The 72,089-nt window shown below is 42.4% G+C and overlaps 1 protein-coding gene across 2 annotated transcripts; it reads left to right on the top strand.

The window, feature by feature from the left end:
• The first annotated feature begins 34,548 nt into the window (after positions 1 to 34,548).
• BEND4 (BEN domain containing 4) lies at positions 34,549 to 71,736 on the top strand. Of its 2 annotated transcripts, none has more exons than XM_004419017.3 (6): positions 34,549 to 34,663; positions 34,816 to 35,546; positions 43,419 to 43,985; positions 54,803 to 54,894; positions 61,371 to 61,611; positions 65,081 to 71,736. In XM_004419017.3, exons 2-6 carry the CDS (start codon positions 35,057 to 35,059, stop codon positions 65,296 to 65,298), a joined length of 1,608 nt encoding a protein of 535 aa, XP_004419074.2. In that variant the 5' UTR covers positions 34,549 to 34,663; positions 34,816 to 35,056; the 3' UTR covers positions 65,299 to 71,736. The 2 variants fall into 2 exon arrangements, with proteins under 2 accessions (XP_004419074.2, XP_087290380.1); XM_087434254.1 differs by having other exon boundaries at positions 34,552 to 34,663; positions 61,371 to 61,540; positions 65,081 to 65,230.
• Positions 71,737 to 72,089: the final 353 nt, after the last annotated feature.

Here is a 72,089-nt window from a genome sequence, read left to right as displayed (position 1 = left end):
TCCTAATTCCTCCACAACCCACCAAGAGCCTACGGCCCCTGGCTTCCTTCCAGCACACGGCCAGTCTGGGTCTCTCAGGCTAGCAGCTTGCGTAAGGCACAAGTAGGATTTAGTGTGAAGTGGAGGCACACCCTCTGCTGTGACAAACAGCACAGCAAGAAGACAAGAATTCTCTCTACCCTGAGGTCATGGCTTTAGTCTTGCAAACCAGGAGAAGTCTCCAGAAGCAACTGACATCATTGCCTAGTTGAGTTTAAAAATTAGCTTTTTATCAATTATGCCTAAAAAAAATTATTTCTATGATAGACATGCTGCATTGTTCAAGTGGAAAATATGAAACAAGCTCACCCACCAAGCCAACTTGTTTTCAGGTATCTTGAAAATCTCATCATATAAGGCAGGTCTGCAATCCCTTATCCACCGTTCCAAAATCCAAAAAGCTTTAAAACCAAGTCTTTTCCCTAACCCATTTGGTGGCAAAACTTGACCTGAACCAGTATGAGGTTGTTTATGATCTTTTTTTTTTTTTTTAAAGATTTTTATTTTATTTTATTTTTTTCCCCCCAAAGCCCCAGTAGATAGCTGCATGCCATAGCTGCACATCCTTCTAGTTGCTGTATGTGGGACTCGGCCTCAGGATGGACGGAGAAGTGGCGCCTCGGTGCGCGCCCGGGATCCGAACCCGGGCCACCAGCATCGGAGCGCAAGCACTTAACCACCAAGCCATGGGGCCGGCCCTAAAGATTTTATTTATTTTATTTTTCCCCCCAAAGCCCCAGTGGATAGTTGTGTGTCGTAGCTGCACATCCTTCTAGTTGCTGTATGTGGGACTCGGCCTCAGGATGAACGGAGAAGTGGTGCCTCGATGCGCACCCAGGATCCGAACCCGGGCCACCAGCATCGGAGCGCAAGCACTTAACCACCAAGCCATGGGGCCGGCCCTAAAGATTTTATTTATTTTATTTTTCCCCCCAAAGCCCCAGTGGATAGTTGTGTGTCGTAGCTGCACATCCTTCTAGTTGCTGTATGTGGGACTCGGCCTCAGGATGAACGGAGAAGTGGTGCCTCGATGCGCACCCAGGATCCGAACCCGGGCCACCAGCATCGCAGCACGCGCACTTAACCACCAAGCCACAGGGCCGGCCCCTGTTTATGATCTTTATTTACTCCTCTCAGTGCATTTCACTGCAGAAATATGACTGTGTTTGATTATCCAGTGCTACCCAGACCCTGCTAGCTGTTGATGTTATACAGCATATCGTATATGCTCTGTAGGCTTCAGACGTGGGACTCCAATGGACCTGTCATAATCGCCAAAACTTATTAAGGAATTGCTATGTATCAGAAACTATTCCCAAGGCTTTGCATCTATTATCTCATTTAATCTTCACATAACTTTATGAGATACATCCGAACATCTGTCCCATTTTACAAATGAGGAAATTGAGGCCCACGGAGAGTATGAAAATTGCCCAAGTCACACTGCAAGTTAAGTGGTGGAGATGGGGATGGAAACCAGGCAGTCTGACTGCAGAGTTTGCCTCCTCCCTTTGTGGCAAACCCTACAGGACATGGCAACAGGCAAAACTGGTTGCCCCTTAGGAGACATATTGAAAATCTGTGGTGGCTGAGGTGTGATTCTACTTGTATTAGTTAGGTTTCTCCAGAGAAACAGAACCCATACGGTGTGTGTGGGTGTGTGTGTGGGTGTGTGTGTGTATACAGAGAGAAAGGGAGAGTCATCTTTAAGGAATTCATTCACATAACTGTGGGGGCTGGCAAACCCAAGATCCCAAAGTCTGCAGGGTGGCCTGCAGCTGGAGCCCGTGGGAAGAGGTGATGTTACAACGTGGGTCCCAGCGCAGTCTAGAGGCAGAATTCCCTCTTCCTCGTGGAACTCAGTCCTTTTCTCTTAAGGCCTTCAACTGATTTGATGAGGCACACCCACACTAAGGGGCGTAATCTGCTTTACTTAAAGTTTACTGATTTAAATGTTAATCATACCTAAAAAATACTTCACAGCGACAGCTAGACTGGTATTTGACCAAATATTTGAGTACTGTGGCCAAGCCAAGTTGACACATAAAATTAACTATCACACTACTCAAAATTATCCAGTCTAAACTGGGTCTGTTTACGCTTAACATTATAGTTTTATGGGATTGCAAACTGAGCATTTAAGCACATAACCCAACACTGTCCCTGGAGAAAGAGATGCTCCTGGTCACAGGCCCCCTATGACCCACCTCCGTACAGAAAGGGTAATGGAGGTGATAAGATACAAGCTGGGCCCCTCGTTTTTCACCAGAGAAGGCTGACTCCTGCATCTATGGCATTGCATTTGTTAGTACCATTTGGCTCACAAGTGACAGAAATACAACCTGAACCAAATTAAGCAAATAGGGAGTTTATTATAAGGATGCTGGGACCAATGAAGACAGACAGTGACTCCCCTCCTTCAATGCTTAAAGTCAAGAAATTAGCAGAAATTTCACCAATATCAAACAAACAAGGGGAGGGGCAGCTAGGGAATGAAGCAGACGTTTCTGGCCTAGCACAGCTCTTGAATGTTACCCTCAGCCCCCATCCTTTCCAGCCACACACCACCAACCACCCCTGGGCCACCTGAAGCAGTAGCAGGGAGTCAAAAAAATTCTAAACTGCAATCATTCTATTCCAAATCAGGAGAAAAGTGATTGAGGATATACCTTTATATTTCCCTTGTCTGATTGGGAGAGGATAGAAGCAGCTCCTAAGGAGGGATGGATGAAACAGAAGACACCCATGGCCCATTTTCTCTGCTAGAAATGAAGGCTTCAGGCCCCGTGAGTGAATCTAGGACCATGGGGGCGGGAGGTAATCTGGAGCCCAGGGACCTCAGCACATGGGAATATGATCCACCCCAACTAACTGGGTAGATTCTCATAGAGGACATTTGACAAAATCAGAAAACAGAACAGAGTATGGGTCTTCTGGTGAAGATTTCCCACAGTTTCAGCCACATCTTCCCCATCTTTCCTCTTTTTTTAACCCATTCCCAAGGGTTAAAAAAAATAGTGGGAAGAGAACAAAAAATCCAGGCTTCAAACAACTCAGTTGGGAAATGACAACGTTTCAGATACAGCGGAAGAGTCTAGGGGAATTCATCCACACTACATGAAAACAGATAAACAGTTTAGAAAAGCTTCTCAGAGTGAGCATAAACAAAATGAATGAGATGACAAGAAACCATCCAAACACAGTGCACCAAGGAGGAGGAAGAAATGCAAGAAGGGAGAAGAGGAGGAAGGAGGAAAGAAGGAAAGAGGAGACCAGAGGGAAGCAGCGTGCAGTGGCGGGTCCCGGGTGTGTCCTTACCAGATGCTCACACAGCAGGACCTTGGCTGAGTTTTCCCATTGCTCGGTCTCCCTTAGTTCCTGCCCAACTTCTGAGCAGGATTCCCCAGTCTTCCCACCTGTGAGTCATCCAACATCCTTCTGATCAATTCCGTCTCTGCTTAAATTACCCAAAGTTGATTTTTGTTATTTAAAACCAAGAACCTAAATTGATACAGATGGTGAGCAATTAATCCATTTAAATAGAAAACTAAGATTAAGTAACTGAGGGAATTAGAGATACAAAACAGGTGTAAATGTTATAAACTTTGCCAATATATAATAAAAATAATTAACAAAAACAGGAGGTGGGGGAGGAAAGTGGAAGGAAGTGGGAGTGCTAATTTCCTCACCTTTTCTAGCAGGGAATTAATAGATACTAATTAAAATGGAAACGTACTTTTAAAAACATAATGACTCAGAATGTCTCTCATAATCATTTTATAAATCTTAGAGTGATACTTCAGGGAATGGAAGTGAGGAAGCTTGAGTTCAAAAATGATAACTGACTTAACCAAAATCTAACAGCTGGCTCATTCAATCAATAACTCAACAAACGTGCTGACTAGTCGCCAAGCATTATGCTAAGCGTTGGACTTACAATGGCGGACAACCCAACACGGTTCCTGCCTCCATGAGGCTGACAGTTTAGTGGGAGAGCCAGACATAAACAAGTGAACAAAGAAATAAATATGAAATTACAATTGTGATAAGTGCTCTGAAGGAAAAGAACAGGCACTACGAGAGAGAATAACAGAGAGGTGGGGGCACACTCGACAGAGTCCACAAGTGGGTGGACATTTAAAAAGAGACTTCAAAGTTGGGAAGGAATCAGCCCTACAAAGACTGAACGGAAGATAATTACAGACAGAGGGAACAGCGTGGACCAAAACCCCAAGGAATGTGTGTTAGTCCATTCGGGCTGTTACCACAGAATACCATAGACTAAGTGGCTTATACACAACAGAAATTTATTTCTCACAGTTCTGGAGGTTGGGAAGTCCAAGATCAAGGCACTGGCAGATTCAGTGTCTGGTGAGAGCCCACTTCTCGGTTCATAGATGGTCTTCTCATTGTGTCCTCACATGGTGGAAGGGGTGAGGAAGCTCTCCCAGGTCGCTTTTTATCTCATGATCTAATCACCTCCCAAAGGCCCCACCTTCTAATACCACCATATTGGGAGTTAGAACTTAAACATATGAACTTTGGGGGGATACATTCAGTCTATAGCATTCCTCCCCTGGCTCCCCAAATTCATGTCCTTCTCACAAACAAAATACATTCATTACATCCCAACAGCCCCAAAAGTCTTAACTTGTTCCAGCATCAACTCTATAGTCTAAAGTTCAAAGTCTCATCTAAATATCATCTAAATCAGATGTAGGTGAGACTCGGCTATGATTCATCCTGGGGCAAACTGCTCTTCAGCTGTGAACCTGTGAAACCAAACAAGTTATGTGCTTTCAAAATACAATGGTGGGACAGGCATAAGATAGATATTTCCACTCCAAAAGAGAGAAACAGTGAAGAAGAAAGGAGTAACGGGTCCCAAGTAAATCCAAACTACAAGGCAAACTCCATGAGATCTTAAGGCTCAAGAATAATCCTCTTTGGCTCAATGCTCTGCCTCCAGTCCAGTGTGGTGGAGGTCCTGCCTTCTAGATCCACTGGGGCAGGAGTCCCACCTTTCAGACCCACTGAGGCAGGAGTCCCACCTTCTGGACCCACTAGGGTGGCAATCCTGGCCCCAAAACTTTGCCGGGCAGGAGTTAGGCCTCCAAGGTCCTAGACGGCCCTGCCACCATGGCTTTGGGGAGAGGCCATATAGCCTGTTGAAAGGGAGGTGATGGTTCCCTCCTTTCGAAACCAAGGAGGCAGCCCTGATGATCTCTGAATCACTTTGGGGTCATTTTTCCCTTGTCTTCAAGAATAGCACCTGCCTTCTACTGAGATGGCTTATCAGGTCCGTTGTTCAATCCTTACTAATCTCCTTATCAACTGGTCACTTGGCCACACTCTTAGTGTTCTTTCCTTAACACACTTTCGTACTTTTTACAATATAGATAGGTTGAGAATTCTCTAAATGTTTAAATCTAGTTCCTTTTTGCTTAACAATTCCATCTTCAGTTCATTTCTCTCTTCCTGAATTTACTATAAGCAGTCAAGAGGGGTCAAGCAGTACTTTCAACACTTCGCTTAGAAATTGATTCTGCCAAATAATCCATTTTCATCACTTGCAAGTTCTACCTTCCACAAAACACTAGAACATGAACACAATTCAGCCAAGTTCTTTGCCACTTTATAACAAGGATCACTTTTCCTCCAGTTTCCAATAACACGTTCTTCATTTCCATCTGAGACATCAGCATCCATATTTCTATCAACATTCTGTTCACGATTACTTAGGTATTCTCTAAGAAGACTGAGGCTTTCTCTACAGTTCTCCTCTTTCTTCCCACAGAATCACCCTTAATGGTCCATTCACAGCAACGTATGCTTTTCTAATATGCACTTCAAAACTCATCCAGGGGCCGGCCCCATGGCACAGCGGTTAAGTGCTCGCGCTCCGCTGCGGCGGCCCGGGGTTCGCAGGTTCAGATCCCGGGCACGCACCAATGCACCACTTGCTAAGCCATGCTGTGGCGGCGTCCCATATAAAGTAGAGGAAGATGGGCACAGATATTAGCCCAGTGTCAATCTTCCTCAAGAAAAAAGGCGAGGATTGGCATTGGATGTTAGCTCAGGGCTAGTCCTCCTCACACACACACAAAAAAACTCCTACAGCCTCTACCCATTACCCAGGTCCAAAGCTGCTTCCACATGTTTAGGTATTCGTAACAGCAGCAGCCTCATTCTCGGTACCAATCTCTGTCTTAGTCTGTTCAGACTGCTATAACAGAATACCACATACTTGGTGGCTTATAAACAACAGAAATTTATTTCTCACAGTTCTGGAGGCTGGGAAGTCCAAGATCAAGCCACTAGCAGATCTGGTATCTAGTGAGAGCCTGCTTACTGGTTCAGAAGGAAAGGACTTGGCAGGTTGGAGAAAAATGAAAGGTAATGTGAGCGAGTGAGTAAGGGGAAAGGAGCGTGAAATGAGCATGATAAAGATGGCAGGAGCTAAACCATGCAGGGCAGGCTAGTGTGAACACAAAATGGCAGCATTTATTCCAAGAGCAATGGAAAGTCTCTGAACAGTCTTCATCAGAGGAATGGCAGGATGAAATCCACATTGTATAACATCCACCATGGCTGCTGGTTGGAAAGCAGTTTGGAGGGCTGCAAGAACAGAATTAGGAAGACAGGTTAGAAGCAGTGGTCCAGGAGAGAAATGATGTTGGTTGCACTTGGTTGATGGCAGTAGAAATGGAGAGATGTAGACTAACTGGAAAGATATTTTGGAAGTAAAATCCAAAATCTTAGTGGTGGATTAGAGGTGGGAGGTAAGCAAGAGAGAAAAATCAGGAATGACTCCCAGATTTCTGGGTTGGGCTACTGGGTGATACCATTTACTGAAGTGGTAAAGGCTCTGAGGTCAATGTTTTGAGGAGTGACTACTAAGAATTTTAGACATTTCATGACTAAGATGTCTGTAAAATACCAAGTGGTGATGTCAAATAAGCCATTAGATCTGAAGCTCAGAGGAGAAGTTTGGGCTAGAATCATCATCAGACAGATGGTATTTACAAACATGGGAATGGAGAGGATAACTGAGAAAGAAAGTGTAGAGAAAAAAGAGGGCCTATGACCAATTCCTGAGAAAATCCGATACTCAGAGGTAGAATAGAAGAGAAGGATCTAGGGAAGCAGATATAAAACTAGGAGAGAGCAGTGCCCAGTGCTAAAGAGGAGGGAGCTTTCAACTTTGTTGACTGCTGTTCGTAAGCCAAATAAAATGAGGACTGAAGACGGTCCATCATATTGGGCAATCAATGAAAATGACAAGAGTATTGTTGGTGGAGATACAGAGACAAGAGACAGCTCTTTTCAGAAGTTTGACAATGATGAGAAGCAGAGAAATGGTGCAATTACAAGAAAAAGACTGGGTCAAGAGAGGAATCTGTGGATGCTTCTATGATCCAGTAGAAACAGGAGAAGGCACAAAGATAACATGTGCAGGGAGGGTGTGACAGAAGAGAAGAGCGAGGGGATGGATGCAGACACAGGAAGATCTGTAGATATGGCAATGGAAAGATGAAGGTGCTCCCATCTGACGGCTTCTGTTTCTCAAAGAAGATACATTCATCAGCTGAAAACTAGTTGGGAGAAATGGAGGAAGGAGTGGGAGGTTTGAGGTATCCAGCAAGTCATAAAATGGTCAGAGGAAGAGTGGAAAAGCAACCTTACCTCTGGTTTGAGGTAGGAGTCCCACACAGTACAGGACAACGTGGCAATGCCCAGGTGCTCAGGTACAAGTTTAGAGAAGGCAAATGCTTGGGTTCATCCAAGGTCAGAATTTTGCCAGGTAAATGTGACAAAAGATGAAAGAATGAAGGGAATTCAGGATATCTATAAGACATTGATTATAATGATGTGTCATGGAATCTAAGTTGGATAATGAGGAAAGGAAAGGGCAAGAGGGAGCTGTAAGATACAGAGAAAGGAATTTGATCAGTAGACCAGACATCTCAGTGATACCAAAGAACTGTTACAGCAGAGAATCAAACAAGACAACTGAAAGTACAGGAGGTTCCAAATGAAGAGTGAGACAAGTGGAGAAGTAATTGTGGAAATGGTGCAATATTTGATGATGATTGATTGATGACGATTGCAGTGTGGTAGCTGCAATGGAATGGAGATGAAAGTCACAGGTCAGATGTTGGATGGATCAACTCTTAGGAGCAGAAGTCATCAATCATAACAAGCATTGGAGTAACTAGAAAGACTGTTGGCCATGGACAAAAGTCTCCACTGAGTAGGAATGGTGGAACTAAGATTAAAGGGCAGACTCTTCAACACCTGATCCAGTATCAGTGAAGAGGTTTACCCAACTGCTTACTCTTGTAGCTACGGCTAGCCTACAGTTCACCTGCCTTTTCCTGCTAAAGAGCTCCTTTTGATTTCCTCAAGTTTCATACTCACAAATTAACTTGAGGAGGTGAGGAGGCAGTGGGACAAAGAGAAACATAGGGTGGAAATGTCAATCCTGACTCCGGGTATGTGTGAGGGCTGGAAAAATCAAGTTACTGATGGGGAACAGTCTTGACAACTTTTGTTCCCCACAGAGACTCCTCATTAGGGAGTCGTGACAACTCCATTGAGGATGAACACTACCCAGGTAAGGCTGCAAGATCTACCAATGGGAGTGCCCTGCCTGACAGGAAGAAAGAAGACAGAGATAGGAGGAAGAGGGAAGGAGGGGAAATATACATTAAATCAGCACCTATTATGTGCCAGACTTGTGTATGGCTCTTCAGGTTGCACACTGCACAAAGGCACTACATTCAAAGTGTAGATACCATAGATTTGCATATTTATTCTGACAATTTTCTGGCAGATAGTAGTGTTATGAAGTGAATTTTGTCCCCCCTCAAATGCATATGTTGAAGCCCTAACCCTCAATGTGACTGTATTAGGAGATAGGGCCTTTAAGGAGGCAATTAAAGTAAAATGAGATCATAAGGGTGAGCCTAATCCAATAGGACTGATGTCCTTATAAGAAGAGGAAGAGACACCAATGATGTGTGCACACATACAAAAGGCCATGTGAGGACACAGTGAGAAGGCCATCTGCAAGCCAAGGAGAGAGGCCTCAGGAGAAACCAACCCGGCCAGCACCTTGATCTTGACCTCCAGGCTCCAGAGTGGTGAGAAATAAATTCCCATTGTTTAAGCCATCCAGCTTGTGGAATTTTGTTATGGCAGCTCTAGCAAACTAATATAAGCAGTAAAGTGTTTTTTGTTCTAATTATCAGTATATTAGGAAATTTTTCTGATAGGTAGTAAAACAATTTGAGGAAAGAGTTGATTTTTTTTTTTTGCACTTCACATCAAGACACCATATAGGCCAGCAGTGACCCTGCGAGGCACAATGCCAGATTTGTTTTATGTTATTCATTTATGTCATTTCATTTAATCAACATACAACTTTACAAAATAAGAGTATTAAGAAGAGGAAAAAGAAGCTCAGAGAAGTTCAGTAACTTGATCAGAGTCAACCACACACTGGTAAGAAGCTGAGCTGAAATTTGTATCCATATCAACCTATTCCAAAACTCACGTTTCCCACTCTACCACACTGCCCCCCATTACAAGTCCTAATATAAAAGAAATGCCACTAATATCACTTGTGCTCCTACTCTGCCTTGGACACTCTGCTAGATGCTTTCACATACACTAGTGAAGTAGGTCTTATTAACTCTGTGTTAGAGATGAGGAAACTGAGGCCCAGAGAGGTTAAGTGACTCGCCCAAAGCCACACAGATTAGCAAGTTGTAAACTGTCTATTTACTGCCCCTTTCTCTCCCTCTTCACCTAATACTCCACCACTGAACATTCTCTCTTCTCATATGCAGCTTTTCCTAGGCAATCCATAAACACAAAATGGTCTTTTTCCTATTTAACATACTATTTATATCCTTTTAGCACAATCAACATCATCAAAAGTCATTTACAAAGTAAATAAGGTAGCAATTGTCTGATAATTCATTTGCTCCAAAAAATAAATAAATGAAGATGAAGTTAGAGTTAGGTAACAGTTGCATTTCATTGAATAAATTGCCAGCTTCTCTTCTTGATGCATATAGTTTTTATTTGGTTGACTTATGAATTTCACCCTAAAGATTAATTTGGCCCTCTATAAAAAGAGTAAGAATTAATATTCAGCCAAGATATGAATCTTTTTCCATTTTCATTTTAGTGGAAATCAATTTGTTAAAATATTTTTGAGTGCAATTTGTTACTTATTCACTCCCACTTTTCTGCTGGAGTCAAGGTATTTGGAAATATCTATATAAACACTTTTTGTCAATACTACCAAGATTTATATTGCTAAGTTACTGTAACTGTTATCTCTGAAGACACTATGAATTATGCTATGTGATTTTAGATTTTATTGAACCTACATAATAGAGAAGTGATCAATTAAAAAAAAAACTCACAACGATTTTTGTCTCCAGCAGGCAGTACGTAGAAATGACTTCTAGACTGGAGAGAGACAACGAAAAAACTGGATGTGGCCCTCTTCATGTTACATAGGCTGGTTTGGAAGCATTTCCATGCATTCTTTAACACATTTCCTGTGGTGGTCACGAACAGAATGCTGCACTAATGATATTACCTAGCCAGATCCTTAGAATCAGGATTTATTCAGGTCTCTTCTCTTTCTCTCCATCTCTCTGTGTCTCTGTCTCTCTCTCTCAGTTTCCTGGGGCTTCCAGAAGAAAATACCGCAAGCAGAGTAGTTTAAACAATAGAAAGGTATTCTCACGCTTCTGGAGGCTACAAGTGGAAATCAAGCTGTTGCCAGGACCATGCCCCCTCTTAAAGTGGTAGGGAAGAATCTGTTCCAGGCCCCTCTCCTAGCTTCGGGTGGTTTACTGGTAATCTTTGGTGTTCCTTGGCTTGTAGACACATCACCCCTGAGCTCTGCCTTCACATTCATATGGCATTCTCTCTGTTTGCATATCTATGTCCAAATTTCCTTTTATATAAGGGCATCAGTCATATTGGATTAGGGGCCCACCCTACTCCAGTATGACCTCATCTTAACTTACCTAATTACAACTGCAAAGACCCTATTTCGAAATAAGTCAGATTCTGAGGTGCAAGAGGTTAGCATTTCAAAATATGAATTTTGGGTGACACAATTCAACCCATAATATTCTCATCCTTGCTTAATATGTAGACATACTCTACTACCTTCCTTCACATAATAATAAATTATTTTATTAAATTATTAATATAATAATAATAAAAAAATAATAATAATAACAGCTACTATGACCTTAATTCTTTCTTCTTTTTCACAGCCAGCTTCTCAAAAGAGTAACCTCTCTCTTTATTTATCCACTCAGTCATTCCTAAACCCACTTTTACCTGGCCTGGCACCAAATGTTCTCAGCGAAGTCACCAACAACCATCTAAGTTTTAAACCATCATACTTTTTAATCCTGATCCTGCTAAACCTCTCTATGGTTTTTGAAACTGAATCACATCCTCCTTCGGGTACTGTATCCTTTCTTATGTCAATATTACTATCTTGAGATTCTCCTCTCTCCTGCTCTCAGGTGCCCTCTGCCGCATCCTCTGGAAGCATTCCGGGAATTGTTCTCATGCCACCTCTCTTGGCACGGCTCTCCCAGTCACTCATCCTTGCTCGCATCATCATCCACCTCCTGTCTGCTGATGTTGCAAGCCCATGAATCTAGCACACATCTCCCGTCTGGGTTCTAGGATATCCCCAAGGACTTTACTTTCTACCTCCTTCTGTGTGTCCCAAGTCACCTAAAATTCAACGTATCTAAATAGAATTCCTCCTCCCATGACCTCTGCATCGAAGAATGGCATCAGCCCTGAGCCAGGTGCCCTGGTCAGAAATCTGGGAGTCACCCTGCCTCTTGTTAACCACTCTTACCCCCAAACAGAAATTCACATAGAATTCTAGCACACCTTCCCATAAAAGGCCTTGGAAGTGTAATGCACAAGTCAGAACAGGGCTTAGAGAGGACTCCCTAGTAGCCTGAAATTTGGATTGTTCCCACAAGGACAAACAATAAATTTGGGCTGCTCAAAGCCACTCAGTGGAGTAGATGCTATGTTCCACCTTGCCTTTTAGAATCCTACTTCTCCATGTGGCACCCCCCAAACTCCAGCTCCTGCACCTCTGAGCTTCCCACCTGGGCCTGGGCCAACTCCTCCATTAAGTATAATTAGCATAGTGCCTGGGCCATATCACAAAAATGTTTTAATTTAATTTCTTTTAAAATTAGAAGAAAAAAATGAGTATAATCTACCCTAGATTATATTCATCTATATACCAACACAATCATAAAATACAATTTTTGACATTTTTTTATGGAGGAATGGGCCCACAAAGCAAAAGTGCTTCAGGGATAAACCAGCCTGCCTGGTTCTGTCTCCCCTCTCTGACTACCGTGCCAGGGCCCTTCTCTTAGCTACAAAGGAAAAGATACATAAATTAATTCACACTATAGCACCAAGATTGATAATTTAACTGGGTAGCCATCCAAGGAAGAATTGCTTCTAATTTGTCTGAAGCCAAAAATAAGGAACTTTTTTTTTTAACATTTAATCCTCCCTTTCCTTGTAAGTGTAGAGGAAATACACGAGCATTGTAGAAATTTCAGAGAACTCACAGACGTTTAAAGATAGAAATAAAAATCACTTATAATGTCAGAGATAATCACTATTAACAATTTGATGTATTTTCTTCCACTATCCATGGGTGTACATATATATATTTGCTCTTAATCAAATTGAGAGAATCTTTTTTTACTTATAACTTTATCATGAGCAATTTCCTATAGAATTAAATGTTTATAATTTTTAATGTCATAAATATTTTTGTGCAAAAATTTTTGTCCACATTTCTAATTATTTGCTTAGGATAAATACTTTAAGTGAAATTACTGGGTCAAAAGCTTTAGGCATTTTTAAAGTTTCTGATGCATATTGCCAAATATTTTACCAGAAATGTTGCATAACCCGCTCATCCATGGTGCCAATTTCCCTATACCCTAGGCAGAAGGAGATATTATGCTTGATAATCTGTGAGTGTGATATATAAAAAATGGAATTTCTTTGTTTCAATATATATTTGATTACTCATGACATTAAAGGCATTTTTTTTAACTAAAAATTTAAACTAGTTTTTTTTAAACTAAAAACACTAAACGGTTGTTTCTTCAGTGACTCTGTGCATGAACTTAAATTACGACATTGGAGTGATGATCTTTTCTACTTATATAATAAAGATATTAACTTTTATATGATTCCATATTTTGGCCCAAGTTTATATGCCTTTCAATTATTATAATTTTAATAATATGGAAGTTCTTAATTAAAATGTAATAAAATCAATGAACTGTTCTTGTTTCTGCTTTAGTTAATGCTTTTAAAAGCCCTTTTACCCTCCTAAGATATTTATTTTCTTTCTAATAATTTATGGAGTTTTGTTTTACATTAAAATTTTCTCCAAATGGAATTTATTTTTAAGCAGTGAGAAAATACTTTTGGCATTCTTTTTTCCTAAGGAACTAGAAAATGATACAAAAATTATTTTTTGAACAATCCATCCAGTCACTCTCTGATTGATTCTGTTTTTCTTTACTAACTGGAAGTGAGTCTGTTTCGTGACCTCCTGGTCTGATTCATGGTCTGCTGCCTAATTCTCGGCCAAGTGCTGTTTTAATATTTGTAACCTTACAATACGTTTTCAAATCTACTTTTTTGTAATTTTGTGGGTTATCATAGTCCTTTTTTTCTTTCCAGTGAAAGGAAGGCAACAGAGAGAGAAAGAGAAGGTGGAGAAAGGACACTGAAGACCAGCTGATCCTAGGGCTCAAGTCTCTCCTCAGCCTGATTTACCCCAGCTGAAGAACTTCAGCTTCCACCCACATTTTACCAACACATTGTGACCCAAGTGTATTATATAAATGTTGGAAGTTCCTTCCCCTTTTGTGTCAATATCTAACTTGTAATCAATTTTGATTTTTTTTTTACACTGTAAGTTCCAAAGAACATAGACTCAGCTTTTATGTTTTCAGGACTATGGAATAAATTTATTAGAACAATGAATATTCTAAGGACTGATTCCTAGATTTCTTGATTTTATGAGAGAAAAAGTTTGACAAACATATTTCAATATCAGGGATTCACAGCCAGGGACACATTTTGCTGGCAAGCACCATTAATATTATTTTATGGATATCAAAGTTCTGAGGTTTTATTACGTAATTTTTAAAAAAATCTATTTTGGGGGGGCCCGGCAGCGTAGTAGTTAAGTTCATACACTCCACTTTGGCGGCCCGGGGTTCTCAGGTTCGGGGCCCAGGCACGGACCTACACACTCTTCATCAAGCCATGCTGTGGCAGGCATCCCACATACAAAATAGGGGAAGATTGGCACAGATGTTAGCTCAGGGCCAGTCTTCCTCAAGCAAAAGGGGGAAGATTGGCAAGAGATGTTAGCTCAGGGCCGATCATCCTCACCAAAAAAAAAAAAAATCTATTTCCAACAGTAAATATCCATCCCCAAAAGAATCAAAAAATGCTGATATGTTAAGGGTCCATAACCCAGAGCATTAGGAACAGTTTCTGTGTGGTCACCAGATGATGGGCCCAAGTAAAGATATGTTTTCACAGAAGGACGTGAAATTTCTCTCTCTGCCACTTGGATCTAGACTCCATCTAGAGTATTATAGATAACCCACCTTTCCCATCCTGGGAGACAGCTCCGTGCAGCAGCAACAGGGCAGGCCTTGAGGATGACAGATCCACCACCTTTCCTCTATAACATTGGGTCAATTGCTTTACTTTCTTATTCAGTTTCCTTATCTATGAAATGGATAAAATAATGCCAGGTTTGGGGTTGCTGTGGGGATTAAAAGGGTTAATACATGCAAAATGCTCAACATAGCAGAGCCTAGCAGGGAGCGAGCTTCCTATGAATAATGACATACTTCTACTGGGGTTTTGAGTTTTAAAGGATTTCTTTCTTTTTAAATCAATCATATTAAAAACACAGGCCCCAGCATATTGTTGTCACTCAATAAATGTGAGGCAACAACTTAATAAGGCAATACCTCTCCAGGATAATGAGTTTAAAAATTCATGAAAGTGTCTTATAATATTAATTTTTAAAAATTCAAACGAGATTTTTTTTTCCATTCAGCAATGTAATGCAAAGGGAAAGAAGCAAAAAGGACAAGTTCTATTAAAAATGATGTAAATCTACAGCATATGTTTTTAAACCTCAATTTTGAATTGTACAGGCAATCCCCACCTTGATTACACACGTGTTCCTAAAGATGGATGGAAGCAATCCACCCATTTTGAACAGACTTCTATTCCCATACAGCTAAAAAATATTATAAATCCCCTATATAATCCTCACTTTTAATTTTGCCCTTTTCCTTTGTAGTTAACACAAAGGAACAATTCAAGGGGGTTAAATGCAGATGGTCCAGCTGAGGTTCAGACTAACCACCCCCTGCCTTCCTAGTAGTTTCCATCTTTGTCCCAATGGAGTAAAATTTATGAGACACTCATTTCTATCACTTTAATTTTCCCAATTTCTACTTGTTTTTATAAATATCACAGGCAATATTAAACAGTAATTTTCAGAAGTTTCTAAACAATGAGAACCTTTCTTAAAAAAAAAATCTATCAAGAACCAAATATGTAAAATAGATCAAAGTGAGGCTGTCCTGGCTGAAGGGAGGTGGGAGACCCAGAGCCCTTCCAGGAGCAACCACGCCCAGCCCAACGACTAAGGTCTCTGCAACCCCCAAGATCTCTTGAATAAAATATAAGTCGGACCATGTCATAGACGATGCTCAAGATTCCAACGGCTGCCCCTCACACAGAGTTTAAAACCCTAAGTCCATACCTTGCCTGACTTGTTCTGGTCTCTGACCACCTCTCAGTCTATTATGTCCTAACACATTTTCCTTCCCACCCACCACCATTCTACCCCTGCCACCATCTTGAAGTCCCATTTCACTACCACAACTGTCGTTACTATTCCTTGAACAAGCCAAACATACTGCTCCTCAGCTCCTTTGCATTTACTGTTCCCTCTGCGTAAAATGCTCTTCTCCCACAAAACCATGCAGATCCTTCCCTTATTTCTTTCAGATCTCTGCTAAAATATTATCTCCTGAGGGGCCAGCCCTGTGGCATAGTGGTTAAGTTTGGCGTGTTTCACTTTAGCGGCCCAGGTTCAGATCCCAGGCACAGACCTACACCACTCATCAGCCACGCTGTGGCAGCAACCCACACATAAAGTAGAGGAAGATTGGCACAGATGTTAGCTCAGGACTAATCTTCCTCAGCAAAAAAAAAAGTTATCTCCTCAGAGCGGTCTTCTTGGCTGCCCTGTACAAAGCAGTACACTCCCACCCCCACACTACCTACTTTCACTTTTTTCTTCTTAGCACTTACATTATTGACATATTTCTCTATTAATGTATATACTTATTTATTGCCTATGTCTTTCAATTAAATGTGAGCTCATTAGGTTAGGAAATTTGTTTTGTTCACTGCAAGTCCATAAAACAGCACCTGACACATAGTAGGTGCTCAATAAATCTGTGCTGATTGAATGAATGAGGTACCTATGCATGGCTTATAGGTAATGTTAAACCTCTGCAATGTGTAAGTCAATACTATTCTATAGTCAAATATGGGAGCACTGTCAAAACTGGTATAAAAAAAGGACACTGTTACGTATGTCACATACATAACAACGAAAAGTATAAGTTGTTCTAACACCCAAATTTTAGGTCTTAAGCCTAGATTCAGGAGAAGCAGGGATGGGTTTGTGGAAGGTGGAAATGAATCTTATGAATGTAGTCTATTTTTATTCACAAGCTTTATGGAATATCAAAAGGATATGAGAATTGCAGAGACAAAGGCTATTGCTGGATGCGTATTCCTGGAGTCCACCAGGGTTGTGGTCCACAATGTGTGAAAAATCCACCAGGTCCCAAAGTTTCCACATAAAAGGGGGTCCCTGGCTTCTTGCTTCTACCCACCCGCTTCCAGAAAAGTCACATCAGTTCCCAGAAACAGTTTATAGTCATGTACAGGGTATTAATTGTGATTATCATCAAGCCGCATCATCCAGGCCTGATGTCCAAGGTCTCCATACTGAAATTTTTGCTGCACCTTTCTCAGGCAATGCCTTTTTTTCTTCATCTGCACCTCAGGACCCAGATATTTCCCTTATACGTACACTTATGGGCTTTCCGTGAGCTGATCCAGCCTACCAAAGCATGAAGCTGACGACCACTTTGAAAATATACCTAGAGACCACAAAATTTCATGGCTTAAGGAAAGGACTAGATTCTGGAAATGATTTAAATAAACAAAAATAGACCAAAAAAATTGCTCAACCAGAGTCCTGGCATTCTCATTAATATTCACTTAACACAGGTTTTACCAGAGCAGGAAGCAGGTGCGAAGAAATGATGTGTCCTGAGTCACTGGGAATAGGATGGGTTATTTTGGACATTACTACAACTCATGTGTAAACTGAAGTTAACATACTGAAGTCAGACATTTTGCTATTTATAAATTAATGCTTTATATATTTTATAGATCCCTGAAACTTTGATCTTAAGAAATTTGGGTTTGATCTCTGCCTGGAACCTTCTTCTCCTCTTTACTCCTGGATAACTCCTATCCATGTTTCAGGTCTCAGCTTCCCTCTCTGTTAGTCCCCCAGGGAGGCTCTCCCTGACCCCTTTCCCACATCCCAGGAGGCTGTCCCGCTGGCCCCTGCCCATACAGTCTCAGAAAACCTGGACTTTTCCTTTAATGCTCTTGATTCATCTGTAATCAGAGTGCATTTACCTGTTTAATATCTGCCTCCCTTACTAGACTACAGGTGAGCTCCAGGTGGGCAGAAACCATATTTGCATTGCTCACTGCTGTATCCCAACATCTCGCATGAAATAAGTGCTCAGTGACGATAAATCTGGTGATAAAGGAATGAAGGAATGGAACACAACTTAACTACATGTTGACACTACCATGGAACTTGCAACAGCCCTGCTTTATTAGGGTAACAGACTCTCCTACCCAAAAAAAAACCAGTGAGCCTTGGAGCAAGATGTGGACCATTTTCTCAAGGCTCCCACTCCCAATCCTCCCTAATGGGACAATTCAAATCCTTGCAGGTGCAGCTACAGAATCGGGAAGCTCATGGAATCTTAGGTTTGAGTTCTAATCAAAATTTGACCTTAAGATTTTCCAAACATTAATAAATGGTAGAAGTCAGGTCAACCGTCATTCCAAAGCTTCAAGCAGACAATAAACAAACAAAGAGCAACCATAAAGAAAACCCCAAGCAGTGCTTTTTAATGCCAAATGCAGCAATACCCTTGGCCCTGGGTCATTCCTCCACTTCTCAGAGGTGAGAACTCCCTGGGCACCCAGAGAACTGGCAGGCTTGGGAGCCTCAGGAAGCAGCAGCTCCCACTGATGACGATGACAGTCCTTGGAGAGGTGTCTTTGGCACTGGGTATCAAATAAGAAGAGCCAAAGCAAAAGAAAAAGAACACGGCAGACACCAAATGGTGTCTATATTTGACATCCAAGTTGTGAGGCCCCCCCAGAGGATTCCAAGAAATATTTGTTAGGTGAGGTGTTTTCAGGGTAAGAGACTTTTCAGTGCAAGCGGGGGTAAGAACAGGAAACCTAAATTGATGCTGTTGTGACTTCATTTGTATCTGTAAGGTGGTGTGCTTGGTAACCTTTGGATAATACCATTACGCATTAGGCATAAGGAGAAGGAAAAGAGAAGAAAGTTCAGAACATTACAAGTAGGGAGTGAGGGGATCCTGGCATAAAAAAAAAAATCCCCCCTTTGGAGAGAGAGAGACAGCATTAGAATCGCCAATATGGGCTGCAAATGTTACAAAGGAGCAGGAACCAACGGGTGAAGGCCAAAGCAGCAAGCAAACAGAGCATAACAATGATGCCAGAATGTCAAAGGCTTGGAAGTTTTCCTAATCCTTGTTTAATCTGCTGGGAGACTTTTATTTTCTCATAGAAAAAAATGCATCTTTAATTTCATAATGAAAATCAAGAGGTAAATAGATTTGATTTTATAGCCAACTTACAAAAAGATATCTATTCCATTAATGAGTGGACATCTGTATTTATTAAAAGAAGGGGTCCTCGACGATGATCATTTAGTCTCTGAGGAAACTGCCTTCAATTCATTCATTCGACAAAATATTTATTGAGCTATGCACTGTTCTAGGTGCTGGGGATACTGCAGTGAACAAAACTCTCTGCCTCCACGGGGCTGACATCCTGGTGAGGAGAAGTACACCATAAACGAAGGAAGTAAACAGAAAGAGTATTAGTGATAAAGTCTTTGGAGAGAAAGCTGGGAGAAGGTTGGTGAGTGAGGGGGATGGGCAGGGCAGGTCTCACTGAGAAGGTGAGAGTTTGATCTCTCACTCAGGGCATGCTACTCACATTGGGAATTTGATCAAAGACTTAAAAACGCTGAAGGAGCACGTGTGTGGATCTGGGGTAAGAGAGTTCCAGGCAAAGGGAACAGCAAGCAGAAAGACCCTGAAACGGGACCACTCCTCAAGAGCCCCAGAAACAGCAGGGCTGGTGTGGATGGAGTGTGGTGACTGTGGGAGGCCGAGACCAGAGAGGTGGGGCAAGGGGGGCGGATAATAAGGGCCTCTGCAGGCCTTGTGTGGGCTTTGGCCTGAGTGAGAGGGGAAACCACTGCAGATCTGAGCAGAGAAATGACGTGACGCAACTTAGCTTTAAAAAGCCTCACTCCAGCAGCAGTACAGACTCTGGATATATTTGACCTAAACTCACCCCAAAAGATTAAGACTTAAACTTCCAGAGTTCCTACCCGTCCGCCAACTCAACTTCAATATTCCCACTGAGATTTTCAAAACTAGGCTGAGGGATCATTTTGCAAAAATGCAGGAAACAGCAATTCTGTCATTTTAAACATACTACAGAGACGCACAGGGTAGTACAGGATGGAATAGAGTTGCGCCTCCACAACAAGTCAGGTTACGCATGTGCCTGGGTCTACAGCTTCTGGACCATGCTCAGAACTCAGTATTGGTCCAGTCAGATGTTTGGGGGTACAGTGGCCAAGGGGCACATGAGGGGAGAAGAAAGGAAGAGACAAAAGGACTGCACCTGACCCAAATCCTAAAATTCAGTCTTGAGGAAAGAACAAGAGATTGCCGCCCCCAGACTGAAGTATGCCCTATCTGCCAGGACCTGCCAGCACTTACTCTGATTTTGATGGGGACCTTTGGTCCTAGAGATCCAGGAGAGTCATGAGTCCATATATTGTATCCCACTGGCCCCACAAATCATTAAAATGTCCTTGAAAAACTTCCCACAAAGCTGCTAACAGAAACCATTAGGGGTTTCTGTCACAGGAAGAAGAAAGAGAAGGGAAGGCTGGAGGAAGAGAGATTCTACTAGGGAGAACTAACTCTCAGGAGGGATGAGGAAGGGCACAAGGGGAAGGTTCAGGCAGTGCACAGTCGTTGAGTCCTGGGCTGGGACCACTATTCACTCCTATGCGCCTGGGTTCGTATCCATGATTAAGTGAAATAATGTGTATATATCCAGGCACTCAAAAAGGCCAATTCTACTCCCTCTTCCCTGAGTCAGCCTATCATCTTTTAGGAAGGCCGGAGGAGAAAAGCAGGCTTTAGACAAGTTGTACGACATGATTCCACTTTTGCTAAATATACACACAAACAGACATGCACATACTGAAAAAGAACACCCAGAAGATTGTACGTCAAGTGTTTACAGTCATCATCTCTGGATAGTGGTATTATAGGTAATATTTTTGCTATTCATCTGTAATTTTTCCTTTTCCACAATGAATGTGCAGTACTCATATTTTTGAGAGGCGGGGAAGTATGTATTATATTGTAGAAAGGTTTCCAAGACAAAGAAAGTCCTTGAAAAGCTATCACTTTGTCATCTAAACTACATACTCCTGGACACGCCTGGAGGTGGTTCCTGAATCACTGGTGAGTAAAGCCCAGTTTGGGTTTTGGAATATATGGCCAGTACATTATCCAATCCATAAACAGACTGGTTTGAGAATGGCATGGACATTAGGATCAGAGTATGTCTTCCACATCTCATGGAAATGTGCCATACCCATCCTATTGTTTAATTCTAAGTTTGTCAATAAAACCACTTCAAATCAAGTGACTGAATTTTTGGAGGGGTTTCACTGCTAGGGAAAGGACTCCCTGCTACCCATGTCTACCAGGATACAGAAAAGACTAAGGACTGGTGATGGCTGCATTTTGCCTTCCATTTTCCCTTTTCTTCTAACTGGAAATTTTTACTGCACTTATCCTTTGACCTCCACTATTATATGCTGGGTATTTTGGAGATGGTTAGGCATAGGTTGCCAGACTGTAAAGGGCCACACTTGAACTTGACCTAGAGGAAAAGGCATTGCCCAGAAATGCTACCCTTGGATCTAGACGTAATAACTGGATGTGGCATTAGGTTGTTTCTCTCAAGGGAATATGTGAGTGTGCTTTGGTTGAACGTGGGACAGTTATGACAAATGAACGCATTCTTGTGATTGTATGATATGTATGTCAAGCAACCAAGAGATGGACTATCCTGGACTCCAATGACAACTATCTCATCCCTCTTCTCCTGGGAACGCACTCTCTGCCCCTGGCTATAGTGGTAAGCATGAGACGCAGGTCAACCAATCATAACATCCATCCTTTAGTAGCAGAGATTGATTGGTCCAAGGGTTGGGCATATGTCCCAAAGTAGAGCGAATCAGTGTCCTTGCCTGGGATTCATATAGAAGCACTGGATGAAAGACGCTCTCTTTGCCTGGGTACTAAGCTGAGGCTGAGGGTGGCTGTGTGCTCTGACATGTGGACAGGGTAGATCTTCAGTAGGGGAGAATGAGGATGACTTGCAAAGAAACCAAGACAAGTAGGGACGAGGAGTGGATGGGGAGGGCAGAAGTCCCGCCAGCACCAAGTCCTTGCTTCCAGTTGCTACAGCCTTGACTGCTGTAGTGAATCTGTTACCCCTATAACCTTTCCAGCTATGCCAGTCAATCCAGCCCTTGGCTCCTTCAGCTGGCCTGAGTTGGGTTTATTGATGACACTTCTACCCAAAGATTCAGCTACAATAACTATTATCAAAGAGCCAGTGGACCCAAACCCATGTATCTTTGTCATAAAAGAAGCCTAACTAGTTAATACTTATTCAAATCCATGCTGATCTTCCAGTTTCCTGTTCTTAGTTTACCTTCAACTGGTGTTAAAAGGCCTCAGAATTACAATGAGACATCAAATAAAGAACATAAACATTTTGTCATCCGGCCACCCATTTCAACATTTCTCACAGCAACAACTGTTGTTAAGATAGACTTATGTTTCCTCTGCGGAATTCCCTGGCAACTGAGCATAAATAAAGAGATCAGCCACGGAAAGGGGGCCCTCGGCATGGGGCAGTGAGGGTGGGGAGGGATGGAGCTCGAGGCTCAGATGAGAACAGTGTTTCCTGCGCTGCCTCAAAGACCCAGCACCTATCGGGAGTGCAACCTTGACAAATATGCAGAGTGTAGTCTCTCACCATAGGAATTACCAAAGAAGCTAAAAACAGAAACATGCACTGCATAATCTCTAACCTCAGGGGACAACAAAAACAGAGAATTGCTGTGTCAATCTCATTTCCTTGTTAGGCGCATTATCATAAGTGCGGGCCTTTCCTTCTGAATGCCACACTTCACTAGCATTCACTCGGCTCTGGCTTCTAAAATACTGAATTCCATAGTAATTTTATTTTTTGCTTTTGATCTTTACTGTTTTGCTCATTTATCCATAAACATGAGTTACTGAACTGAGTTTAAATTAAGTAGCTAAAGTTAAACCTCAGGCCATCCAGATAGGACTAAACCAGTAGCCAAAGACAGGACCTCACTGTTGAAGTGAGTAATAATAATAAATTAAAATTTTCTATCTTTGGATACCCCCATGTAAGATTATTTGATGATGATTCATGTCTTGATTTATCTTGATGCTCTGCTTTAGGAAGGGAAGAGATTTATATGACATAGGGATTTTCCTGGGTGTGGATGGTAAGACTAGTTCTCATAATGTGAATTTTATAGATTCTCCCCTTTTGTCAAGACACTCTCTTAAAGGATGGTTCTGTGAAGAGGAATTGCTAGAATGACTCTGCAAAGCAGTACTTTGTATCACTTGACTAATTTTGAAAGTAGCTCATTCAACCAATTTTGGCAACTGAATTATTTTCTGAAATCCAGAATAGCAAAAACTTGAGAGCGAGACAGACAAAACAAGAGACTGTTAAAAACAAGTCACACTGCATGGTAGGGTGTCTTCCATTTGCTGAAATGTTATCATCTGGGGGGAAGGAGAGAATGGAGTGCATCTGAGCTGGGGGCTGCCCACAGATGCTGATCCTCAGGCCTGAGGCAGCTGGCAAACGTGGTCTCTCTGATCTGCCCACCCAGCATAGGGGTGAGTTCAGCGTGATTATCCTGGTTTCACAAGTGAGGAAAATGGGACTCAGAGGCATGCCTAATCTGCCCAAAGTCACACAACTTGCCCAACAGCTCAGAGCCAATGAGTGGTGGAGCCTAGATTTGGGTCCAGGGCTGCTGGTCCAAGGTCTGTGCTCTTCACACAGTTTAGGGAGAGGCCAGCAGAGGAGCCTACGCTCAAAAATCCCTGTCACGGGCAGTTGTTGGTTTGGGATTAAGATGCACACAAAGGCCTTCATTTGATTGTATCTAACGATGACAAAGACGATGACAAGCTAAGCCGTATCAAGTGTTTTCTGTGTGCCAGGCTCTGTTTATTTGCCATGTATTAATTCCTTTCATCCTCAGAACAATGCTACCAAGTGGGGGCTATTATTATCCCCATTTTACAGATGAAACCAAGGTATGGAGGGTCAAGTAACTGGTGCAAAGACACACAGCTGGTAAGTGGAAAAGCCAACCTAAAACCCAAGTGACTGGCTTCAGTGCTCATACTAACTTCTATGCTCTCCTACTTCTCGGACACATGGATAATGGATAGTTTAGCACAGGCTACAACTTCGTAATTCTCCATCGTGCCACTCAGACTTTGTTCAGAACAACACTCATGCTACCCTTCTACTGGCAAAAATGAGACACTTGAGACATGGAAAGCTTAAAAGATTAGCTTTAGACAGAAGCTTAGAAGTTTCTAAGAAAAAAAATAGGATCTCTTTCAACTTTACTTCACAGAAGAACAATCTATACTTGAAACCATATCTATGTTCTTAGAAATCTGAAACACTTAAGATAGTCTCAACAGACTGAAAACACATGCCCCACAGGTTCAAGATGGGGGCTCCCCGTCGGAGGGGTCACACCCGTGGGTCTGTTCCTACCTTCGGAATTCATGGATGACCTTTCTTGGGAAGCCTGGTGTCCCAATTGGAGAAAAAACAAAACAAAACCACTAGGCTCTTTCAGGAAAGGGAAAGTAACCTAAGTAACAGCTGTCGTCACGCGTATTACAGAAAATACATTACTTGCTTTACAGAGCAAAGTGTGGCGGGAACAAGTCAAGTCATTGTTTGCACAGGTATATCTGTCCGTGGACAAACAAGTCCAAATCAGTCCTCCTAAATTTCACCAACTAGAAAAGAGAGATAGCAAAGCATAAAACCATCTGACTCTCACTTGCGACGTTCAACATTGTCTTCCTCTGTCACTTCATTTTTCCTTTACAATTCCAAAGAAGGCTTTTTCCTTGATTTAGCCAGCATTTTTATCCCACAGAAATGGTTTTTAGTAAAGGTTGAAAGAGGAGCTATTAGTTCACTCTCAAAGATGCAGTAGAGAGCAGCCGCTTTTGTCTGCCCAGCATCCCCTCCCTCCACGTGCAGTTCCAGTGGGCAGCCCTGTGACCCAGACCTAGCCCATAACAGAACTCTCTCTCCCATGCAATAATGACCGGTCCAAGGATGCCATGTGACAGCTGTCTTTCTGTTGTGGATTTTAAGCTGGGAAGATGACATTTTGTGTCTGTTGGAGGCCATCTTTCCTGCAAGATGGAGAGCTGAGAGTTAGATGGAAAGAGAAAATTCTGAATCAGTGAGCCCCTTTTTCTAATCTAAAAGACTCTAATTCCTGCAGTCCTTTCTTCCTTCTTGTGAGACACCATAGCATCCTTCTGAGTTGAATGAGCCAATGAATTTCCCTTTGTGCTGAATTTGGTTTGAGCTGGATTTCTGTCTCTTGCAACCAAAAGAGTCATGATATAAAAGACTGAAAGTTTAAGTCACTGCCTTGACCTCTCACAGAAGGTGCCTGCCTGATAGGTGACGTATTAGCCTCTCTTCCAAAGGACTGAGTTTCTTTTATACCCAATAAACTCGTCATCTTGCTAGTCTCACTTGTCTTCTGCATTCAGTGCATTTCTTTCTTTCTCACTGCCGACTTAACCCTGACTTCAGGCCAATATGATTGCTCTCTAACTGCAGTAACTTAGTCTGTCTTTGGGGAGACAGGGAGATACCCATTTTGCTTATAAACAGCAAAATTCTCAGGCATCCCAACGTGTACTGGTCTTCCAAGTGGCTACTTTGATACCATGATGCGTTTATTCCAGTGACACTGCCATTGCTTCAAGCAGTGGTTTTCAAGATAGCTGTATATTCAAATCACCAGAAGAGATTTTTAAAACACCAAAGCCCAGAGATTCTGTTTTAATTGGTCTGCGGAAGGGCCTGGGCATCAGTATTTTTCAAAATTCTCCCAGCCAAGGTTAAGTCAGCCAAGGTGAAGACTGGCTGACCAAAAGTATATTTATACATGTTTTTCATATTTTTTATGTTTGATTAAACTAGAATAACTTGTTCTCTGACCATGCTTTTGGGAGTGGGGTTGGAGAAGGCGTGGAGGTGTTAGCCCTGTGTAACTTTCCTTCAGCATTTCCTGGGATGTTCTTGAATTCATGAAAGCACTTTGGACATCTCCAGGGGTATGATGGGAATGAGCAAAGGTCCCTGTTCTTAAAGTCGTTTACACATTGGCCCTGTGGTCTGTGGCCTCGTGGGAACCCACTGTTTGTGGCCAAATGTGCATATCTGTTATGTGTATTTATGTCTTCTGTCTCTATACATTACACAATACAAATTCTGGTAGACTTGTTTTAAAAAAATCAAACACTTGACCTTTCTGACATCACTCATTTTGGTTAACAGAGATTATCATATAACCCATGTATATGGTATATGCATTAGTTTGCTAGGGCTGAGGTAAGAAACCACCACAAACAGAAATTTGGACACAGAGACGGGCATACAGAGAGAAGGCCATGTGAAGATGAAGGCAGAGATGGGAGTGATGCTTCTACAAGCCAAGGAACACCAAAGACTGCCAGCAAACCAACCACCAGAAGCTAGGGGAGAGTCATGGAACAGATTCTTCCTCACAGCCTTCAGAAGGAATCAATCTGGCTGACACCTTGATCTGGGACTTCTAGCCTCTAGAACTGTGAGAAAATAATTTTTTGTGGTTTAAGCCACCCAGTTTGTGGTACTTTGTTATGACAGCCCTGGGAAACAAATATAGTCCCTTACAGAAAAGTCTATGATTCTGTAATCATTTACCTTTGATGCTGTCTGTAGTGGTGGAGGGAAAGACCCAAGAGTTCAATTAACCTGAAAACAATAAGTTAAAAGGTCACTGTTGATCTTCATGCAACACATGAAGTTTATTACCAGCTGCTTTTGAAGACAAAAGAAGAGGGAAAAAAACCCCAAAACCTTCCTCTTTCCTAGCCTAGAAAACAGATCCAAAAACCTCAGCTGCCTGGACATTATAGAAGTCAGTTAGAAAATTATCACAATTCTTGCAGCAAAAACATATTTCTATTGGTTTTCAAAAATGGATACTTACAGAAGCTTTGTCAGCAAACCATGAAATATTCCAGGAAACCAGGACACGAGACAAATCCAGCTGCTTTCTTGGTTGGGGACATATGGCATGGATTAATTTATAAAAATTCCTGTCAAGAATATAACGTGTGAAGTTACAAAACCTCAAGTTGCCAATATTTAAGATTGTATTTCACTGGCTCATTTCAGAACCTTCTCCAGGGAAGTTGGTCCTCCTGCAGTACTATGGAATAAAACATTGGCTTAAACTCTAACATTATGAACTGATCATTTCCTGTTGCAATATAACATTCATAAAGAGAAATTAAGAGAGCGCAGAATGGAAATTGATCTCGCTGGTGGAGACTGCAAACTCTTCCTAAAAACTGAATCACCGACAGTTCAACTTGTTTCTACATCTCCGCAACTTTCTTTAAATGACATTTTCCTTCTTTTTCCCTCCTGGCTTTAATATCCAACTTTATTCTCATAAATATTTCAAGCTCACACTTCTGTCCAGGGTACTTTCAGCTCCTTGGGAGGAATGTTCTTTTAGACATTGGAAGAAAGTGAAAAGTAGAGAATAAAAGATTAAATTTACTAAGTTTGACAAGGTATATTTGCTACTTTGATCAAACAGAAGAATCTTGACTTGAGTTAAATTCTTCAATGATTTGCTTTGTGACTTTGGGGAAATTTCTTTAATTCCTTGTTCTTTAGTTCTCTTCACTTTAAGGGAAACAGCCCCAACATCACAACATTGAAAGTGTCAATGAACAAATAAACTAATCCGTTATCAAGACCCAATTAGACAATGATGGTCAATTCTGGTACTTTTGCTGGAGTTGATGGGAAAAAGGTGCTTTCTTTCCACACAGGTGACAACTGCTGGTGACCAGATGAACACCACAAGGAAGAGCTTGTCAGCGAATGAGTAACACAAAGAAAATCACAGGTGAGAAATGGAGAGAGGTAGATTCCTAATAACACCATACGAGCATCCATGCCCGCTCTACACCAGCTATACCTCTAGTCTTCAGGGTCATGTGAGCCATAAGCATCTTTATGCTTAATCCATTTGTGTTGGGTTTCTGTCACCTGCTACTAAAAGAGTCCTACTGAATATAGAATCCTATTAGTGTGAAAAATAGTAATTAGATCAAAGATGATTGTCCTTTTCTACTCTTTAAAAGGATGTATGCATTCCAAAAAGGTCCTTGTAAAGGTCACAGAAAGGAAAGAAAAAACTGTTGTAGATTTCATTCTTAAGAGAGGTTAGGGAGGTTAGGGAGAGGATTAAATTTCGTCTGAATAGCCCCAAGGGCCAACAGTTGGATAAAGCAAAGAAGCAAATTCGGGTTCAATGAAAGGAAAACTTTCTGCTGTTCAGAGGTGTGTAAAATGGAATGGAATACCTCTTGAATATGTTCTGCATATGTCTACTTTCTTCCATCATCACTACCACTACACTGGTCCAAACAGTCTTAGCTCTCATCTGAACCACTGCCAGAGCATCCTAAAGTCATTCGTACATTCAACAAATGTTTATTGAGCCTCTACTCTGTGCTAGGCACTATTCTAGATGCTGAGAATTCAGGAGGAAACGGAACAGACAAAAATCCCTGCCTACAAGGAATCTGCATTCTAGTCAGGGGAAACGAGCAATAAACAGTACAACATACAGCATGACAGATGGTGACAGGTGCTAGATAGGAAAGGAGATAGGGAGTATGTTGAGGGGAGGGAGGAAGGGGACTAGGTTGCAATAATAAATAGAGTGACTAGTGAAGGCCTCACTGATGTCAAATTTGTTGAAAAGCAAATTTGCCCGTTACTTTACCCTCAAAATGAGTTGGCTGGAGAACAGCCAGAAGAATTGCAATTTGGGATGTGCATGCTATGGTGAACCATAGGCAAATCCAGAGAACAAAGGAGGGGAGCAAAAGGGGGAGTAGGGAGGTGCTGTTCTAAAGGAAAGTCCATTGGGGGAAAGTAACAGTTCAAGGTGGCAACGGCTTCTCATTGGCTGAGCTGTGGCATTTCTCATTGGCTGGCTGTTGCCCTGCGAGGAGAGGAATCTTCCTTCAGTAGTCCAGTAGTTGAATCTCCTGTTGGAGATGCAAGCATGTTTCTTCCTGTTTGGAGTAATTGATGATGTGTGACAGGGTGTGAGAGCTCCCTCTACAGGCCCTCCTCACTCCAATGCAGTTGAGGTTTCTCTTAACTCACCTCACACCGAAAAAGACATAACTAGAGCTAAGACTGGAAGGAGATAAGATAGGGAGTTATGCAGACATCCGGGGAAAGAGCATTTTAAGCAGAAGGAATAATGAGAGCAAGAATCCTGAGGCAGGATATTTTGGGCCTGTTCAAGACCACCGAGGCTGGAGTGGAGTCGGGGAGGGAGGGGTTAGAAGGAATAAGGTCCAAGAGGCAAGGGATGTTTATAGATCATGAGGGGCCTTAAGTAGGCAATTACATGAACTCTGGATTTTACTCTGTGGAGGAGGAAGATGATGGAAGGCAGTGGAGAGACATGATTATATTTTACAAGGGGCACTCAGTCACTGTTTGGAAAATAATTGTCTCCCTGCTGCCAATCTGATCCTCTACAGTCCTTTGTCCATTCCACAAAGCAGAAGGAATCTTTAAAAACACAGTAGAACAACCCAGCAATCCACTCCTGTACATTTACTCCCAGAGAAATAAAACTTATATCCACCCAAAAACCTGTACACGGCTGTTCAGAGCAGCTTTATATGTAATAGCCTCAAACTGAAAACAACCATAATATCCTACAATAGGTAAATGGCAAAACAAACTGTGAGACATCCATACCATGAAATACTGCTCAGCAAAGAAAGGAACAAACTACATTTGTTCCTCGGTATCGGAGGGCGGTTGGTTCCAGGAACCCCATGTTCACCAAAATCCACGGATCTTCGAGTCTCTTATATAAAACGGCATAGTACAATGAATACAGTTGGCCCTCCGCATCTGCGGGTTTCAGGGATCCCCTAAATACAGGGCCAACTGTATAGATACACATGATAACATGGATAGATCTCAAGGGCATTAACCTTAAGTGGAAAATCTCAAAAGATCAGAAATTGCATGACCCCATTTACATAACTATAGTTACATAAAATGTACCCATTGGAGGAAATGGATGAAGGGTACCTGGGACCTCTCTGTACTAGCTTTGTAGCTTCCTGCAAATCTGTATTTCAAAATAAAAATTTTTTTAATTTTTTTTGTGAGGAAGATCAGCCCTGAGCTAAGATCTGTCGCCAATCCTCCTCTTTTTGCCGAGGAAGACTGGCCCTAGGCTAACATCTGTGCCCACCTTCCTCCACTTTATATGGGACCCCGCCACAGCATGGCTTGACAACTGGTGCATCGGTGCTAGACCGGGATCCGAACCCCAGGCTACCGCAGCACAGCACACGCACCTAACGGCTACGCCACCGGCCAGCCCCATAAAAAGTTTTTTCAAAAAAAAGCATTGTAGAACAGAAATTGTGAGGAATGGAAAACTAACCATTGTCTGCATACAGCACACCTTTCCAGTTATCTGATTCTACTCTTGCATTGTCTGTGAACTATTTTTACAACTTTGAAAGTTTAGATAATTGATAGACATGCAAACTGTCCTGTCTGGTAGAGGTTCCCTTCCCCCTTACTCACATCCCCCACGGAGAAAACAGTTTACACACCGAAAAACCACTTACACGTTCAAGTCAACATTTCTCTAGTCTATATCAATTTGTGCTTTTTTGACTTTTCCTTTGAATACTATGAGGGCATTGAGCAAGTTAAATAAATTCTTTAAATCTGATCATTTTTATGTCTGTATGAGAGTCATCCTTTTACCTTTTCTGAAAATTATCTTTTAAAAACATAAATCTGGTTGTGTCACTCCCCAGCTTACCTGCCTCCAAGCTTCCCACTGCATTTAGAATAAATCCCAAATGTTTCTCCAGGCGTACAAGGCCCCGGCTGCCCCTCGGGCGGCATCTCCTCCCTCTGCCCCTTGCCAGGACACTCCGACTACTCGCCCTTCTTTCAGCTCCTTGAGAACATCAAGCTTGTTCCAGCCTCAAGGTTCCTGCATCTGTTCTGCCTCAGCCTGGACTGCTCTTCTCATGGATGGCTCTTTTTCACGAGTAAACTCTCAGCTCAATTTTTCCACCTCAGAGAGGCCTTCTCAAACCACTCTATCAAAACTAACATCCCCGTCCTATTTTTTTTCATCATAGTTATTTCTATCTGAAATAACAATAATAATAGTAGTACGTATTATATTTTCGTCTTATTATATTTATTATATAAGTATACTATATTTGTTATATATTACATAAATATATATTTACTAATATTATATAAATATATTATAATAATATTGTTCAGTTAGTTATCAGCTTGTTTATTATCTACCCACCTCAATTCCGTAACAGTAGGATCCTGGAATTTGGTTCCATTATACCCTCAGTGCTTACAAAGTACCTAGCACATAGTAGACACTTGATAAATATTTGTTGAATAAATCCCTGGGTGAATGATGCTTCTGGAAGTAGTAAGGTCCCCATCACTGGAGGGATTTAAGCATAGTTTGTACAACCACTTGACAAGGTCACAGAAAAGCTATGGGCATAGGCTCAGTCACAGGAATAAAAGACCATTATGGTCCCTTCTAGTACTATGAGCCTACAATTCTCTGGCCACCACGCCCTTTCTGCTATGCAATGCGAAGAGCAAAAGAGTATTCCTCAGTCATTTTCCACCAAATGATAGTATGCACACCCCTGTCCCTGCTGCAATATCATCTCTGAGCATTAAAATGTTGAAGCTAATCAGACATTTAATTTCAAAGTGGAAGGTCATTATCTTGTCACAAAATTTTATTCCAATTACTTTTTTTTCTATGATACGAAATGAATTAAAAGTAGCACAAAACATTGGGAGATCAAACAGTCAATCAGAAGCTCATTAAATATCATTGAAATTGGTGCAATAAAAAGCATTTCCCATGGCTGACTTATTATTTAAAAGCTGTATTCTGGATGGCTCAAGGAATTGACACGCTGCCAATCAAAAAATCACCCTGTCCATAAATAGCCACTTGGCTTTTAAAAGTTCACTATCTTCTTTTTTTTGAGATAAGAGTAAATATCTAAAAAGATTTAAAGCATGAGTGTAATTACCATCCTATCAGCCCCTATGAAACCCTCAAGAGAAGATATCAGCAAAGTCACCATCTTTTAATTTAGACTATAATTTACAGAAAGATGCTTACAAAGTGCTACCAGTGATTTTACAAACACTTCAATACATTACACCACATTTATGTACAATACTCAGCTAAGTACAAGCCCAGGCAGGGATTAGGGGTCAGTTACAATGTTTAAATTGAGTTTAGCTCCACTCTTGGTATAAATGCCCATTTTATTTTCTAAAGGGTGATTATTAAGCACTTCATTTTCCTACGGACCCAGCCACAGTAGCTAGTGACTACTAGCATGAGGATCTAAAAGCTGATCAAATTTCTACTATTTTTCCTCTAGGAACTCTCTTCCCACCTCTCCCCCGTCACACACACCTTTTTTTTTTTTTAAAGCTAAACCACTAATTTCAGTGTTTAGTTTTATAGAAACAACTATGTTTTGATGTATAGGATGGCAGATCCTTTTAGTTGGTAAATCCTAACAACAGAAGTACTGTTCCCAGTCTCTTAAGGTGTTTAAGCAGTGAGCATGATACAAATTAAAAATACATAAGCAAAAGAGAAAGCTCCCAGGTCTAGGAAATTACTTCCTCAGTAGGACTCAAGAATTTCTCCCCTGAAAACCCCCCCACACACTGCCACCATCCCAACTTCTTTTCAAAAGCCAGGACTTACTGGCAAATTATCTGAGAGTAAAGCGGGAGGGAAACATTTCAATGCAAAATTCAGAACTGCTATATAGAAAGAAAAGTGTGGGGAGGTTTGTTATCATTTATTTCCTCCAGTATATCATTCAATTTCAGCTGTCTCACATCTCACAAGAAGCTCCCCCATTTCTCACTTATGTGCCTAAGAAACATCTCCCTGGCATCTCATTCCCTCTCTCTGTCTTTCACCAGCATTTCATTATTTCTTAACTGTCCCTCACATGCATGTCTCCCTTTTTCCTAGTGATCCACGTGTCCTCATTTAGCAGTTTTCAGAAGCCAGGGAGAAACGCTGCAAATAATGTTAAATATGATTAATATCTTGAATTCCTTGAAATATGACATGCATGAGTTACAATGAAACCTCTTTTATTTCCCCATGAAATGCTTTTGCATAATGAGAAAGAAAATGTCCTCTATGCCCTAATCAGCCCTGACAGTTCCTGGACTCCCAAATACTTTTATTTATGGCATTATTTATTTCATCTCTAATAAATGGACGGGAGGGGGGAGGGGACCACAGGAGGATCTGAGGAGGCTGCAGGGGAGAGGGAGACTATCTAGGGTGAAGCAGCACACGCTGAACCAGCAAAGAGAAGGCTTCCAAAGGAAAGGAGATCTGGGAAATGAGAGGCCAAGGACCTAAACCCCCAGAAGAAAACGAGTCACTTTCCCAAGACTCAAAGGAAAGCTTTGAAAAGGAATGTAACTTCAGAGTGGAGAGATGAGGGTCATACATCAAGGAGATGCACGAAGAATTCTAACCCAGAGAATGAAGACTGAAGGCTGGAAACCAAATCTGGGAGGGAGCATGCTGGTATTGGAGTGGGCCTAGGAGAGGGGTGATTGGCTCCAAAGAGTGGCTGGGAGAGGCCAGGACACTCCTCTGAATTTGAAGACATCTCTACCCCATAGGGATCCTCCTCCAAACCCACAGAGGCTCTTCTCTCATTCAAACAACTACTGAAACTGTGTCCTCCAAAAATCCTGGCCTAGTGGCCCCAGATGCAGTGAGGAGCTGTCTGGGCAATGCAGGGAGCGGGAGCTCTCTGGCCACCTTGGTCCTACAAGCATATATACATATATCAAAAGACTTTGTTGAAGTATCTAATCACCATCCAAAAGGGAGGTATCAGGTCATATTTTTCCTTCAATTGCACAGAGAGTCTACTTGCAATGATAAGTGAGGACTTGAATTCAAATGACCTGGATGCATCTGTGCAACTCGGCCACACTCTCCCGAATACCTGACTTTGGGCAATTAGCTCGTGGAGCCTCGATTTTCTCATCTGTAGAATGGGGGAAATGATTCTGTTATGCACTCTGAGGGCCCCTATAGGGAACTAATGAAATAATGTGAAAGCCCGACGTCCTGTGCGCTCTTATGATCAGCAGCAACTCGAAGGCCACGTGCTGGGTGTGGGCAGGACTTCAAGGCGCGCAAACAACGCGCAGCGACCTGTGTCAAGACCTCCAAGAAGGTTGGGGGAGCAATTCCCGATCGGCAGAAGAACAGGTCGTAATACACTCCGAAGGCACACTCGCACTCTAGCTACCCTGCCCCGCCCCAACTACTACCAGCCCCTCTGTGGTCACGTAGGGGGCGCCAGGAGCTCGTTTCCGAAGCCGGACCCCGCCTGCGGGGGCAGGACCCTCAACTCTACAACTGGGGTCCTGAAGTCTCGCCCTGGCCGGAACCTCGTCCAGTTACCAGGGCGCCCTCCAGGTCTGGGCTCTTCCCGTCCCTTCCCCCGTCGGAGGCGCACACCCGGCGGTCCGACCGGGAGGGCGGTGGCGGCCTCAGGCCCCGCCCCGCCCCCATTATCATTAGCAGATATTACCCTAAACACTTGCTCTTTACCTCCTTTCTCCCTCCAGGCATTGGCGAGGCGGCCTGTCAATCAGCACTCGGGCGGCAGCCCCCCGCGCGGGGGCTCAGCGATGCCAGCCTTAGCGACAGGCGGCAGTGGCGGCGGCGGCGGCGACCACGGCGCAGACACACACCCTCCCACACGCGCGCACACGGGCAGAGCCGGCGGGGAGGCGGCGGAGACACCCTCGGAGCCCGGCGCCCGGCGGGGAGGGGGCGCGCGACCCGGGACCGGCCCCGAGGCGCAGCATGGAGGAGGAGATGCAGCCGGCGGAGGAGGGGCCCAGCGTCCCCAAAATCTACAAGCAGCGCAGCCCCTACAGCGTCCTCAAGACGTTCCCCAGCAAGAGACCGGCACTGGCCAAGCGCTACGACAGACCCACCCTGGTGGAGCTGCCGCACGTCCGGCCGCCCCCGCCGCCCTTCGCGCCGCACGCCGCCGTCTCCATCAGCAGCAGCGAGCCGCCACCGCCGCCGCAGCAGTTCCAGGCGCAGAGCTCCTACCCCTCTGGGCCCGGGCGGGCCGCCGCCGCCGCCGCCGCCGCCTCGTCGTCGTCTCCGTCCTGCACGTCCGCCGCGTCCCAGGGCCACCTGAGGACTCCGGCGCCGCCACCCGCGGCCCCCGCCGCCGCCTCATCCTCATCTTTCGCCGCCGTCGTCAGGTACGGCCCGGGCCCGGCGGCCGCCGCGGGCAGTAGCAGCGCGGGCAGCGACGGCGCCAGCCTGGAGCTCAGCGCAGGTACCAACTCTCGGGCGCAACTTTCCTTCCCGCCTCGGCCGGGGGGAGGGGCGGGGACCCGGGAACCAGAGGCTGCGGACCGCGGACACCCTCCCGCGCGCTGGGCCTCGCCGGAGGGGCGCGAGGGGAGAGCGGGGGTCGCGCACAGCCGGCTGACAGAGAGTCGGGGCGTCGGAGCGCACCCCGCAGGCCTCCACGCGCGAGCAGCAACTTCTGGAGGATTCCGCGCCGCCGCCGCCACCGCGTCCCGGGCTTCCGACGGCGCGCGCGCCTCCTAACAGGTGGCTCCGCCGCTCGGATCGGGCTTGGCGCCCAGGAAGCGCAGCGGTGGTCAGTCGGCAGCGGCGATCGTTCGGGCGGGGCCCAGGGAAGCAGCCTAGGGCGACCGCCGCGGCCGCTCCCGGAGACGCTGGAACTGCTCTGGCGGCTCTCGAGGACGCCCTGCCTTGACCCTCCGCTGCTTCACTTTTTTCCTGCCACTTCTTCCCTTTACTTCTCTCTCTCCTTCATTTGTTTTTCCTTCTCTCTCCCCTTTTCCTCTGCCTTCTGGTCCCCTTTTCTCCACCTCTCTGATGCACTCGCACTCTGTCGCGGTCCACTCGGCCGGCTCTCGAGCTCTCCCTCCTTTTCCTGCGCGCTTATGTTTCTCGTGCGCGCGCTGTCTCTGCCCCTCTCTCTCTGTGCGCGTCTCTTTCCCCACCCACCCCCGAGTGCCAGCCGGTGGGTGTAAGACACCGGGCGCCCTTGCACCAGCCACGCGGTGGAACCGGCGCTCGTCCCTGCGGCCGACTTCAGGGAAAGAGCCGCCCCGCCCCTCCTCCGGGCCCCGCCGCCCACGCTCCCCCCGCCCGGTGGGGCACGGCTGCGCGTTCCGCGCCTCCTGAGCCTCTGGCCCGGGCCCTGCAGAAATGCGTCGTGGGGAGCGCCCAGCCCGGGGTACAAGACCCTGCAGGCGGCCCGCTGGGAAAAGTCAGCTCTCCTGCCCGGCTGCGGGGAGGGAGGAGGGCTGGTGGAAAGGCCGCAGCCTGGGGCCTGCGCCCAAGGGCGCTCTCCGCTCCCTGAGGGCGCGCAGCCACGCTTATCACCTTATCACAACTAAAAGTTCCTTCTCAGGCCTTTCATGGCACTTTGGAGTGCATTTTGGAGCCCCCAAAATTATGCACATCAGTGAATCCAAGGCTTTTTTTGGAATGAAAATATGAGCATTGTCTCTAAATGAGTTATAGATGCCTACGCTAATGTTCTGTTGTTTGTCAATATTTTGACACATGAAGGATTGGTTTGGGAAAGAAAATCTAATTACAGGTTATAGTGAAGGCTTGTTTCTGTCACAGCCCTCACTGATTTGGCGATGTTTGACGGCTGTGAGTGGAGTTCTTGTGCTTGTGTCGTTATTTGTAGGTGCGTGGGTTTTTTTTCAGTTGCTCTTGGACCAGCATTCTGTTGTATTTTTATATTTAGTGTTAGGCTACTCACCCACTTCCATTTTCCTGCTTATTTTTTTCTGTTTTCCCCCCTTCTTAAGAGGTTTGTATTCTTCCTTTCCTGGTTTGGGATCTTCTTTTCTTCTGTGCTGCTGCTTGTTCATGCCTGTGTTTATTTCCCAGCTCCACTCGATCTTTCTCTGTTTTTATCTTGTTTTTCAGAAGTTTAGATCCTTTTCCCATTTTCTGTATTTTGCTTACTCCTTTGCATAACCTTGGTTCCACCATGTTCCTTGGGGGTTCCCCCCCCTTTTTATCTGCCCAGTTCAGTCTTTAATCTCATCCTGCTTTCTCCTTTCCGTCTTTGCTCTCTTTCATTCTTTTACTTCCTTTCATACACTATATATCTGTCCCTTCTCATTTCCTTTTTTATCCATAGTTTTAACCTTGCTATTTTTTCTGTGTTGTTTTTTTTTCCTGCCCCAGTCACTTGCTATCCTTTCCATGGTCCCTCCGACTCTGGCAATTTCTCTGCTCTTTTATTCATAAGGAGTATGTTTGGGTTTTTTTCCTTCTCCCCTTGTTCTAAATGTTTTCTTTCCGTGTTTCTTCTAATGTCCTGTTTAGTTTATTTTGTCTCTGGCCCAAGTGGAAATCACATCAAATCTACAGGAGTGAGAAGGGCCTTGTTGATGCCCCTCAAACTGTCTATATTTCTTGTTTCCTTTTATTCTCCATGCTGCTTCTTCTGTTTTCTTTTTAAGGGAGGTCAGACAGAGGTAAGCTTGATAGCACCAGGAGCAGGATGCGGTGTGCTTGTTGGAAAGATGGGAATTGGATGGTAGGTGTCTTCCATGCAATGAAGAAAATGGTCTGGGGCAAAGAAAAAAAAGGCCATAGTACTAAAGATCATCAATTGTGGCTATAATATTAATCATTGATGGACAAAGCCATCTCTTAACAGGCACAGTGATGTGAGTGGCCATCAGAGGGACAGTCATCTGAAGAGCTGATTGGCTCTTTGAGGAACTAGTGGTTCCACTTTGAACCAATGAGCATGCGTGCACAGACAGAGGGCCATTTAAGCATACTGGGTGGGGGTGGGGTGGTGATTTGCTTGTTGCCCTCTCACAAAAGTGTTATTGCAATGTCTCAGGCCACCTAGTAAACTGAAAATAGTGGAAACATCGATGTGATGAAATGAGTCAAGGATAGAAGAAGAGACATAACTGAGTGTCCAGAGTAAATGCAGTGAACAGATTAAAGGGTTGAAGTGAAATCTTATTTGCCACTAAGGGCCATAAACCATTGAGACGAGAAATATGTGATTAAAAATAGATTTTTTTCAACATTCTTATAAAATTCCATGAAGAGTATAATTTTCCTTAAAAGCGGTAATATACCATGGTTTTAAAAGCATGTTTTTCCTCTGCAGGAGGCTTAGAGTTAAAACCCACGTACATCTTGATATGCAGCCTAAATTTGGCATCAGGAAATGGGAAATTGCATCTTTAAGCAGAGTACAATCAAAAATGAATTACAATAAATCCTATATAATTGCATAGGTCATTCTCTTTAATGAGATTTTATTAACCTGACTGTCAAGCTTTTGAGTCAGGCAGATATTTTATCTTCTTCAACTGATAAAAGTGTCAGCTATAAACCACCATATAAATATTCATAAATCTACACATCTGTGGCAGCCTATCAGCATCATTCTTTTGGACATTAAAAGCATTCTAATTACTTTCTGTCTAGCAGAGCTGAAATGCTGCCTGTTATAGTATGTGCTTGGCAGGCATGATTGCTTTTGTTTGCCATCACAAATAGCAGCATCCTATTTTATATACCGATGGTCCAGAAAATATTCAGGGATTGACTGAGCAGGATGAATATTAGGAAGCACCATCTGGTTTTGATAGCACCGACTATATTAACTCATCTGTTAATTTTTGACACATCATTGATTTATTTATTTAGAAAAATTGCATCCTGTTTTGCCGTGTTGATGTTTGCCATTATGAAAAAAAATTGGATGGCATTTTTTTAAAAGACATAGTTCATTGATTTAAGACAAGGGTGATGCTTCCCAAGATGCTTTCATTTTCTGACTTCTATTTTCTATGCCTTGAAGTCCTCTCTTAAAAAGAAGTTATATGAATGTTTTAAGGAAATAACCTATTTTGAACGAGCTGGAAATCCTTTTGGTAGATATATGGATCCATGATAGTAGGTCACAAAAATTTTTTTTCCACTTCTGCATTTTTAATGTTAATATATTTCACCCTTCGCTGGGCTAAAATCAAAAGGTTACCACTAATCTCGACTACTGTGATCTCTTTCATAGAAACTGAATACTCTTGGGGATATGCTGTGATGGGCAAATTCCATTCAAGGCTTTACTTACAAAGAAGGATGTTAAAGTGGGGAGCCTGTGTTTGATTGCTGAGTTCCTATCCCTCTTCTTATTCACTTATCACATTTAGGTTAGATTAAACCACTTAAATTCAGAAGAATGTCTAGAAATGAATTTTTTAATTAAAAAAATAATCATGGGTTCAGATTTTGGAATCAGACTAGACACAAGTTGCAGCATGATATTATGTCCTATCAGACTGCTCAATAAAGCAAAATAAATTAGAGAGAAGTGGTCATTTTAGAGTGCTTTGTGATTGTGATTTATTAACATTTGATGGTGTTTAATTTTAGTGATTAGGTAGTTTTAAAGCCCCTTTGTAAACTGTTGACTTTGTACTTTTCCTCCTATCATTTGAGTGGAGTATTCTGTGACTAGGAAAAAAAAAAACAGTTAAAAAATTTCAAAATACGTGTTCACACTTTGCTCAATTAAGAATCATGGATCAGTGGCCATTCAATTGTATTCATATGAAAACAGAACTTTTCTCCATTTCTTAGCGATAATGGGCATTGCACAGTACTTGCATTTCTAATTATATTCTGTCTGGAAAGTTAAAGTATTGCTGGCTGCGATATGTATTAAGTAGAGAGATTTGCTGTTTTCCACCAAGTGTAATAGTAATATTTTTCATCACACTCTTCAATGTATTGATATTAAAATACTACTCAGATATTGTAAGGTACTAAAAAGAGGAGAAATTTAACTTCAGTGGTTACCATTGCTAATTTTGCATATATCAGTTCTGCGAACAAATTCAGAATGAAGCATTTAAAAAAAATGCAGGCAAGAACTGTTTTACGATTGTAGCTATTCTCTGATATTCTGAGGGCCTTTTAATACATTATCTTCGTAATGTAGTGTATTACGTAATGATTTTTTCTCAGCATATTACGAGTTTATCCTTCAATTAAGAAAACAAATCATGCTTGTCCCTAAGTCAGGTTTTTTTCCCTTAAAATCTATACCCTAATGTGATTTATCAATATGATTAAAATTACTGAGTGTTCTTTAGGACATTGAACAAATATATTCGAGCAATTCTATTTTAGCCTTTCCTTTCATATGTTGTTCTTTTCATCAAGGTTATGTTAAAGATGTATAGGCTGCAAATCAATTGAGACTATGCTGATTGAAATGCAAACAGTAAATACAACTTCAGGTCTAGAATGGGATTATAGGATTAAAATGAATGAAAACTGCCAGTGTGCTAGAATTGAAAATTCTCAATCAATAGCATCCTTTGATTATACTAATAAAAGAACAAAAACCCGGAAGTCCAGAAATGAGAATGCAGCATCTTAAATCTCCTCACTTGTATGATTCAACCATTTACTTTTTTGTTTCTTTGGTTTGGGTCATTGTAAAGAAATGATAACCAAATATTTGAGGTCTTTCCTCATTAAATTGTGGTTTAAATCATGAGCTCAGTTCTTCCCTTCCACCTGGCAGGAGGCGGAAGCATCATCAATTCCAGTGTTTGGTGTGTAAGAGATAGTCCCATATCCACATCCCTTTTTCTCCAGGGTAGCAAGCAGACTTTATCTTGGCTGCTTCTTCAGCCCATCAATCACTTCTAGCCTGAAACTATACCTGGAATCTGGTTCTTTCTTCAGCACTCAAAATAGTTGTGTAAAAAACAGACCTGTGCCTAATATTTGTGGGATTCAGGACAAGAGTACAAATGCAGGCCCACATACCATGTATCTAAATAATTAAAAGGTATTAATCAAGGTAACAAACTAAAATATGTTAAATATGTTAAATAAATAATAAAAAATAAATAAATAAACAAACTTAAATAAAATATGTTCTATCCACCTACCCTGACAAATACACCTTCACAGTGACCAGGTTTGACTTGGGAGTTTTTAGCCGGCCCATGGCCTTCTCTTCCTACCCTCTGCTCATCTTTCTCTGGGAGGGACCTCACACGCACACATATGGATGCCCCAGTCTAAACTGCCAACCTCTGGCATCGTGGCCTTCTTTGGGAGGCTGGCTCGGAGAAGAGACCGGCACAGGCCCTTGAAGCAGTTCGAGTAGGGAATTCCTGGGTCTTGGGTCCTCACCATGGGGAGAGTGTGGGCTGGAGGAGGAGGAGGGTAAAGGCAGGGGTTCTGCTGCCTGTGTCTAAGGGTAGTACTAATCCTAAGAGTGAGGAAGTGCTATGCCAATAAGAAAATAGTCTTGTGGACTCCCAGCCTGCCTAGAGTGGTCTTGCCACCTCTACCCCAGCCAAGTAAATCTGAAGATGCTATAATCTAAGATCCTCTATTTATTTACAAGAGTCCCTGCATGTATTCAGTAAATATTTCTTGAGGTGCTGTGCTGGCCCTCAAACCCCAGCGCATTCCAACCCACTGGCCTCATGGAATGTCCAGTCTGTAATCCTCTTCTGTACTGAAGAGAGCTGGCCTCTGTGTTCTGACTTGCAGTGTTTTCAGAGGGATTGAGGAATGGTAGCATTTTATAGATTTGGGAAATGTAAGGGGTGCTTTCTGTGTGCCAGACACTGTGTGCTCTGAGCTTTACGTATATATTCTCCTTAAATAGTTTATTTCTATTAAATTAAATAACAAAAGGAGACTTTGGCCCCCCTCCCGCAATATATTCTTAGTTACTTCAGGAAAGAATAGTTAAGAAAAAAACACAATGGAGCATGGAGGTTTCTGAAGTTTGCTTTCAATGGTCATACATCTGGATTTTCTGGAGAAATTGATTTCTTGTCTCAACTATTCTGGTTCATTGTCCCCATAGAAGCCCTTGAGCATCTCACCATTTTTCATTTTAAAAGTTTTTTGTTTTTTGGATTTTTTCCAGGAAAAAAATATAGCTAGTCAACATTTTCAGAGATGCAGGTAGCTAGTTACGTTTCCGTCATAGACAATAGTTATTGGCATCTAAAATCGACAATATTTTGTTTCTTGCCATTATTCTGGGTAGGGGGGAAAGGAAATAAGAGGCATCCTCATACCACTATGTAAGCTCTAAGAAGTATCTCTCTGTGTATTTCTAAATAGCCCATTCTGGGTGGTGGTCAAGGAAGAAGAGAATCTACCTTGTGGCATTTATATTTAGGGAGAATTTTCAAGACCCTTAGACTGACAACATTAAATCACATTTTCACAATTTGGGGGGTTTTTTTCTTTGTTTTTGCAGTGAATTGATTGCTTTCCGTTTGTTTTTTGCTTTTTATGGATGGACTGTTGACAGTTCATATGCTTTAGAGCACATTTATGTGAACTAACTGGCACTCTCGGCACATGCCGATTTAAGAGATTTGACAATCGAATGGAAGAGGCTCTAAGAAAAGGCACTCCTGCTTTTCAGATGCTACTGATATAGATCAGCCTCAACACTGGCCTTGACAAGAAATCCAAGTTAGCAGATAAATGAAGAGAGAGAATAGTGAACACAGATGTTGGATGATGCGTACAGTTTTGCTCTGGGCTCATCATCATTTGCCTTATAGGCCCCCTCTTTGTTTTCCCTTAGGTGTCTAGTGATCTCTTCAGAAAGACTTTATCTTTCCGTTCCAGTTTGCATCTGGGAGCAGCGTCCTCTCGGCAGGGATTGTATCAGCTGATTAATAGCAAGGGCGTGAGGGCACTCCCGAAATAGAAGTAATGATTGCTGTAAGCCCTCCTATCAATGACGAATTGAGGCTGCAGTGGCTGGCTCGATTCATTAGAGTAAGGATATTAATGAAGCCAAAGGTGTGAGTGAGTTCAGACCCACGCCGGCCAGTTAATGCCACCAAGAGGGAATCTCTGTGCAGTGCCCAAAGTCGCAGTCCGGCCATTTCCCAGAGTGAGGGGCTGGGGATAGCGAATCAGGCACCCCTCCAGTCGCAGAACAACAGGAAGCTCTGCATCCTATTAAAAGTGGATTCACTGTGTCGCTTTAGTTTGTGACAAAGAGTAGAAATACATATTTTTAATATTTTTGAATGTTAAACTCAAAATCGAGACCATACTTACTCCTTGTCTTTGGCTGTCAGTCTCTGATGTGTCTTTTCCTGTGTTTCAGAGAGTCGTATGATCTTGGATGCCTTTGCCCAGCAGTGCAGTCGAGTTCTCAGCCTCTTAAATTGTGGAGGAAAACTTCTAGACTCCAACCGTTCTCAATCCATGATTTCTTGCGTAAAGCAGGAAGGCTCAAGTTATACTGAAAGACAGGAGCAGTGTCACGTTGGGAAGGCGGTCCACAGTCAGACCTCAGACAATGTAGACATAGAGATGCAATATATGCAAAGGAAACAACAAACTTCTGCCTTTTTGAGAGTTTTCACTGACTCCCTACAAAATTACCTGCTCTCGGGGAGCTTTCCAACTCCAAACACCTCTTCAGTCAGTGAGTATGGCCACCTGGCCGATGTGGATCCTCTGTCAACCTCCCCCGTGCATACACTAGGTGGCTGGACCTCCCCAGCGACGTCTGAATCCCATGGTCACCCATCCTCTTCTACGCTGCCAGAGGAAGAAGAGGAGGAGGAGGAGGAAGGCTACTGTCCTAGATGCCAAGAGCTGGAGCAGGAGGTTATTTCACTGCAACAAGAAAATGAAGAGCTCAGAAGAAAATTAGAGAGCATCCCAGGTACCCTGCCATATTACTTGCAAGCCACTGCAATTTATTCCTTTCCATTCTCTCATCTGTATGCATGTATGCATGCATGCGTGTGTATATCTATTTTTATTTTTGGCCAGCAAGGTAGAAAAGTTGGAAAAACAGGCATGCGCAGAGTGCCCTTGGCCTGCCTGTGCCAAACAGAAATTTCACGATGAGCCACTAGCCTTGTCCTGTGTATGTTTAAGCCACAGTCTTCTTGGGTATAGGTCTGAAGATCGTAGTGCTATTAAAAGATGTCATTATCAATAAAAAAGTGATTTTTAGATGTGGTCCAATTAGATTGAAATAGGCCGAGTGCTGTGAGCCTGAGTTTCCTGAAATAGGCCGAGTGCTGTGAGCCTGAGTTTTCTTCAGAAAGTGGCCCTGTTCCTTTAAAGTGGCTTTTGTCTTTTTAAAGACTTTGATGTATGTGTTTTATTAGTCAGTGATAGAAATTAAAATGAAACGATACCTTTGGAGGCAGGCCTTGAGTAGGACTGAACAAATGGTCTCTTCTATTCCATTAATTTCTTGCCTTTCTTGTTCAGTTTCAACAGGCATAGTCTCTTTTTAGCATGCAAACTCCCCCTTAAAATTAATGAGCAACTGTAAACTAAAAGGAATACATCAAAGACAGACCAGTAATTAAGCTGATCCCAAGCTATTTGTGCCCCTGGCTAAACATGAGGCATTTCCTGCCTCTTAGAGATACTGGATTTGCAGAGTAGTAAAGTCATCTTTATGACAAGATCTTCTCTGGGTTGCAAAGCCATTTTTTCACTATTTGGAAAGGTACTGATTTTGCTTATATCTTTAAATTCATTCCTGCACATCTGTGGCTTACAAAAGATATTAAGATCATTACCTAGAACAATATTTTCAAACTTTTTAATCATGCAGCCCATTGATAAAAATTTTGGGGCATGTCTTCACCAGTGTACCCAACCATTCATTGGTTCATTACATACATATTCTATACTAATATATTCAAAATAAAGCATACATAATAAATTTAAAATTTTTAAGGCTGATACATAAATATACTTAGAAGTTATAATCTTTTCCTAACTCAGTGTCTTTGCACCACCCAATTTGGCAGCTGATCTATAAAAAAGGAAATGCTGAAGAAAGTTACCCCCTTGTTTATTAGTACACATAGGAAGCAAAAAGAAAAACTAGTGCTAAGGATTGCCAAATCAGAAATTTATTTTCCTTCCATCCTTTCATTTAAAAGAATTCCTCAAGTAGACCTGAGGTTTGGTTCAGAATATTTTGGAATTAGATTTAGTGCAGTTTCTTGTTGGGGAGAAGCGAGAGGTGAACTAAATCTGTTCTCTTTTTGCGTGTGAGCTCTGGGGTTCAATGCAGAGTCATGGTGTCTTCCCAAGCCAGGCAGGCAGTGACTGTGGGAGAGAGACTGGGTAGAACTCAAAAGAATGCAATGGAACCAGAGTGCTACTGGTTTCTCCAAGTCAGAGAGAGATGGGTGCAGCTAACACTCTGTGGGATTTTACAGCTTTCACAGTTCTATAAATTATGGTCGATTAACTATGGGTTTTAGCCCCAAAGGGGTATTTTCCATCTTACTCTCCGTAAGATGGAAACTATCTTTTATCAACTAACTGCAGATACATCAGCTGTTCAGAACTGTGGGTAAGAGTTTCAGAGTGCAAGGACAGGTGACACAAATGTCCAGAGTCTTATTGTCTAATTCCTAATCCTAAATATTTGGCAAACTATCTGTCCTTGATAAGTCCTAAGCAAATTTGAGGCTCAGCCCACCTCCTACTTCCTGAATTCGTAAATGTCTGTGTCAGAGATAACTTGTCACTGGCCTGCCACTAATTGTTATCCTTCTCTACTTCCCAGAAAGACGAAAATGCTGCGATTTCTTGAGCCCTCTTGATGGTCAGACATTGAAGGATACTGGTTGAAATTAGGCTGATTAGCCTTACTGTAAACATTCCAGCCGTGTTGACAGCCTCTCCATGAACTTGAACCAGTAGCCATTTTACATGGAGAACCATGATTGCTTTAAATGATCCATACTGAGACCCAACTATATAGATGAAAATCAGTTTGTCAGTTATGAATAGAAACAAATTAAAGTGCAGGAATTATTAGCCTATTTGTGATTACTTAACACATGTTCTCATTACCTAGGGATACCTTAGTATTTGGGCATCAGGTGGAAAGTGTCACTTGAGATGAAAACAAATCAAAGGGAGACATCACTGCCATCTTGCCTTCACTTCTCAACCTCCATCTTTGGCTAAACAACAAACCAGACTGTGGGTGACCATCTAAGAATCTACTTTTCACTCCATTACCTGTGGATTTGGGGGAGGGAAATCTGTTATTTTAGACACTGATTTGAAGGAAAATGCAGCAAGCAATACTCTGGTTTTGCATGTAACAAGAATATTTCGCAAGCAGTACCTCTTCTATATAGTTTGGGATCAATTTTCCCTAAGCAATGTCACTGTTTCCCAGTGGCCCCAGTAGGCCTCTGTTGTCTTAGAGGCCAGTACATTTCCATGGAAGGACCTGGGACTTTCTTCTAGTAAAATCTACACTTATGTTGTGTACAGCCAAGCAGGATGGATGAGTACAACAGAGAAAGTAGCATTCAGCAGCCAGCAGAGGAAAGAAGGTTAGCAAGGAGATGGGGGCACCTGCCCCAGGTCAGAGCCGAGACAGTGTTCCTCGGTCACTTCTCTGCCTTGCCAGAGTCATGCTGTTGAGCAACTCTGAGATTCCTGTTTCTTTTTTTTCCCTGAAATAAAGCATTCATAGCTGGGAGCAGTTCTTGAAGTGAGAGTTCAGAAGAAATGAACCTATTAGTCTACAGCAACAAATGATTTCACTTGGGCAGCTATAAAAGGGAGAGAGAAGGTGTTAGACCTTACTAGAAAGAAGGAAAGAAGTTGGGAGAGGTGTTCTTTCTGGCATCTCCTGAGAGGGCCTGTGTTACTGTATTACTTGTGAAACATTCGACAAGGGCTTATTGATTATCGACTGCATGCAAGCAAGGGGCTTCTGGAAAATGCTCTAACTTACTGTCCAGGGTTACTTGCAGATGTAGGCAATTAAATATTTTATCCCAAGGAAATGGCATTAGCACATTTTCTTTTGTATTAGATTATCACACTAGAGATTAGAAAGTCTGTTTATAAATTTAAATTTTTTGAAAGAAAGTGAAAATAGGTTAAAAGAAAAAAGCCACAGAAGGAAAAGACAGTTGGATCAGGAATACGAAGAGCTGAGAGGTTATTAAAAGAAGGAAAATGATGGTAAAAGTTCTCAATGAAGAGGGTGTCCGGTTAGAGGAGTCATGGTTAGAGGAGTCACGTTTCTGTAGAAAGCTTACAGTCAGCACTAGGGGGAGAACTCGTAAGGGAGGGTGGATACAAAATACTGTATTTTATCTCATTTAAGACCCGTTAAATGTAAGATACACCAACGCCTTATGTTCCACTAAGAGGAAAAAACACTGCAAATCATAATTGCACATTATAATTATCTTTGAACACCGAGTTCAGAGATTTTAAAATTTGAAAAAATGCGCATCTTAGAATAATAAAATAGAGTAATTAAAAAAATAACTTCCAAAGTCAAATAATTATGATACATGAAAAATAGCTTGAAATTTTCTTTACTTTTTAAAAAGTATACTTATGATCATCTCAATTTATCCTAACTCCAAACAAATATTAATATTCCCATTTTACAGACAAAGAGGTTGAAACGTGGACAGGTGAAGTCTGTGGCAGATGTGGGATTATAATCCAGGCCTCTTGACTCCATACCTAGTCCTCATTATTTGTTGTAGTTGTGTTCTGTGAAGTCACTGTGAATGCTGAATTAGCGAATTACAGAAGCATTATTCCTCGAATTACAGAAGCATTATTCCTCGGAAGAATACAAAGCTATGGGCCGGCCCTGTGGCTTGGTGGTTAAGTGCGCGCGCTGCGATGCTGGCGGCCCGGGTTCGGATCCCGGGTGCGCATCGAGGCACCACTTCTCCATCCATCCTGGGGCCGAGTCCCACATACAGCGACCTGGAAGGGTGTGCAGCTATGACATACAACTATCCACTGGGGCTTTGGGGGGAAAAAATAAAATAAATAAAATCTTTAAAAAAAAAAAACAAAGCTAGGTTCCTGGGAGCCTCGGGTCACAACATTTTCATCAACTGATCAGAACATAACCTTGTTTTATGTGTGTTTTTGTTTAAACAGACCTTATTTAATGTACAGTGTTGGTTGATTAACATTGAATTCACGGCCAACAGCACTGTAACTCATGCCTGAAGGAAGTTTATCTAACGCGTGTTTTCTCTTTAAGGCACATCACAGCCTTCTTGCTCTTAGGAACACTAGACAGCACTTCAGCTCGACATTTGGGGTCCCTTTTAAACAGCAAAATTACCAACAATAATGTGGCACGAAATAGACCCTGAAAAGAACACTTGTTATAGTCTGAGAGCTGAGATAAGCAGGCAGAGCGTTACCTCATTCAACCTCAGCTGGGAGTGTTTGTATCAGGCAACTCAGATTTTTCAGTGATCTGCACAAGTCCTCAAATGGCCGCCAGAGCACCAGGAATGTTGATTTGACCATTACAGGTACATTTTAGCAAGTAGGTCAATTTGCAAATACAGAATCTGCAAATAATGAGGATCATTTGTACTAACTCGAGGCTGCAAACTAGAGAACTAACCTTGGATTATGCACTTCTGATCCTGTTTGTCCACAGCTGTCATTTTCTAAGTAAGAAGATTAAAAAAAGATAAATCAATAATGTCAGTTTTTGGATAACTAATTTTGCAAGAACAAAAAGCCCTTGCAGTAAATGCAGGGTAGATGTGCTAGTACACTACCTCCAGTGCTCCGACCACCCTCCAAATTCGCGTATGTCCAGGAGTGCCTGTGGGAAAATGCTCAGGTCGGCTTCTGGTTCTGAGAAGTATATTAACATGGGGGTTCTAATGTAGGAGAATGAAGAGAGTAAATATATTCTGAGTAAAAAGTTAGAGCAAGTGATAGAACAGAGAGGAATAAAGGATTGAGTTCTTTTCCTTAGAATATAGTAGAAATCATCACAACTCTTGCCATAGCTGTAAGTGCAACTGAGGGAGACAGAACAATGGGAGGTAAAGAGAAGGGAGTTGGAGTCACACCTGGGTTTGGATTTCTGCTCCTCCTACTTGCTTGCTGTGGTTTTTGGCAAATCGCTTCACCATTCTGAGCTTCAGTTTCCTTTTTCTGTAAAGTGAGGTTATTAATACTAGAGGAATGTTGAAAATATTAAATTCATTAAGCAGCAACTGAGTGCTACCAGGTCTTCCAGTAAGCACTCAATAAATAGCAGCTTTAAGAAGCAGAGAGGAGGGGCTGACCCCGTGGTGTAGCGGTTGAGTGCGCGCGCTCTGCTGCTGGCGGCTCGGGTTCGGATCCCAGGCGTGCACCAAGGCACCGCTTGTTGGGCCATGCTGTGGCGGTGTCCCATATAAAGTGGAGGAAGATGGGCACGGATGTTTAGCCCAGGGCCAATCTTCCTCAGCAAAAAGAGGAGGATTGGCATGGATGTTAGCTCAGGGCTGATCTTCCTCACAAAAAAAAAAAGAAACAGGGAAACTGTTCTGTGCCTAGTAATATAGGAATCTTAAGTGGTTTTCTTAGATTATAAGTGGTGTTCTGACCTTGTGAAGAAGTCGACGTTCCGTTAGTTACCCAGCTTAGGAACCTCACATCTGTCCATGATGCCTCTCTCTCCCCTACTTCAGGGGAATGTCCTCTCCTCTGGGTTCCGCCTCTTACATATACATCAGTTTGGGTTCCTCCTCTCTCCCCACTGCTTTCATCTGGGCCTGCCTCACAACATGGACTGTTGCAGTAGCCACTCTACTCCCCTCCCAAACTCCAGGCTCTCCCCGCTGAAAAGCCCCAGATCACCCACTGCTGAGAAGCCTCTAAAGGCTTCACATGGTCTGTGGAGTAAATTTCAGCACCCTCAGTGTGGCACGTGAGGTTCTCCAGTGCCTGAATCTTTTCCTGTCCATGTTTGGAGACTGGACCCTCAGTTTCCACCATACACCAAGTGTTCCAACTCCTCTGGGCAGTTTGTGATTCCTGAGCAGCCGTACACATGTTTGTGGTCTTCCCTTACTCCTGCTGTTCCTTCCAAACTAAGAACATACGCTCCTTTTCCCCACTTGAGAAACTCCTACTCATCCTTCAGTACCCAGTTCAGGCAACATTCTCCTCTGTAAAAAACCCTTTGCCCAGTTCCCAGGGAGAAATAAGCACTTTCCGTAGCGCATCATGCATACTTCTGTTAAAGTAGGTATTAGGGGACGTTTTTACTCTTTGTGTGTCTGTCTCTTCTGGTGTCCTGACATGAGGAGAGACAGGCCCTGTGAAGTCGTTGAGGGGAAAGACTAGGTCAAAGTCCTCTTTGTGTCCCCAATTCCTAGCCCAGTGTCAGGCATATTGTAGCATCTACACATGTCAGATGAACGGAGGCAGGACATTGTCATTATCAAAAGCATAACCCTGCATCTGTAGGCTAAGACTTAAAGCTCATCGTTTATTTCTAGATATTTACAATTCAGGAGCTTATACTTTACAGAGATGATATGAATAGGACACTTAAAGATGATATAAGCGCACAGATGGCATGGTCGTCAGGACAGTAAATAATTTCAATCTCCCTATAAAATTATATACAGTATATTTTGAGATAAATGTTTTGAGTCTTTAAAAACAATTATATAGCAAGGTAGATTTAATAATGCTTGAGGAAGAAGAGAAACTCTGATCAAGATTTTAATGCAGTGATCTGCAGTGAAAATTACGTTCTCGAGACCCAAAGCACCCTTAATATGGGCAAAAACAAAATCAGAGCACTTTCCTTAGAAGAACTTAACAGTCGCTCAGACAATACAGCAGCCAAGTCAGCAGAGTCAAGTGGCCTCTATGAGGAATTCACTAGACTCCTAGTTGGAAAATAATGTGAGCTTATATTAGGCAGTATTTACTGGGTGCCTTCTGCTTTACATGTATTGTTTCAATTAATCCTTGCAATAACCGCATGCAGTAGGTAATTATCCCTGTTTTACAGATGAGATAACAGAGGCTAGGAGAGGTTCAGTAACTTGCCCAGGATCACACAATTCATAATGCCAGAGTCAGTACATTAAGAAAAAAAAAGTAGTACCCAAGAATTACTTTAGAACCAATTCCAAAGCCTTTTTGTCAGTTAACTGTTATGTACTAGTATTATTTTGGAATGTGTTGAAGACCCTGTCTGTGTGGATTTAACGAATTTACTGTGACCATGACAAAAACAAGCCATCGAGGCTGGGGGGCGTCTTTGTTCTTGAGATGAGCACATTCATCTACATGTCTGTCTTAGATACCCGATGGACTATTTGTAACCACATTCCTCTCAGTTTTTACTTTCTTGACACAAAAGATCTTCCCTAATTTGCTTTTTTCCTCCCAGGTATTTTACTCTTTCCAGGATTGTCTGATATGCATTTTTAAATGCTGTTACATAGAGGGGGGAAAATTATAAATATCAATATCACAATAGGTACTAGTGACATTTGAGGACATCTTTGTGTCCTCTTCTCCCTTTAATAGACATTTCTCCAGTTTTTGGTGCCTCATTTATTTTCTCCTTAAGCCTGCTAGATGCATCTGACTTTTCTTTTGCAGAATGCCTAAGTGAATAAATGAAACTTGCCCAGTGGGTCTGAGGGGGCAGCTTCTTCATCAGCAAGAGAGACTTGCTTAAAATTCAGAGTTTGCACGACGAGGCAATTAGATGTGAAGGCCTCGGGGGCATAATTGGCTCCTTGAGGATCCTGCTGGTCTTGTTGCTGCTGTAAGCCCTGACTTCACTCTCTTGCCTTGGAGGCCAAGGAGCAATGTCCGGGCTGGACTACAAGAACCTTGAATGAAGCCCGGCCCCTTTTCCCCATCTGTGAGGGCCCCATGTCCTCACTGGGAGGGACACCCACAGGGTGTCCACAGCACTGCATGGTAACAGAACGGAGGGGAAGAGGTCGGGGGTTTTCCCAGATTCCCTTTTCAGTGCCCTGTGCTTCTCCCGGGCAGGCAGCATGGTGTAGTTGTGGGTCAGGATAATACGTTTCCTTCCCCTTTCGTCCCCACTTTAATAGACACAACTATCTCCACTTCCAGACTGACGGATTTTTTTTTTAACCGAAAATATTTCACTGGATTCTCCAGCTTCCCTGTGTAAATCTAGGCAGCTCTGTCAAGAGCGCCTGTCAGGAGTGATGTTCTGTAACAGCAGGGGCACACCCTGGCTCTGGGCTGGACAGGGGCCTAGAGGCCTCCGCCTTGTAGGGTCAGGGCTGGGAGTTCATCAGGAAGGGGCCGGAGGGAGGGGGTTACTCAGAGGGCCCAGGGCATTGGCTATTGCAGGTTTTTACCAGTTGGCTCAGTTGGCTAAATACAAGCCTTGTCTTCAGTCTCCCTGGCCTTCTGGCTTGGGCCTGGATATCAACGTCCAGGACCCACTTACCTTGAAAAGAGCCCCCTACAGCCAGGAAATGCACATGAAATTCTGTGTTCTTCCAACATGTTTGAATCAGCTGGCCTTGCTCATAGCTGAGCACTGCTGCCTAAATATTGGGGGTGTAGAGAAAGGGAGAGTCGGCCTCCAAGCCCTTCCAGGGATATACAAGCAACGCTGAAGCTAATATATAGCAAAGGAAGGGGAGACACAGTTACACAGACATTCTTCAAACCATTTTAAATTATTATAATACATGCTCACTGTAGAAATTTTTTACAACTGGTTTTTACAAGGATGATAAAGATAATAATAACTACCCTAATCCTGCTACTAAAACATAATGATTGTTAATTATTAACACTTTGGTTTATTTCTTTCCAATCTCTTCTCTATATACATAATTATTTTTAACATGATTGAGGTCATACTGAATATTCAGTTTTATAAGCATTTTTGTGCTTCATTTAAACATTTTTTCATAAACATCTTAATGACTGTAAAATATGGGTAAAGGATCAAAAGAAGTTTCGTTCAAATCCTAATGTCTATGAGTATATACAAATTTTACTAAAAATTCCCAACTAAATGCAGAGTCATACCTTGCTCGTGTCACTTGGCAAAGCAGTGACATATGTACAGTTGTGTTTGATTCTAACCGCAGACTGTGGAGGGCACAGGCTGCTCTTGGGGTCCTCATACTCAGCCCCGTGCAGAAGAGGCTTCGACACAGGTGTGAGTGGAGTCCCAAAGTCCACACAGTGAAAAACTCGAACTCAACTGCAAACCTGCATCCTGTGTCCATTAGCTTCTCGAGCCTTCTCCTAGTTATGCCCATTGCCAGAAAATTCATTCTCACTCACTATGGCACCAGTAAAGTAGTTAGACTTTAAAAAATTAATAGACTGGTGAGATTAGAGGTACTTGACAGGTTTTATTAAACTTCGGTTAATAAAAGGCCTGCTTCACACTGATACACATATGCCTTCCTTGGGTTGACTTCTGTGGTTGTTCAGCAAATGCTTCTTCAATTTGAAGACTATATTCAAATGAGTCTTCAAGAGTGGCCTGTGACACGGGTCTGTAAGACACAGGTCTGTAAGGATGGTTATTTAAGAAAATTCTTTTTTGTCAAGAAGAAAAATTTCCTAACCTACTTCTGCTTCCAGTCATTCAAATTCTTCAAAAGGATGTTGGTGTAGTTTTTGATATGTTATGTTACAACGTGATATCACCTAAAAACCCAAAGCTGTTAGCAGTGGATAAAGATGGTAACTTCTGTTTGCTATCTTAAAAAAAAAAAAAAAAATGAGAAAAACAAAAGTGAAGAAAGCTCAGGGGTGATACTTAAAATTGGGGCTTAGGTTAAATATTTATTATTTTCTTTCATGTGACAAAAACATCTTAGGAAAACACACAGCTAAGACAGACAGTGGCAATAATTCACATAAATTAGGTTATTAACTAAACTACCAGGACCTTTAAAAGCAATTAGTTAATATTCCTGAAAGGGCTCGTATATAATTCTTAAGACACAGGAATTATTTATGTGATGGTACAAAAAATGTCAGGCTCTATGTTGGGTTAATATCTGTTCAGTTTTATTGTAATTATTCAATGATTCTTTAAGACTAAGCCTCAAAAATAAATAGTGCAACGGTTAATGAAATACATAATAACCAAATCTCAATTGGACCAGACCAATTGAGTTTCTTGAGAGGAGGGAGAAAGAATTAGGACCCTTACAGTAAGAATTGTGTGGCCAGGTATATTTGTGTTGGGAAGCAAGTCTAAATTGCATGGAATTCCTTCTTACTGAAGAACTAGGAGTAAATCTGTCATTAAAAATTAGTATTACATTACTGATTAAAAACTAGTGAAACATGAGTTTTCAGTACTTTCATTTTAAAAAGCATTGTTGGGTGCTAATGTTACAACTTGGGTCAAAGACATGTCTCTTCTGTGAGTTGTTCATTGATCATTATTGTTGACCCAAATTCATCTTAGATTAAGTTTGACTTGAAAGTTTTCAGTGAATTGTGCTGAGCCTAAAAATTCACCCCAAACCAGAGCATCTGTTCTATATTTACAAACTGAAATAACTACGGATGTCAAATGAAAGAAGAGTCTATTTCCTTTAGGAAATGTCTTTTTTTTTTAGAAGTTTACATCAAAAATCTTTTTAAACCTTTAAGTTTTTTATTTTCTTGTCACAGGTTAGCTAATGTGTAATTATTGCGATTTCTTCCACCCAGTGCCCTGCCAGACTGTTTTAGATTACTTGAAGACTGTGCTGCAACACCACAACCAACTCATGATCCCACAGCCAGCTGACCAGCCGACCGAGGTAGGTCTCTAGTAAGTAAAAAGATAAATGTTCCCTTAGGAATTTCCTTACGATGAAGCCTGTTGATAGCTCACTCATGTATACCAGAACAGATTGGCTAGCAAAATGCATTTTTGACTCTCTGAGGCTTGAGGGTCTATTACTTGTGAGTATTTATACAGTGGAGGAAGACCATGTATGTCGAAGGTTGTGCATCATGAAGATGCAACTCTATACTCTGAGGGCAACAAAAGAGACAGTTTAAATAGTGTGGGCAAGTCCTCCACCATTCTTTTGGCACAGAGGGACCTGAAATGGGAGACACCAACCTGTCATTCCCTCAGGCAGAGCCAGTGTTCCAGAATACCCCTTGCCCTGGGGCATCTCCCACACTGAGTGAGATTCTTAAGTGTTTACACAGGTGTTTTCCAGACATTAGGGCCCCTGAACGTGAGCACTTTCTTCCTCTGGATCTCAATGGTAGAAACCATAGGCGCTTCCAATGTGAAGGAGAAGTGGTTTGTTTTGATGGAGTGGTGTATCTGTTAAAACATGGTACAGTTTTACAGGATTTTCAAGGCTCAGTTTTGAGTATATGTTATTTTCATCTTATGGACTTTAGAACCTAAATCTAGTAGACTAAGCAACTGCACTGTACCTTACTGGCGTTATAAATGTCTTAGATTGATAACAGTAGATAATGCTCTATTTACGTAGTTCAGTTTTCTTCACTTGGCAAGCTGGGTTGTTCGTGCTGGTTATGATAGAATGTTGACTCTCATCTTGTCGCACATCCATTGACATTCCCTGTGTCTAGTTAAAATCACCTTAAAATTCCATCCTCGTGCTTAGATTTAGTAGATCCAGCGGCACATTTGTTGACTTGTTTACACCCTGATCCCATGCCTCTGCTCAAGAAATACAAGGACACACTTCTTTCCAGTTCTCTGCACATAAAAGAGACCAGAGGATGAAAAACGTGGAGTCAGTCTAGTGCGGATTGAAACTGTCCCCTCCGGGGTGACACCTCCAGGGGTGGCCTGAGACTTGTTTGGCGGTGGCTCCCTTTCCCTGTAATTGAGAGGAGCTATTTCAAAGATCTTCTCCTTTTCCTCCAGCCCCCAGCCTAACCCTAGTCCCATTACCCTCCCTCTTGAGTTCAGCAGAAAAGTAAGAGATGCCAAGTTGAACTCAATCCACTGAATTCCGCCACACTCATTCCTACCTTCCTGCGTCCCCACCCCCCAGGAAGCAGTGCCCCTCCGCCTTGCTGTTGCTGACAGGTCCACACCTGTTCTTGCACCTGGCGCTGCCCTCCGCCTTCTAGGACTTTGTGCCATTAGTTATTCCTTGTATTGTGCGCTGATTTCTCCCGTTCTTGGGTCATTAGCCAGCCCAGGTAGTCTAGTAGTTAAGATTCCCAGGTTTGTTTCCCGGTCAGGGAACCACACTACCCGTCTGTCGGTTGTCATACTGTGGCAGCTGCTTGTTGCCGTGACGCTGAAAGCTATGCCACCAGTATTTCAAATACAGCAGGGCCACCCGTGGTGGGCAGGTTTCAGTGGAGCTTCCAGACTAAGACAGACCAGGAAGAAGGACCTGGCCAGCCACTTCTGAAAAAAATTGGCCATGAAAACACTATGAATAGCAGCGGAGCATTGTCTGATACAGCACTGGAAGGGGAGAGGATGGTGCAAACAGACAGGGCAGGGCTCCACTCTGCTGTCCACAGGGTCTCTGGGAGTCGGAATCGACTCAGTGGCGCTAACAATTGGGTCTTTCTCCTGAGTATCAAACACACTCAAGTCTTCCCACTCTGAAAATAAGCCCTCTTTTGATTCTTCCTCCCTCCCTGCATTATGGTCTTTTCTTTCTCCTTCCATCACCCAAAGCATCCTGTATCGGCACTTTCATTCTACACCACGACCCATCTCGCTCCTTGAAGGTTAGGCCCAGGCCACATCCCCGTTAGCATGCCCAGTGCCTATCATGGAAGGCACTTGCCAAATGGTGACCTCATTTTTTTCATTATTAAACACTTGAAGGACTGGTCTATATCTGTTATCTTCACTCTCTTGATTTCCATTTGCTCTTTCACCCCTGTAACCCGGCTCCACCTCCACTAGTCAGAATGCCCGGCAAGAGGGCTCCGGTGCTTTCCCGGTTGTCCAGTCCAAGGGCCCATTTTCCGGCCCTCGTCATCCCCAGGACCTCACCCCTCCTCCCTGCTCTCTCTTTCTCTTGGTCTTAGTGTCAGGACTCTCTTCTGGTTCCCTGTCCTTTTCTTATGCTTTCCAAAGTTTTCTATCCTCTGTTCTCCAGAGATTCATCCTTCATCTCCTTCTCTGGTCAGTTATGTTCTCTCTCTGAACACCAGCTGCGTGTAGACTAACAAGTCCCAAATCTAGATCTAGACCGCCGTCCCCAGGGCTCAACTCTAGACAGTGGCGTGTCCTACTGCCTGACCAGCAGTGGAGTGCTGACAATGATGGGTAATAAAAGTTTAAATAGTCCTATCCAGAGGAAGTGTAGACATTTCCCTTATTTTTATGTTTTTCTAGAATTCTGATTGCATATGCTCTTCAATTAGCCACCAACAGGTTATTAAACTCTGGCCTATTGTTGAGTCACTTTGAAAAAAACAAGGTGAACAGTGCTCATTTAATATCTTCACAGACTCATAATCAAAAGGAAGACACAGGTGTACACTAACTTTTGAGTAAGTTCTCAACTAGTCTTATGAGCAGTGTGCTCTGTGAGCAGAGAATGGGTGTGGCAATCAGGGAGAGCTTCTTGGAGGAAGTGCTTTTCAGAGGTTCTTTTTGTATACGTAATAGAAATGTCAATCTCATGATGCCTCTGAATGCCTATCCTCACTCCTGTTTTCTCTTCAGTAAAGGCAGCACCAACCCCGGGCAGAAATGTCTGCAGGGTCACTGACTCTTTTCCTCTTCCTCATTCCTGACATCCACTGAGTTTACAGCCGTGTTGAATAGTCTCTCCTCTCTCTAGTTCACCTGTATCACGTTTCACCTGGACTGTGGCAGATTTTTTCTTCTCCATTCTCCACACTGGAAAGTTATTTTTCTAAAATACGGATCCAAAATAGACGTCACATGCTTAAAATCCTTTGCTCTCTAGAATAGGATCAACATTTCTTAACTTGACATTTCTATTATGTATACAAAAAGAACCTCTGAAAAGCACTTCCTCCAAGAAGCTCTCCCTGATTGCCACACCCATTCTCTGCTCACAGAGCACACTGCTCATAAGACTAGTTGAGAACTTACTCAAAAGTTAGTGTACACCTGTGTCTTCCTTTTGATTATGAGTCTGTGAAGATATTAAATGAGCACTGTTCATCTTGTTTTTTTCAAAGTGACTCAACAATAGGCCAGAGTTTAATAACCTGTTGGTGGCTAATTGAAGAGCATATGCAATCAGAATTCTAGAAAAACATAAAAATAAGGGAAATGTCTACACTTCCTCTGGATAGGACTATTTAAACTTTTATGACCCATCATCGTCATTATTACTATACTATTTTTATTGTCACTTCAGGCATATGAGCATTTTCTTATTAGTATTATTTATCACATTTTATTACTATTAACTATGCTAAAACAGTCTGATAAATCTCATCCAAGACACAGCATTCTGAGTTGTTTTGGGCTGTAAATTACTTTTCTCTCTTTCTTTTCCTGTTTTTGAAGAAAATTACCTCCCAGTGGTATTTCTACATTGTTATGAGAGCTGCTTGCTACATTTTAGAAGAGCTGTTGAGCTCTTCTGTATGAGTGGATTTTTTTAAGAGTGAAAGCTCCTTCCTTCGATTGTCAGTTCCCTCAGGTCAGGTACCTCCCATCTTGAAGTAGACTCAGCTCTGATTTTAGGGGTGAACTCTGAATTCAGGGATAGGTTCTTGGCTCTGCCTTTTGACTTGTGAGACTGGGAAGGGATTTAACCTCCTTGCCCAAACAGCTATGGGAATCCTCGCCTGCCAGGGGAGCTCGCACACCTGAGGGAAAGCTGTTTTTAAAACTTGTACAGCATTAAATAAATAAAAGGTTTAAAAACTAGCTGCACACTCTCCTTTTCTAAGGCTGACAAGTCTACAGGGACCATAACTGAGAGGATGATTTTAAATTAAGGATGGTGGAAGTCCTCTGTCCCCAGTAGTTCTTTTTAATGGCTCCTTGTCTTTGTTGTTCTCCTTAAAGTTTTTAACTTTGCCAATTTATATTCATCAGAAGCTCTTCAAATGTCCCAGTGCCACAGTGCTTAAAAAAAAAAAGTATGAACTCTTCATTGCTTCATTGTAGCCATCATTCTTAGTGTCTGCTTTGTGCCAGCCACTTTAGTGTTTATTGCAACAGTCATTCGACAAGTGCTTCTTACACCTACTGTATGTCAGGCACTGGTCTCAGCCCTGGAAGCAGGTAAAAATCCCAACCCTCTTGGGCTTATCTTCAGGTGAGGAGATTGGTGGATTCCTCACCACAAACCTGCAAGTTGGGGTTATCATCCTTGTTCTGATAGAAGAGAGATGAAGTTTATGAAAGTTAAGTCACCTGCCCGAGGCCTGCCCCAGAGCCCAGCTCTGTAATTGCTCTAGTACCACGGGTCTGTGAGGGGCAAAGAAGCCAGGGGTACAGGGTGCACGGAGCTGGCCTCAGGCTGCTCATAAATGGTGACAGTTACTAGTAAGCTTCCTCCACAGAAATACTTCTCACACACTTCGGGGTCTGAGGCAGCCAGCCTTGGATCCCACCTGCCCCAGGCACCACCTGGCCGCCTGAGGGGTGAGGGATCAACAGTCAGAACCTTGTAACCCCTTCCCCCCGTGCATGGGAAGCACTGGAATTCTCTCCCTTGCCATCTGCCTCCTCCCAGCCGTTACCCCCTGTTCCTTATCTTTGTGAAGGACACCACCATTTCACCTGGGAATCATCTTAGCTCCTCCATCTCCCACACCTGGATCCCGGAAGTGGTTGGCTAACCCCCTCCATTCTACATCTTTCATCCTCGCTTCTCTGTCAGCACTGCCGGACTCCAGTCATCCTTCCATCTCGTGCCTCCTGCCGTGAAACAGCTACCTGGGCGGAGGGAACCTCTGGAACCTGTGGGCTGCTGCCCATCTTTTGATCATCTATAGTACACAGAGCCAGGGGTTGGTTTATGCTCCCGAATACTCATCTCTTAAACCCGGGATGATTTAGTTCTTCCCGTTTTACGAACGGGGAAACTTTGGTCCAACAAGTTGAAGTAACTTGCTCAGGAAACACAACAGATAAGACCCGGAACCAAGATTCAGTTCAAACCCGAGCTGACTCTAAATTCAAAGCACAAACCGTGCACCTCAACTGCCTCCCTAAAAGGAAACAAAGTCACGTGACTGTATTGAAGGGAGCCTGAATGCCGGGGAGATGAGTTTCCATGGGTATAATCCAGGGACAATTTCATAGCCAAATCTGGCTGCCTCTCTCCTGTTGGCTCCTCTGCCAGCTGCCCATCTCGGTGCCTAACTGAACAGAGCGCTTTTTGAAATAAAACCCTATCAGACCCAAACAGTGCCAAATTTATAACCTGTAGTAAATTTGCAGAGTTGTAAAACTGAATGAGTTTTCCCTTTATTTTGTACACCTTAATTACTGGGGAAGGAGTACATTAAAACTGAGATCATGGGTTAATTAATTTGTCCTGGACTGTAGAGTTTTATGGACAACCAGAACTAAAGTAATGGTTGTGTAGGTGCAATTGACTAAACATGGCTTATAAATGTTGCAGAAATCCCCGTAATTAGTCCCTCCGCAGCTATTTAGCCTGGGAATTTTATAGCAGACATAAATTATGAAGGTGAAAAGTAAGAAAAATTTTGAGTTGACATAGTGGCATTTGCAGAAGCTGTAATTTGAGGAAACCTGTTTTGCATTATTATTAATGATTTTTTTTTTCAGTTATCACAAGTCCCCCTTTTTTTAATTCACTTTCTAATGTGGTTTCCACTGTAATGCGATGGTGATCAGGTGTTAGGTGCGTTAAACACAGGTAAAACCTTATGAAAATAGACCACCAGCATCGTTTCTAAAAGTACTCAACCGCCAACCAAAGGATGAAGGGACCTGTTTGATCACACTCTTCAAAGTCATTTTTGCATATTTTAATAGATTGAAAAGGAAAGTTACAGGTTATATTTAAATAGTGTTCCCTGTCATTGGATCTTGACACATTTTAACCTACCTGTTAAAATGCAAGTTATAAATAGCTCCTCTTTCAAAGGTGTTCATTATACCTCATTGGCTCTTGTTATAGAAAATGCAAATGTAATTTGAAAAGTGCCTGTTCTGAGTGTGAGCAATTACTTGTGCTCTTCAGTACCTGGTTCATTGTCAGCAGAGCCACTTGGTTAAAAAGCAGGTTTGCCTTTGAAATGGAGATCTCCTCGGCTTCTGGCTGGCTGGCGAAGGAGGTAATGAGAAAATATTTCGCTTTTCCAGGGAAGCAAGCAGCTGTTGAACAACTATCCTGTCTACATAACGAGCAAACAGTGGGACGAGGCTGTAAATTCTTCAAAGAAAGACGGGAGGCGGCTCCTTCGATACCTCATCAGATTTGTTTTCACGACCGATGAGCTTAAGTACTCATGCGGCCTTGGGAAAAGGAAAAGGTCAGTGCAGTCAGGAGAGACAGGTCCTGAGAGACGCCCTCTGGATCCAGTTAAAGTAACATGCCTCCGAGGTACTGCATCCTTCCGCTCAGTGTCGCCATCTGTGATCTCATTTCACCGCATTGGCTGTGGCTCCCCCGTGCAAGTGTTCAGCCTTTACTGTATTTTGGTTTTTTTCCTCTGAGACCTTATAGGCTTCATGTGGCCCATCTACTTGGTATCAAGAAATTCTTTAAAAAAATCTTCGTTTGCTTTAGCCTTGGTGTTCTCACTTAATGGCACATAAGCATCGCATAGCACCTCATGTTTCACGCTTTAAATTCAGATTTTCTTTGCTACCAGAGAAGGCCACCTCCAGAAAAACCTGGAGTGTTGGGAAATGCACAGGGGAAGGGAAGACAGGAATTAAAAAAATATTAGTAAAATGGTATATCTCATTTCCATTTGCAGCCTATTACCCACCCCCCTCCCCTGTCTAGCTACCTCCTCAAATTTATTTAGAATTAATTTTCCTTAGTGCCTAAAGTATACCTTGCCCAAACTTTATTAGTTTAAAAAGAGTTCCTGTGTTAAAGATAGTGCTTAGATAATACCGTTTCATCAATATTAGCACCTGATGATTTGCAGCTGATCCACACTACTGGCAGGCCAGGCAGAGGGTGCGGAGGAAGAGTCAAGAGGTATACGGTTGATTCGGCAGGTGCAAATAAGCACAGACTTTGACAAGTGGAAACATTATAGTGCCAACAAAAACACTGTTCACACCTGAAGAATCCATATCCAAAAGCTCAAATGTTAACCTGTAGAGTTCAATAGCAATTTTATTGAAAATTGGTTGGAAAGACTTCATACTGACTTACTCTGGACAGGGATCAAAATATTTCCTGGCAAGGCATCACAGTGAAAAACATTATCGATGATAAGGCCTTACTTATGAAAAAGGACACTCCCTCCTGGGATGCCCAAGTGATTCTGCAGACGCAGATGTAGCATTTGTTAGCACCTGAGATTCCCCAGGTCTCAGACGCAGATGTGGTATTTGTTAGCACCTGAGATTCCCCGGGCACACTCTGAGCTTCTGATTCGGCTGTTCTGGGGTGGGGGGTGGGGGAGGCATGCATTGCTGCGCATCACTGCCACCTCAGGTGATTCTGATAGAGGTGGCCCATACTTGAGAAAACCACCTAGAATGAAAACACCAGTATTAACAAGGCACAGGTGCTCCAGAGCACCCCCTGTTGGCCAGTCCTAAAATTCCACTTACTCAGAGTGACTGGATAATGGAAATTTTCAGGGTCTGTCTTGGCAGACTAGCTGTAGTTTCCTTTATTCTCCAGTATCATCAGAGCTGACGGAATTACTCACCACGAGTAACAGGAGGCAATGGTGAGCTTGAGGGCTTTCCTGAGAGCACCGTCTGTGTGTGCTCTGGGAAGTTGCCCAGAGGCTTCTAAGGGAGTCAGGATAAGGGGCCTCACAACAGTATCCCTTTCCAGAAATTCTTATTAAACGTTTTACATTTTAACTAGCAAGTCAGTGAAACTGAGGGATTAACATACATCCCAAAGCACTAAGGCCACTGCCTTCAGAATGCTCCTGGACTCACCATGACTCTGATGCAGTCCAGCCTGCCTAACCAGAATCTGCATTCTCCAGCTCATTCCTCACCTGGGGACACGACTCACAGGCTTCCACTCAACCCTTGGGTGGAGAATCCATAAGCAAGAAATGGTGATCGTCTGTTTCATGGCAGCTGGTTAGAGCATTTATATATCTGTCCCAAACGCTGAAATCCTAGGGCCTTCCTGTTAGCCAGATGGTATTCCCTTCCTAAAAGTTTAGGCCTGTGACTCCCAGGGTGAATGTCCTTGTGGTGGTGAGCAAGGTTAGAATGGCCAAGGAAGCCTCAGACCATTAGTGATGGAAAGCAGGGTGCTTCGGGGAATGGAATCAAATTCCAGGCTGACCTCTGGGAAGGTGGTTTGACCCTACAAGGCAGAGGGGCTTTGAAGATGCTTCCTATCTGTGTAATAGAATGAGCTCGACTTTTAGCTTTTAATAGTCTCTGCCACAATATTAGGGACAGTCCTGTCTCCACAGTGGATACTGAGGAGAGGGTGAGGTGAGGGGTCACAGAGCAGCACATTCTCACGGTTGCGGGGCTGCAGCATCCTCATCCATTAGCCTGAATTTCCTCTCATGGCGGAGGCCAGTGAGGCTCTCACCTCAGGCACAACGTTGAAGCTGATGCCGACGATCTCGGCGATGCCCCTGCTTCTCTGTGAAGCTAGACTCCGCCGGGATGGGCACAGTTCAGCTCATGAGATTGTTCTGATCTGGGTACTTGAAAGTGTCAGCTTCTCCTAAGGGCAAATAGGGCTGGGATTTCACAAAGAAATTTCAGACAAATCCAGCCCTACAAGCAGAACGTTTGTAGAGAGAGCAGTGCTGGAGAAGAAATGGTGTGCAAAGAATAGTCACCTTGAGGGCCCGGCCGGTGGCGTAGCAGTTAAGTTCACGTGCTCTGCTTCGGTGGCCCAGGGTTCACAGGTTTGGATCCCGGGCATGGACCAATGCACCACTTGTCAAGCCATGCTATGGCAGCGTCCCATGTAAAGTAGAGGAGGATTGGCAACGGATGTTAGCTCAGGGCTAATCTTCCTCACAAAAAAAAGAATAGTCACCTTGAACTTGCAATCATATAGGCAAAAAAACACAGTTTGACTTGGAATTTTTCCAAAATGCTCACTTCAGTTTACAGGTGTTCATATTAAAATAGCTACGTAGGAATTATGTATGTGTGTTTTCCCCCTGAGAAAACAGAGGAAGGGTTAGTTTGAGCTCAACCCAAAGAAGGCTGAGTTTGTTTCGGTGGAGTCTTAGCTCCTTTTGATATCTTTACTCTTCCAGGCGTGCTAATTGCTTTCTGGTGAAATTAAATATTTAGAGGAAATCTCATTTTAAAAAAGTTTGTTGGTACATTTATAGATATCATAGATACCATTAGAGAAATAAGTGTAGCCAATAATACATTTTAAGAATTTGGAAACCTCTTCTGAACTAAAACTTTGGCAGTTTCTCACTCATTGAGATTTTGTTATTTTATTGAACTTAATCTACAAATTGGTAATTGGTTAAGGAATACCATGCTAATGATATTTGTTATGGTTTGGGAGAAGGTTAACATTCTAAAAATGTGAGCAGATACCAACATGGGTTTTGAAATGTACTCAATAACTTTTACCAAGCATGGTGCATACCACGTCTTATAAATAAATGTACCTTTCATTTCAATAGTAAATGTTCCTTAGAAGGACAACCCTCTCCTTTATGTGATTTTTACTTTTGCACATGAGTAGAAAATGTATATGGAATAAGTTGAGTCTAAAGAATGACGTCATCATGGCATTACATTGGATTTCCCATAAAGCTTTTCTTATAGAGCGTCTGTTCAAGTTTAAGCAGCCTGTCCTCTCATCTTCTGCAAAAACCAGCTGTTTTTCTCTCTCTCTTTTTTTATTATTGTATATCTTCCCACAGAATTCATTAGGATGCACTGTACCTCCAACCCCGACTGGTGGATGCCCTCTGAGGAACAAATAAACAAAGTCTTCAGCGATGCTGTGGGTCACGCCCGGCAGGGGCGGGCAGTAGGGACTTTCCTGCACAACGGTGGCTCGTTTTATGAAGGGATCGATCACCAGGCTTCCCAAGATGAAGTCTTCAATAAAAATTCCCAGGATGGCTCTGGGGATTAGTGGACAAAATCTTTCCACTGTAGCAGCCGGTCCTCTCAAGAGTTCAAATTGTGAATGTCCTGTTACTGTCACCTTAGAGTCCAAAGCATGTCATTCTGTTAGACTTTACACATCCTAAACCTTAACTCTCTTGACCTACTGCCACAGTTCCCAAATAGAAATCCATTTTAGGGTTGTTTGGGAAATCTATGGCGCCTACAACAGACTTTTGGAATATTATATTATAAAAAGAAAAAACTGCAATTGATTTTAGATGATTACTAGCTAGACGGTGAGGGTGAAAAATATAGGTGAGCTCCTGGTCACCTGTCTGAAATCTTCAAGTAAGTTCTGCTCCCTGAGCAGAGCTGGTCCCCAGGGAGATTGGGTTAGTGTTCCTGCCCATGGGAGCAAGTAGAGACATGGAGTTATTTTGAGAGACAAGGAACAAGCATTTTCTTAATTCTAATAAGTTGTCTTTATGTTTTCCAAAGACTCAAATTCATACTTCTCAGCAGACGTAGGATAGGTGACGTCTGTCTCTACATTGACAAAGCCTACTAAAAAGAAACCAGAGAATGGAGGCCACCTCTAGTAAGCGATTAATTGGAAGTCAGCCGTATTTGTCAGTTATTTTTACCAAAAAAACATTCTACCATGTGGATCCGGAAGACACTATGTGATCTCTGGAGTTTACAAACAGTGAGTTTTCATTCTTTCAGTCAGGAAACATCCAAAGATCCAAAACTGTTTTCAAATTCTTGATTTTGTATGTTCATAGATCCACAGTTTCCATAGCCTTAACTCAGGCTTTGTTGACACAATGCCAAAGTGATGGGTTGAACAAAGAGAATTTCAGTCAGTTAGTTGTTTGGTGCACTGAGGACCCAACAAGTGGTGTGACTGATGGTATTCCCTGAACTGACCAGATGTTCTGGAATTGTGTACACACAGCTTCACGGCCGTTGTGACAACTATGCAATGGGCTTGTTTATAATTTTGCTGAAATTTGAGGGTCTTCCTGTGCTGAGTTGATCTTTAGAATTTGCGTAAAACTGTTTCACGTTGTCATTGATGAAAATGTTTCATCCCAGCTGTTGTGTGCCTCCTTCACCCCAATATTCTCTTGAACTACAAGCTCTGGCTAAGTTAACACTGTACCACTGCCATTCATTTTCCCCTGTTTAATTTGTGGAGCTCCATCTGTGAAGTTAGTAGTGATTTGGTACCATTTCTTATGAATGAATACTGTAGAGTTACTAGAATCTATTTCTGAGAGCTTCGGCTTTGGAGGCCAGGAGAGGCTTCCTTTATCACACTGATGCAGGTTACTCCATTCCGTGTGGAGCAAAGGGCTAAATGGGCAGCATTTATTGAAGGCTATTAGTGTCATCCTCAAACATAACTAAGGGTTTTAAAAATTGGTTAGGAATGTATTTAAAATATATGAGCATCCATTTATAAAGGGGGGAGTTTTGCCATTATTTGTCAAAGTAAAATAATAAATTATCCTTTATGTTCAGTAATTAGCACCAACTATTTGCACAGCCCTGGAAATAGATCCTTTAGCTTTTGTTATGGTTATTAGTTTCATCCATTGAAAAGTTTAATGTTTATAGAAATGGTGATTTGTCATATCTGTTAAATGATGTGGGGAGAACTAATACTTCAATCCTATTTTGAGCAAGTTAGCTAAAATTTGGAAGTAAAAGAGTTGATAAGGGCACATGCGATGTTTCTTATGGGAACCGTGAGGCTAATGTCTTTGGCTGTCCAAGGAAGAAAGATATTTCTTGAAGAGTTTTTAGAAGTCTACAAAGTCGGTATCTTATAAGATTCTTTGGTGACATGAAATCTTGGCCGGAAGAAAAATACCGCCATAACCTCATCTGTCTTTCCATTTTACTTTTTCTTTTTTTGCATCAGGCTTTGGTTGTCCTTACTGCTGAGTACCGTGTTCTTTTGTTCTATAGCAGCAATATTTGACCACTGCTTTAAAAAAAAACTTCCAACCCTTATCGTTTTCCTGCAAGCTTGAGATTTCTTCACATCTGAGCATCTGAGCATCATCTTGGAGCCCTGTGTTGTGCTGGTCTTCAGTGAGGGAGATGATGAAGGCTTTTCTGCACTCACTCTCCATAGCCTTCCATGGTGGCCTGCTTACAGATGAGGTGCTTGCACCACTGCTGTGAGAGAGGGTGACAGGAACCTTCAGTTTGGCTGTAATTATCACCTCAGAAGACTACGAGGGTAGGCTCCCTACCCTTTGCTCCAAAGGCACATCTGGCCTCTTTCCCCCACCCCAGTCTGGGTGAGTTTTTTCTCTACCAGCTGTTTTCCAGTACTTCACAAATTCCAGAATGTTGGAACTACATGTTGGCCATCTCTTAAACACGTGAGAAAACCAAGACCCGTAAAATGACTGACTTACTCAGCATCACACAGCCAGTGTGTGTTGCCTCTCCTGGGTCTAGGACCTACAATAGCTGCCCCCGGTCAGAGGTTCCATTACACTCTTCACTGTAGAGTCACCGTATTCCTTGGGCCTCACCCACCACCTGACCCAGGCACTGACAGCCACTTGGGCTATGACATAGCATCTGCTTAGCTATTGCGCTGTCTCCTCTCCTTGGTCCATGTCCCATGCCACCATTTGAGCTTCACCTTTAAGGTTGGTATGTTACCTGGTTCGTGGTGGTTGCCTGCATGGTCTCCTGATTTTTAAATCAGGGCTTGCAAACATTGTTCTTTTTTTTTTATTTTGGTAAGACCTTTGTGGTCTCTGTAGCAAGGTTAAAAGTTCACCACCAGGAAGATTGAATGCTGTCATTGCTCTGTCAGCCCTTCAGTTGATCTCTTTGGAGACCAAAAGATGTTGCTTATTTTCTTGATTTGATTGTCTACATCTTTGTCTGGCACTTGGACAAATTGCTCTTATGACAAGAAGCATAGACTCACATCAGCTCTTAGAATCCTTCTTGAGTCATTTTAGCATTGGTGTAAAATGGGTTGAATTAAAACAGCTCAGGATGTAGCTTCATTGGTGAGAGGGCTGACCTGACACCAAAGACTAAAGTTGCATCCTTGTCAATGCCTAAGTGTGGTCTGTAATCCACCTAATCAGAAGAGCCCATGCCTACCAACAGTGACAGTGTCTTGATGTGTCCTGTGTTTTCCCAAATTAAAATCAAATCACAAAGAGCGTGCCTACTTTTCACAGTGAACTGAAGCCCCAAGTGCAGTTTCCCTGGGCTCAGGATAACCCTTCAATGATCTGCGTTGGAGGATGTAGGCCAGGAACCTGTGGAGGGAAGCAGTTACTAAAGTCACGTTTCTCACTCTCTCTTTTGAAGGTGCGTGGTTTAGAATCTCATGGTTTAACCTCAATGTTAAATGCGTTGGAGAAAAACTGTAAACATAGGAATTTTTACTTTCCCTTTTTACTTGAAAATATTTCCTCCAGCCCTTGAACCCGACATCGCTCTCAGTGTTCCTCATTTCCACCACAGTGTTTAGCTTACTGTCACCGTTTGTGTTTCATGAGGCGTCACTAGGAATGTAGAGGATAACAATAGAGTGTCTGCAGAGAATTGCTATCATCTCCTTTGGTAGGGGAATTGAGAGGTACATGGAGCTACTACACAGCTATAGAACAAGTGAGTGATTTTACATTCTGGATTTTTCTTTGCCCTTCATCACTCATAAACACATTGACCTAAGAGATTTCTTCATCAGAATTATAAGGAGTTATTACAATATATGATTTGATCCAACTAGTTCATGTATCAGATCTCACTAGAATGGTTTTTAAGTCCAGTAACTATTCTTGTAATATCAGATGTTTTCCCAAAATCTAGACAATAATACAAACTTGGGGATCTATGGGTTCATAATTTCGACATTTTCCTGCCACTTTTATGGCTTGTCATCCTTCTCTTGCTATCAGAAAATGGATGGAGCATCGTGTAAGATGAAACACGCACTATTTTCAGAGAAACAAACATACATTGCCCTCATTTGGATTCTGTCATTCATATATGCTTTAGAATCTAAACTTAATACCCATGGACTACCTCCTTAGTTTTTTCTTAGATTTCAATCATTTTTTAAAATCTCATTCTTGGATAACTTCATTTTTAGAAAAGATTTAAACATATAACTTTTTTCACTCAGTGCTATGTCATTTTACAGTACAGATCTGTGTAATTTTTGATAGCTCTTATATAGAGATTTTTAGAAATGCAGTAGAAAATGATTTTGCACATATGGTGCAAGTCTTGCTGGTGTGTGTTTAATGTGACGACACCTGCCAAAACTGCTTGGCAAAACATGTCAAATAGAACGTTTGAGTCAGAACTCTAATGTAAATGTGTCTAAACAGCGATGTGTATCATTATGAAATATTTTTCTAAACATAATGATGGCTTCTTTCAGTGGTCTAAGTACTGAATAAAAATAACCACTTCACTTGGAATAATACAGGACAATGTCACCCAGCTGATGGCCCTCTGCAAAGTTACTTGCATTGTCAGCCAATGGCACTGGTTCTTCTATTTGTGTTACTTTTTAGAGGAGAGTGAAGAGTTGATACCAGACAACATGGAGTGCAAAAATAATAACCCATCAATACTTGCCTTCTAATTTGTAAAATTCAAAACTGTACCTGATATATTTCCACATTAGAGACCACTTTTATCCTCCACAGTATATTCAATTGCAAGAAACATTGAGAGGTCTGGACTTAGCTCTTCTAATGACCAGCTTGGTCACTTTGGCTATTGAAAGCACTAAATTACCAAATTTTTCCGGTAAAGGTGACCAGATTAATTTTCCTCATGACCATCCGTAGCTGGCTAATACAAGAGCTAGGTTTTCACTGAATCACAAGTCCCCAAATTGCAATGAAAATACATCTGCTAAAAAGACCATTCAAAAACTTGTTCATTCTCAGAATAATTGTCCCAATACAAGTGGCCAGATGGGTCTTGGCCATGTTGGAAAACTATTTAGGCCCATCCAAAACCACTAACAACAATAGTAACTATAGCGAATATTCATTGAGTTTTTGTATGCCAGGTACATTGCTACGCACTTTAATGCATCCACTCATTTTAATCCTCACAACCACCCTCTGAGGCTGTTACTGTTGTTATCCGCATTTTATTGATAAGGACACTGCACAGGGTACTCAGCTAGTAAGAGGATCACTTTGGGCTTAGTAAGCAAAATGTCTAGTTGAGTTTTCCCCAGTAGCCAAAGCAGAGTTCTCAAAGCCCGTCAAGACTTTGGAATAGATTTGTTTATGCCATCAAGGTAAAGTTGATATTTGTGTTATTAAAAACCACCTTTAAAGTATGTTCATGCTTCAGTAGGAGCATATAAACCATATATCCTCTGGGAACTGCCAAGGTCTCTGCATAAGGCTTGTCTTATGTAAGATCCTATGATGAAGAGTAGAAAAAATTTTAAAGTAGTGAATAAATTAAAATCACTAATTTGTTCACATTTATTTCATAGGTTCCTAGTACAAAAATGCAGGGATGTAAAAGCAAAACTCTGAACTCAGTGAAGTAATGTTCCTTGGGAACTCCTAGATGTTAGAAATGGCGCTGGGCCTCAGTCAGGCAATGTTCCATTCACTTTTCCTATTTGTTGTATTTGTAGCCTTAGAACTGATGAGTCTGGTTTGGAGAGGGTTTTAATTTATGATGTCACTGTGAGAACTGTTGTGAAGATTTTGTAGGAAAATACAGTGATCTGTTGATTCTTTCCTGTAGTTTTGGCTTTAACATCTCTTTGGCTGTGTTTAAGTTCAAGAGCTTGCCAAGGCCATGAGGGCCTGGCTTGTGTTTCTTGGGAACGGGACATGCCGGACCATGAGATGGGTCCTGAAGCTTTCAAGGTCACTGGTCCAGCAGGATCCTGCCCAATGTAAGCATTGCCTTTACGTCTCTCCTCTCTGGAACTTCATGTAGCAGCCTAACACGGGGGCCACTTGCCTTTACTCTTTTTTCTATGATGAACACTTGTGGCGAAACTGTGACAAATCCATTGATCTTAATATTTTTACTGTTGGAGTCTTGTTGATTCTCTATGAACAATTTCTATTTGATTGTACTGTGTAGAGTTAATACCCACTAGGGATATGTTAATAAAACTATATAAATGCATAGTGTAATATAGAATAGCAAGATTTTTTTGTGAACAATTTATATAGAAGAGTAAGTTGTTTTTTAAGTGTTAGGCACATTTCTTTTAGGAACTTAAAATGTTATAAGAGTTTTTTAAACATTCAATATTTTTAATTATAAGAAGCATTTGTTACCGAAGCCAGTTATTTCAGGTGTTCTAATTGGAGTATTGATTTTATTACCTCATATACCTCTAGAATGCCACATGTTCTGTTGGAGATAAAATTGCACAATAAATGTCAAGTCTCTGTTAAGTGTTTTAACTTGCTTTTTGCATCTTTCTCCAATTCATTGAAGAATCTTTGCTGGTTTTTTTGAAAAGAACTTTTTTTTCCCTGACACTAAGGCTTTTCTGCTTGTCTCTGAATGCCAAGAAAATTTTATGTGCTTAATACCCATGTAAAAGGTACTCATTTATGTCAGAGAACTGACCAAAAATCATGCAAAAAATTCATTTGATCTAGTGAATGAAAGGGATATCCAATGATGATCTAGGAGTAACATGTAATCCAAGAGGATTTCCATTCAGTACATTCACACATTATAAACACACATGCTTCCTACTCACAGTACCATTCTATCAGGGAGGAAAAAAACATACAGCTGCTACTCATGACCTTT

Source organism: Ceratotherium simum, chromosome 8, assembly GCF_057802395.1.
Source record: "Ceratotherium simum simum isolate JZ-2026a chromosome 8, ASM5780239v1, whole genome shotgun sequence".
NCBI classification, from domain to species: domain Eukaryota; kingdom Metazoa; phylum Chordata; class Mammalia; order Perissodactyla; family Rhinocerotidae; genus Ceratotherium; species Ceratotherium simum.
Note: the sequence above shows the minus strand (reverse complement) of the source record. Positions and strands in the feature narration are given on the sequence as shown.

Excerpts from the sequence above, each read along its gene's own strand:
- BEND4 (XM_004419017.3), top strand. The coding sequence starts at position 35,057 with ATGGAGGAGGAGATGCAGCCGGCGGAGGAGGGGCCCAGCGTCCCCAAA. Across the intron at positions 43,986-54,802 it reads AAAATTAGAGAGCATCCCAG|TGCCCTGCCAGACTGTTTTA; the intron begins GTACCCTGCCAT and ends TCTTCCACCCAG. Across the intron at positions 61,612-65,080 it reads TAAAGTAACATGCCTCCGAG|AATTCATTAGGATGCACTGT; the intron begins GTACTGCATCCT and ends ATCTTCCCACAG.